This window comes from Tyto alba, unplaced genomic scaffold (genome assembly GCF_018691265.1).
Source record: "Tyto alba isolate M040663 unplaced genomic scaffold, T.alba_DEE_v4.0 Super-Scaffold_1, whole genome shotgun sequence".
Taxonomy (NCBI): Eukaryota; Metazoa; Chordata; class Aves; order Strigiformes; family Tytonidae; genus Tyto; species Tyto alba.
The window spans coordinates 931,330-1,002,256 of record NW_024881261.1 but is presented as its reverse complement, the minus strand read 5'-3'; the positions used below and the strand labels follow the sequence as shown (position 1 = coordinate 1,002,256).

At 45.5% G+C, this 70,927-nt stretch overlaps 2 protein-coding genes across 2 annotated transcripts; one reads left to right on the top strand and one right to left on the bottom strand.

The window, feature by feature from the left end:
- Window positions 1-26,338: 26,338 nt before the first annotated feature.
- On the top strand, window positions 26,339-56,291 carry PPP2R2D (protein phosphatase 2 regulatory subunit Bdelta). Its single transcript, XM_042795655.1, has 10 exons — window positions 26,339-26,857; window positions 27,019-27,117; window positions 41,375-41,472; window positions 44,648-44,813; window positions 46,003-46,115; window positions 48,900-49,077; window positions 49,956-50,120; window positions 51,586-51,755; window positions 51,870-51,961; window positions 54,092-56,291. Exons 1-10 carry the CDS (start codon window positions 26,851-26,853, stop codon window positions 54,369-54,371), a joined length of 1,368 nt encoding a protein of 455 aa, XP_042651589.1. The 5' UTR covers window positions 26,339-26,850; the 3' UTR covers window positions 54,372-56,291.
- A 3,957-nt stretch (window positions 56,292-60,248) lies between these two features.
- BNIP3 (BCL2 interacting protein 3) lies at window positions 60,249-70,610 on the bottom strand. Its single transcript, XM_032992419.2, has 6 exons — window positions 70,468-70,610; window positions 66,536-66,719; window positions 65,313-65,397; window positions 62,833-62,939; window positions 62,576-62,725; window positions 60,249-61,236 (listed from the first exon to the last, which is right to left on the bottom strand). Exons 1-6 carry the CDS (start codon window positions 70,502-70,504, stop codon window positions 61,185-61,187), a joined length of 615 nt encoding a protein of 204 aa, XP_032848310.2. The 5' UTR covers window positions 70,505-70,610; the 3' UTR covers window positions 60,249-61,184.
- Between the last annotated feature and the right edge of the window lie 317 nt (window positions 70,611-70,927).

The window sequence follows — 70,927 nt, the reverse complement described above, 5'->3', positions numbered from 1 at the left end:
GGGTGGGAAGAGACAGAGACAGCCCGGGCAGAATTCAGCACGGGAGAGGACCTTAAAGGTACTGAAGATGTTAAAGGTCTGCCTCACGGCTCTCTCCTGGGGGACCGGCGCCACGATCACCACATCCGTGCCGGGGGCTTGCTGAGGCTGTCACAGATCGCCAGAGGCAACCCTGCTATCCGATTTTTATTGCTTAAAAAAAATATTCCTCTCTTTCCATCACTCAAGGATACGATTAACTTCCTTAGCGGAACTTGTTCGGAGAAACACCTTATTTCATCCCTTTCACCTGCATTAGTTCTGATTTCCACCCCCGAGCAACCCGGCGCACACACACTCTCTTCACACTGGAGAGATTTTGTTGCTGCATCGATGCAGCGTAACCATGAGATCAGCAGCTTTGCGGTTCCTTGAAAATAACACAAACGGGAGAGGCAACTGAAATAACTCTTAATTATTTAATAATAAGGAAGAGAGCCCTGTGGTGTTCTGCCCACCAAGGGCTGAGCTCCAAGGCGAGGGTGGGATGCTGCCAGGGCCCCGCTCCGCGCCGGAGCCGCAGCATCTTCCCCTGGCTACAGAGAAAGCACTAACTAGAGTTTCCAGAAAAAAATGTAGAGAAATAATTCCCGAACAGTTGTGCCTCTGAGCAGTCCAGAAAACCACCAGGAAGATGCAGTAAAGACAGCAGTTAGCTGGCCAGTACGTGTTTAAGCCTTGCCTTCCGCAGCCAGCCCGAACCAGCACACTCCTGACCCGTCACTGCTGGGGCGGCCAAAAGCAGCGATTCAGCAGCTTCCCAGCACAAGTTTTCCAAAACGCCTTTGCCACACATTTAAAAATAATCAACCTGGTTTTAAAACCCAGCTCTTTGTGACACTGACAATGGTGTTCAAATTAATGAATTGTTATCCAATTTCACCGATTTAAATATCTAAGACAGTTAAAACCTTAGTACATCTTTTCCACGAGAAATATTGATGCGTTCAAACAAGCAAACATATGCAAAGCATTTTCACAAATACAATGCGCGTGAGTGAGATCCCTTCTAAGAGCTTTTCACAGCATGGAAATGAGAAATAAGTGCTACTGCCAGCGCACGACAAACATCAAAAGAAAGAGAGGGGAGGTAAAAGGGGGAAAGGACGGGAGAATAACAAAAATAAGCCCCAGCACTCATTTGTTCCATTGCAGGAGGCACGGGGAGCCCTGCTCGGCACCGAGCCCTTGCCGGTGCTGAAGCGCCTTCAGAAGACGGCACGCCGCCGTTCTGCCTGACGCGAGGCACCACGGGCGATGTGGTTCACACCCAAAAACCAGCAGCAGCCCCCGAGGAAGCGGTGTCAGGTCAGAAGTTTGAGGTCCACCCTGAGCTGTTCCATAATGCAGATGCAATTTCCCCCGGACGCTCCGCGTTAACGCCACGTCCTTCGGGTCCGATCCCCCCCCAAAACAGTGACAGGAGCGGGGGGTGACACAACCCCTGGGACCCCCCCCCCCGGCACAGCCTCCCCCCTCTTCCCCTGCACCCCCGCTCCCCATCACACTTTGCTGCTCTGCGCTCTGCACAACGCCGTCTCCTTCGGCGAGAGGAGGCGGCAGCTCGCTGCCTTCAGGTCAGTCTCGTGATTAGCACCTGCCTGAAATCAGAGGCGCCGTTCTGGCTCCGTACATCACCAATTAATTATTAAACCTGCTCCCACCCGCAGGTTCCAATGCGCCGTGCGCGGCCATGCAGGAGCAGCGGGGTGGGGGGGGGGGGAAACGTGGGTCTGTCCCAGCCCCACTGCTGCAGCGGGGTGCGTGGGGCGGCCGGCTGGCTGTCCCCTATGGCCGGCTGCCCCTATAGCGCAGCGCTATAGGGCCAGGCCCGAGCAAAGGGCCCAGGGGACCAGCAGCACGGCCGGGACCACGGGCAGCCTGCCCCCCACACCGCTCCAAACAGCGGGACCGGACCGTGCCCGCCCCGGCTCGGCTCAGCCCCAGGGCGCTCCCGGCAAATCCTCCATCGGGGTTCATTTTACTATGGAGAAAACGTGTTCCTGGAAGAGGAGGAGGGCCGGGCTCCCATCTTGTTTAGGTGGTGATTCCCGAGTTCACATTCATTCCCACTTTTTGGTCATCGCTGCCTTCTCCGTAAGGCAGTTCACACACACACTCCGTTCCTCACCCCGAACGCCGTCGCAGGGAGAACTGGCCGCTTTAGAAGAACCAGGAAGGAGAGTAGCAGAAATCCAGATTTTGACTAAAACTATGGGTTAAAACCAAAAGCAGTTCCCTGAGTTTCTACCTATATTATTTGAGGGATTAGTCACTTTTAAGAGTCTATTCCCTCGAGGTATCTAATGACACATTTTTGAAAGACACTTCTCCATAATGTACGTAAGCTAGAGCTATCGTCCAGGTTAGAATTCACGCTGGCCAAACAGCTTGAAGAACATCAATAACAATGCCTTTCTAATGTGTATATCTGCACACGCATTAAGTAGCTAACAGACCATATTTGTCACTGACCACAGGAATTAGCTGTATGTCTGGCAGTCACTACAGTAAATACAGTAAGTGGAATGGATATAAAAGCAGAACCTTAAACACGCAGTCTATTAATGGGAAGTGCCACCAATCCTCTTTCCCCCCCGTTCGGGTGCTGCTCACCTGTAAGTCAGCAGCTTTTTAGGTGCCGTGCAGGAACCTCTCCTCTTCGCAGCCTGCGGCCGCCGCTCCGGAGCAGGCGGGGGCCGAAGCCCCCTCCCCAGCTGTACCCCCTCGCCTTCCAACCCCACCTGCGCGCTGCCGTAACCATATCTAAACACACACGTCGAAGAGAGCATCGGGGAGAAAGCAAACAAGTGAGCAAGGGAAGGAAAAAAGAAAAAACAAAAACAAAACAACAACAAAAAAAAACCAAACCAAACAAAAACAAAAAACAAACAAAACAAAAACAAAAAAAAAAAAAAAAAACAAAACAAAAAAAAAAAAAAAACAAACAAACAAAAAAAAACCCAACCCAACAACAACACAAATATCCCTTTTCTCTGCAGCCTGACAGCACGCCAGGACACGCAGAGCACCCATGACCCCTTCAGTTCTGTTGTCAGGGCTCTGGTATCTGTCAGGTTGTTTAAGTCTATATGCAACAGATAACAAAACCCAAAAAGCTGGAGGTCCCCACCTTTCTTTTTTTCTTTTTTGATAGCTGGGAAAGTCTAATTGCTCTATTTTATTTTCCCATCCATCTCAGAGGCAGACTAATTAACGATTAGTTATGACACGGCACGACTGGAGGCTCTGCGTGGGGTTGCTGGCGTGCCAGGCACCCTACAAGCCCCCGCTTTGGCCGCGGAACCAGCTTGCCCTGCCGTCATTCTTCAAGCGCAGATCTCTTCCAGAAAACTCTTCCATCAGAATCAATGTTTCTTCCCAATTAGCTCCTGCACCGTTAAGAAAATATGAATATAATATGCCTCTCTGGGATCTGCTAACTCATCACCAGTACTGCTCAATGCTTTCTGACTTTAAGTGATAAAGAAGAGCTTATGTGGTAAAGCCAGTGTCAAAACTGTAGATGTGCAGGAACCAAAAGGCTGATTCTCATGTGTTTCTGTGCTAAAAAAAAAGTCAGGAGTGAATTTATGCATTTTCTGTCTAGAATATAGGGTACAAAGTCTTCCCAAGTTCATTTTCTTCGTCTGATGCCTCTGCGTTATCACACCCAGCCCCTCGCTCTCTCCTCCGATTCATCTTTTGCATCTCGTCTCCTCTTCCATTCCTAATTTTTTCTTAATTCCTCCTATAAATAAAGACTGAAGAACCGGGAAAAAACAGCCACGATGGCAGAAAGTCAGGTTCTCATCTGCTCTTACAGAAGCAGATGAGCTCAGTTTCCAGTTTTAATATGTTAAACCGAAAGGAAAAAAGCCGCTTTAAAAATCTATATTAAAGCTTTTATCCAATTAATATTTCATTACAGATGCATGGGAGAAACTCATCACTCCCTGATCATTTCATTCTAAAAAGCTAAAACCAGTTTGTTGAGTTTTAAATTCTTGCTTTTTAATAAGAATTGTTTGCAAGTTACTAATTAAAAAAATAATTTAAGGAAATGTTTTTTTCCTCGATTGGATTGTTCTTCTTATTGCTTTCTGCAGCATGATGAACAAATATTAAAAACATACTAGCTTCCTGGCAGTTGCTCTAACTGGAGCAGAGCTTTTTAAATGGCAATCTACGCTAGATCATCAAGCAGTTAACAAATTGAAAACAGCCCTTGTTCTTTTATTAAAAATCCAACAAATACATTTTCGATAATGAACCTGGCGGGGGGGAAGCGGGGGGTAGATTTCCAGCCGTGCTGGAGCACTGCCCTCTCTTGCCCGGCGGCGGCGGGTACCGACGCCCGGAGCAGGGATGCGCGAGGCCACGGCAGGACCGGGGGGCTCACACGCCGTGGAAACACCCACTTTATTGCCCCGCTGCAGTCCATCTATCAGAAATTTTGTTCTCCCCAAATGTAATAAACTGCAGTTCCAGGCTTACAGCGTATTTTCCGAAACGCGGAGACGCCGAGCCCCGGCACATCTGCCAATTGTCCCGGGGCTCTTACGGCCGGACGCGCCCCGACTGCTCAGCAAGAAGCCAGCTGCCCCCCGAGCAAACGCCCCGCCAGCCCCGCTCCCCAAACGCACACGAGGTGAGGCCCTCGGGTCCTAGAAGAAACGAAGGAGTCATTTAATTTAAAGAGGGGGCTGGCAAACTGGGAGAGGGAATCTCGGCGTGCAGCCGCCGGGCTATTCCTGAAATTAGATCCATTACTTACGTTTGTAACGCCAGTGGATTTCCCCAGCAGCTCTTCTCTCTCCACGCCGTGCCAGGAAGGCTCTACGGCACCGAGTCGGCTAGACAAACACCCACTGGGACAAAACCTTCACAGCAAATTGATTCCTACGGTCAATATTTCGTGTTGAAGGGTCAATCACCAGCGCACGGCCTGTCTGTATTAAGAATAAGCCCGATGCTAAACTCATCCTTCAGTTCAGTTTCTCCAGGAGCAACGAGTCTCCCTGTATCTCTGCAGATCAGACACTTCCCATTCAATAGTTAATTAGGGGAGCGAGTACCCAATTTACTCCAGCCAGCTCAGAAGAAAAACGCTGAACTGATGCAGTTTAAGTGAGATTAACATGGGGCTACCCACAGCCACCTACGCAGACAGACGGGAGCCAGATGTTCTCCAGTAACTGGCTCCAAGAGAAGAAATCAGTGACCGCCCTCTGCTCTGCCCCTTACCCTCTCCTTGGGCAGCTCCGCCGCCGGTCCCCCGGGGAAGCCGGGGCCGTGCACACCAGCTCGCCTCGCCGGCGGGGTGGGGAAGCAGGAAAAGCTCGTACAAGACATCGAAGACGTAAAACTAGAGGAGAAGGCGAGTCTGCGGGGGCTCTTGTGGCGATTATTGCTCGGGGTTCAAGCGATGCTGCCGGTCCCCGCGTTCCGCCACCGCCGCCGATGCGACAGCGGCACCCGGAGAACCGCAAGCACCCGCTTTGTTGCGAGCAGTAAAATAAATCTTCCCGGTCTTGATCGCAGCCAAAGACCTCCAACTGCTCAGCACGGCAAGAGCCAGCCTAAGGGAAACAAACCTCCTCCCATAAAACAACCGCGCATCGCCAGGCGTGCCAGCCTACTGCCCGCAGACACGTATTGATTGTGAAATTCAATTATAAATTGTAAAGGCGAAGCATGAGTTTATAAAAAAAATGGTATTTATGGTACGTTAACAAGATCAGGCTGGGCAATCCCCGAGCCCGCGTGCTTCAGCCTGCCTCCAGCTCCCCGGGAAGGGGTGGGAACCCGACCACGCCAGGAGACCCCCCATACACCGGGAATATTCCTTGCACATATCATTATCAGTCACTACCCTGGCTACGCTAAAGCTCTCCAGTGCGCCATATTTTTCAAACAAATTTATGAATTTGTTTCTTTTCCGAGTTAAGTAAAGGTGGCCCGTCCACCTCGACACGTCCGGGTGGAGTGTCAAATCCAGTAACAGGTGCCAATTGTTCCTGATGTGCGCGTCATGACTACGAGTCCCATATCCACTCGTGCCACAGATCTTACTTTGCCAGATCTTACTCAAACGGGCTTGGCCAGCGGCTGTCGTGAGACAAGTTAACTCACCCCACTAATCGCCCCCCGGGGAGGATGGGATGGGGTTGGGCGGGGAGCAGATGGGGGAGGGAGATTTTATTAGGAACAAGTAACACGTAACACCCGAAACGCACCGAACACGCGAACGGTACGCGAACTCTGGGGTTTCTGACGCATCCACACCGCCATAGTCCTTCCCGCTGCACACCGGTACGTTGAATGGGTCGAGTCACTGTTTGGTGGTCACGGCGAGGCAGTCCCCTTCTGCACCCGCTGGCGTGTCGTTCGGGAGGCGACCGTCGCTGCAGCCCGCGTCGTCATGGACCGGACCTTCCGAGGCAGCTGGCACGGTACAGCCAGCACTCGACACCTTCTGACAGCTCGGACCGACCATCACTCCAGGCTACTCAAAGCGGATCTAGATGGAGGGTATCCGGCATGTCAGGTTCAGTGAGACCCGTTGCACCAGTAGCACACAAGTTGGAGCTACAGATAATGGGCAGATGCGCCTTACTCCCCCTGGCACATGTGGAACCCAGACACGATGCGCCACAAACGGTAACAATTTTAGTCACAGCCGGTAAGGTTCGAGGGTCGTCTTAAGTTAACCAGTCCCACCCTCCAGAACCGGCCAACTGTGACCAACGTTGCCCGTGGTCAAGGCCTTGGCACCGGCACGTGCCGTGCTAAATTTGGTTTCGCCTGGAATACTATCAAGTGGGCGGTGACTTCACTTGATAGGGAGGAAGTAGCCATGATTCCCGACTGGGGCAGAGGCCGGTTCAGCTGCCCCTGAAGGGCACCCAGCGGGACCACGCGGAGGTACGGCACTCTGCAGCTGAGCCCAGTTTGTAACTATGGTCCCGTCTTAAGAGAGTCAGTTACTCCCGCCAAAAACTGTAAGTTTTGTAGTCCTAGTCCCCTCAAGACCTCCTGTATTCCTCAGCACCACACAAATTCTTCCACAAACATCATTTTACAATTGCTTGCGCATTGGAAAATACTTCTCTCCTTTACCAACAAGTAATGCCACCGCTGGATCTTGGATTTGCTCTGTTACCTCTCACAGAAAATACTCGAGGGCTTGGAGTGGAACGGTTGGGGGTTTCTTCTTGGTAAGAGAACCGAGGAATCTGATTTAAAAATATGATTTCTGAATGGGGCCATCTGGATTGGGGGTTTTTGTTTGAACAGAGGCGCAAGCTGCCTCCCGCCCCTGCCCAGCGTGCCCACCCCGCTGGAGATGGGAGGAACTTCAGCGCTGCCAGGGGGACACCAAGCCACCCCCTTCCCACCCCCTTCCCTCTTTCTTCTCCTGCCACCCGAGACTTCCACCGCTTTCCGCTCAAGCACTCGGAGCCGGCCCCTCCAAAGCGGGGAGCGGGGTCTGCCCGTCCCCCCCCCCGGTTCTGTCCCAGACCGTGCCCTGCCTGTGCCCTGCCCACCCAACCACCCCGACTCGGGCACCTGCCGAGGACAGAAAGCCCAATTTCCTCAGGATGGAAAAGCGCCTTGTGCCGGAGCCGCGGCGCGGCCGGGCGGTTCAGCAGCCGTGCCAGACCCGCCGCGGCGGGTGCCACAGCCCGTTCACAGCCGTTCTCCTCGCAGGGGCAGGAATCCAGGTTTTACCCGGGCAGAACGCTTCAGGTTGATACCATCCAGCTCATTAAACGCCCCATACAATCCCACGTGACTTTTGCTCACCTCTTAGCATCCACCTTTTTTCCCCCCTCCTAATTCTACTTTTTCTCTCGGTCTCGATGGATTTTCCAGTTCTTTAACTTCCTAATGTTATTTGGAGTCATTATTCTGGGGCGTTTGGGGTTACTTTGATGATCAGCTAATCTCAGTTTGCCTAGTCAGACCACTCAGCTTGGGTGTTGTCTCCACTGCCCTTCGCTAGTAATTCCAGTACTGTACGGTCATGCAGGCTCATTTATCACTTTGTTGGCAAATTTTACTGGTTTCTTTGTGCACCCATCTATCAAAAGTTTAGTTTACGGAACCCTCCCCTTTTTAGGTCTAATTAAATTTGGACTGGATCTTCCCTACAGTAAAAGCAAATCGATGTGTCTCAGTTAATGCTATTGTTATTTTAAATTAACTGCCTGACAAAGTTCCGTTTGTTAACAGCAGAGCTCATCAATACACGTACGTATCATCTAAACAACTGTAACAACAGCAAACCTGTACATACCAGAAATAGTTTAAAAAAATAGTGTTGTTTTCACTTCACTCGGTTTCCAATGTGTTGATCTTTTCAAAAGTATAATTTAAAATTGGCTATTAAAGCAGAAAACAACACCTTTTCATTGACCCAACGGTCATTCTGCAGCTCACCGACATCCCGTGTACCACCCTCCGCAGCCAAGCCCACGAACACACTCTGATCTTGGCTATGACACTTTAAACCTAAGATTAAATGCAGTGATGATCACTTAAACCAACACCCCAGCAGCACGCAGACAATGAAGTATCTCTGCTTTCGTAAACCACTGTTGTGGGACGCCGTTAGCAAGACTCAGAATGAAACAACATAATTCATACAGGACACAAGCCACTGTGGGATTCATCCGGTTACTGTATTATAATCAGGTTTTAGGCAGGAAGGATGCACCAACAGAACAGGCGTGAGAACCAGTGGATTATCTCCTTTTCTAACTATCGTTGCCTGATTCGTTGCTGTTGAAATTCATTCGAGTCAACGAGAAGGGAAGGGGAAGGGGGGGTTAGCACAAGAGGTGCCTTCCTGACCCGACGCGTAAACTCCCCCGGCGCAGCTCGCGGGGGGTCGGCCGGCCGGCACGGGGAGGGGGCTGGCGTGGGCCCTGGGAGCACTGGGAGGAGCGGGGGGGCACTAAAGCCAGGGCCCAACGCCCACTCCCCCTGGGCACTGGGGGCTCTCTCCAGGCCCCTTCCTTACACAAAGTGACCGAGAGAGCGGGCGGCAGACTGCGCCATGGCACGCGGCGGTTGGCTTCCCGCCCTGCGCCGCTGCACCTTCCTCGCCGAGGGAGGACTCTCCCGTGCAAGCCGCACGGTTCTGCGGTGCAAACTGCCCTGCAAAGGCACCCCCCCCCCCCGTGCAAACGCCGCTGCTGTATAAGGGAGTCCGTGCTGAACCGCGAAGGCTGACTTGGCCTTGCTGAGAAGTGGCAAAAATTTGATGCTGGAGGTCTGAAAAAAATATCATAAGGGTTCACTGCTGCGTATCTGGTTCTGCTTCCTCCGATAAATATTGGAGAATGCCTGCTGCCGTAATTATTCATAAAGTATTACCTACTTTAATTGAATTCATACTCAGATATATTTAACAAAAGCATTGTTTGTGAGGCATTTTAAATCTCGGTGGCTTAGTAACCCCGGCGACCAGCAGCTGGCTATAAAACCTTTGCTCCTAATTGCTCATAGCCCGTGTCCTCCCCTACCAAGTCTGGCAGGGAAAAGCCGCCGAGGAGGAAGGAGAGTGCAAAAAAAACCTCTGCAAACCTCCACGTGCCGGGGCAGCCCCGCGCCAGCGCGCAGGGGACACGGTGTAGCTGGGCTGCCGCCCGCCCATCCCGAACACACAAAACCGGTGGAATCGCCGCTGTACCACGCTGGGGCGAGGCCAGAACGTCCCCAGCCCCAAACCCCTCGCTGCTCCCCGCCGGCTGGTTCACAGCCCCCTTCGTTAGCGTGCCCGTCTCTGCTACGAACTGCCACCCTTTCCCTCCTCTACGCCCCAGAGCTAACAAACCCAACCTCCTCCCGGAGGATTTAAGCACTTGCACCTTTGCCAGCCGGCGCCGGGTGGCAGGGACCCGGGTCACCTCTGCTCAGCCCTGTCGCTCCTTCAACACCCCCCCCCCTCTCCACCCAGCACCCCTGCCTGCTGGGCGAGCCCAGCGGCTTCCAGTTACGGTTTCAGCCACCAAACCCAAGACGGTTGGTGCCAAAGACATCGCAAGAGAGACAGCAAAGCCCCCCCGGGCCAGCCAGCTCCGAGGCGGGCCACCTACACGGGCTGGCTGCCAGCCCGCAGAGCCCCAGCGCCCGGCGGGTGCCTGCGCAGCCCCTCCTCCCCTTCCGGGGGTAAAACCGAGCGAAACTGCTGCTCCTGCTGCAAAGCAGTTTGCAGAGCTGCGCGGTGGGTCCCATCGCAGCTGCCCCAGGTAAGCAGCTGCGCGTCTCCAAGGGATTGCGTTCTAAAATTGAAGATTAAGGAACTGTGCTTCTATTCAGCTACAACAAAGTTAAACACGTCTGCGGCGTGTTAAAAAAAATTCAGTGTCTCACCCTCTGCCTCCTCTCAGATGAACTGTCTGTGGCCAAACGCTATTAAGCAGATTTCTAGGCGTGAGATGAGAGAGAAAAGAAATCGTGGCAGGAAGACAGAGTCTTTGTGCCGAAATCATTTCAATCGCAGCCCATTACCCGTGAAAGCGGTTACTAGAGGTAGACGCAACATTTTCAAGCATCGTTAAATAATGCTTTAGCTTATCGATATATTGAATTTAAGAAGAGATTGCTCTACGAGGGGGAATCACGCTGGGAATTCCGCAGAGCGCCCAGCCAGACCCGGAGGCGCCCCGGGACCCCGACTCCGCCGTACACCGGGCACAAGCTGCCCGGGATTTACCAAACCTTCCCGAGCCTACGCGGCCGCGCAGAGTCCGGAAAGACAAAGCATAAAGCTTTGCCACCTGCATCCTCAGGCTTCGTGGTAACACGGAGGAACCAGAGAGGAGCCTGCGTTTAACAAGAGGGACAATAATTCCGTCTTCACTAAGGGAAAAAAAAAAAAAAAAAAAAAAAAAATGCTTTAAAGAATTAAAATACTGAATTGTTGCGTATAGCAACAGCGAGTGCATCTGCATCACTCTGGAAATACTCCAGAAATCTAACGGCAACTGTTGAGATTTCTTTTTCCCTAAACTCTAAATCAGCTGCACCATCTAATGCAGTGTAGGATTAGAGGAAATACAGTGTTGCAGACTTACAGACTCCCTGGTATTACTTCTGCCAAATATTAAAATAAAGGTTTCTCAGTGAAAGCTACGTTTCAATAAATACAACTGGGGACAGGGGCTTGCTTTTATATTCATTTTCCAGGTTTAATTAAAAACTTATTTAACTTTATTTTTCATGGACTTAAGAGAGAGGCCAGCCGCAGGCAGCAGGGCAGCGGCACCGAGAGTCAGACCCACCGGACACATTCCCTGCCCCACCAAAGGCTCCAACCCGGACCTTGGCTGGGACCCCGCTCCCCTCTGCAGCAAGAGCCAGCAGCATTTTTTCCACGTTATGAGCCAGAAGATAAAAACACAGATGATTTGAGGTGGAGATGTCAGAGAGAGACAGTGTTATCAGTGTAATGACTCTCAGTACTTTTATTATTGCTTTGATTTCATATCTACATCGGGAAGGCTTATGCTTTGAAATGCAACTTCTCAAGACAGCATTTCAGTACATTATGGTAATCTTCACTTTAACATCTCCATAAGAGAAGATGACTTCACAACTGGCTGAATATCATTACTCAAAAATACTGCAAATTATAGTTCGAAGACAACTTCCAGCACGAACTGGGGCGATCCAGGCCCCGTCACCTGGAAGCTGCTGCCTGGAGCTGCCAGCTACAGCTGATTTATGCATGCAGAATACACAATTATTCTGTGGAGATGAGCCGCCCTCATTCAGTACACACAATGAAAAAAGGAAACATGAGAAGTGTTGAGAAGGAAAAAAGGAATATGAATGGTAGATGTCCTAGGGAATTTTTTTCTTTTTTTTTTTTTTTTAAACCAACCATGCCATCTGTCTTCTCTGTCATGCCTTTTGGTCTTGTAGTTATTAATCCATCACTCGTTTTTCTGAACTAGCAGATAGCAATTATGCATTCATTCTTATCGAGTATAAAAATGAATCCTTAACCTTTAACTTGTAATGGAGCATTTCCATACAAAACACTTTTCCTTTATTAGTATTCTACCCATTGACTCGGAATGTGTGAATACTTGAAAATGGGTTCAGAGACATTTCCCTGTGTTTTACACATTTTTTCACTTTAAAGAAAGATGAAAAACCATGACCCAGAGAAGCCGGTCCATTATGATAAATCTCCATAATATTGTAGTCATTAAAAAAAAAAAAAATCCTCCTTGTTCCTATTTTCATTCATGTGTAGAAGCTGTTTCTAAGAGACCCCAAAAGTTTAGTTTTTATTACAAAATGCAGTTAGTAAAAGTCTGGTATAATAAGGAACAATAGTGCCACCAAGTGGCCACGTACTGCAGACAGTAGAATCATGATTAATTTATATTTTGATGGAAAGCCATAGAAAACCAAATACAGTGATTTCAATGAAGGTCATCGCGCTTACTTTTCCCCCAGTTTCTAGATGTCTATGTGGTGCTTATATTTTTAAGCATCATTAGGTTGAAAAAAACTGTAAAAATTAAAGTGGTCGACAAGTCATACTTCAAATATTTTCTCTTTCCACAAACAGAAAGGCACTGCACGTCAAGAACTTACAAGCTGCAGAATACATGTATTGTAGTATTACTTTCCCACTTTTGGGTGGAGAAGATCTTGAGCTTTCACAGGTTTGGAAGATAACAGAATTTAAAGGCAGTTGAGCTCAGACATGATGTGGAAGTAGCTCAAAATACTTCAAGAGTACAGTGAAACCTGAATCACTGCTTGTGTCTCTCCGGATCTTTTAACAACAAATGCACTGCAAAGAATTCTATGTAAACACCTGAGACAAAGAGATTCACTAGCGTCAAGCAGAATTTTACTTTGGGAAGGGCACAATGTCTCACTTCAAGGACAATGTCCTTGCTAGCATTTAGCTGGAAGCGTAAAGAACACAAAAAGAAAATTTTAACTGCAAGATCTTAGGATCCCGCTTCACAAAGATCTTCTGTACTTTACTGCCAGCAGCACAGACAGCCCGTCGGAGGAAAGGAAGGTCACCAAGAAAAAATAAATTCTCATCTGAAGTTTGGTTGTTTATTAGAATGCACCACCAACAGAACAGTACAAGCAGAAACTCCAAATGTTTTCTCGGCTGACACAGAAAATGATACCCATGGTCTCCCCACTTCAGGTACTCCACCACAGATTATCTTTTTATCCCACCGTTTAATACGCAACAGCTGCCACCTGCACCCCCCTCCAGCCACCTAATCCCTGGAGATCCAGTTTCCTTCTCCATAAATGCACCGGGAGCTGCCTCGGTGGGGTTTGCCTTGCACGGGAACACTGCCCTTCGTGCAGGGAACCAGGGGACGGGGCACAGACACACTCACGGGGGCACCGGGGCTGCCAGTGCGGGTCTGCGCGTGGACCAGCATGCCCTCCAAGGCACCTTTTATTCTGTGCCTCTCTGCAGCTTTCTTGTTAAACACTCTCAGCCTCTGCTCTATTTTATGGTTTGTTTCACTGATCCTCAGTTCTCTGATTTTGTGAAAGCTGGAGACAAGTTCTTACTCTGGATTTCAAGTGCCGCTTTAGAGCTGATGAAGTTTCTTTGTCCCTGCTTAATCCTGTGACGAGACAGGATCAAATACTGGTGTCCAGAAATAAAAGCTTGCTGTAAGCCAAGAGGACTTTGTGCCAGAACAGAGACCCACGTACCTCCCCAGGCTCCAGGGGAAGGGACGGAGAAAAGGAACAATTTCCCCACACACCGACCCCGGGCATGACCGCTGCTGTTCCCAGGCAGGGGTTCCTCAGGGAAAACCCCCTTACACCCCATTATTCCCCATTACAGCCCACGCCTCCTGCCCCTCAACCACAGGAATTACTTCAGAAGTCAACTTTAGTCCTTGAAAACCTTCCGCTTCCCAAGGACAGCGTAACTGTCAGCGAAACCTGCAAGCAGAGGTTGCTAGGAAAACTCCACGCTTTAAGTACCTAAAACGCTACCGCTTTAGCAATTAGAATTACATGTTTCTGCGTCATCCGCAAACTGCCTCAAAGTCTAAGGAATGTGTTTACTAACTTTTTATTTACAACTATGGAGAAATTAAAGCTGGCATCATCCAGACCCTGGTCAAAACCCGCGCCGTCTCAGATGGTGCCCAGCTGGGTGCTGGGTGGCCCCCGCGGGTCCCGGGGAGCCCAGCCTGGCAGGCAGAGGCACCACCACCCCAGCACCCACGGAGAGACCCGCCACGAGCCAGGAACTAGTCTGTGGGCCAAGCATTTATTCCTTCCATTTCAACTGAGTTAAACCTACTAACGGCCACCGTCTGAGAGGAGGGGCGTGAAACCATCAGTGCAGCACCCGAAAAACTGGAGCCTCGCAGAGGAGTGGGACAGGATCGACTACAGCAGATGAATTTCCCTGTTGCAGTGGGAACTCGGGGACAGCAGAGAGCACTACTGCACGCAGAAAACAACACTAAGATCTTAGGAGTCTCGTGTACGTACAACTAGAAAGTGGATAAGCAGAAGAGCAAACACAACAAACCACTTTTTTCTTGTACACAAAAAGAGCTAATAGCATGCAGTAGTTTAGCACCGAGCAGTATCAATTATGACACATAAAAAAAATAAATACTTGCAACACGTTAAAAGGTACTGCTTTAGGAAAACAACGTATAGTCGAATTTCTGACAGCCTAAGGGCTAAACTTCTCACAGGAACTTTATTTAGTGTTTAGAATTACCCTAATGTTTAGTTCCAGAGAATTCAGGAGGAGCTGCTTGGGCACAGGAAGCTTTGGTTTACCAAATGTCCTAACACTGCTAAGGGAAGCCGAGAGATCACAGCCAAATGGTCAAAATCAGTAACGTGTATATTAAAAATAAAGTAGAGCACTTCCATTTTTCTAAACACTGCATGAGTTTTAAATCTGCTGGACAGACAATAGCACATTTGTATGAGTTTTTAATTGCAGATTACTAATGAGTTCAAAAGAAATCAAAACAAAATCCTCATAACTTCAATCAATATTTAAAACTATATGGTCACAGCTGGGGATAATGCCTTGTGCTAGCTTTCCAAACCACAGCGGTTAGTTAAATTTCCCCTATCAGTGTAAACATATAACCTGTGAATGACACATCATTCCTGCTGACAATGTTCTTGCCCCTATGTAGTAAAAGGTTACATTTGAGAACACACTGTCCATAATTTATTTAGCTTGAACAGTATTAAATTGATACGAACTACCCAAACAATGCTCCGAATGAGGAGGGATCTATTAGCATTACATCCTAATTCCCAGCAGCCAGCCTCATTTTCTGTCTGGTTGCACAAAAGTGTCGAGATGCAGCACCTATCCACCTTACGGACAGTTTACGTGGCAGTTTGAAGATAGTTACCACAGGCTAATTCTCAAGCCGAGCTCAAAGGTAAATCTCCATAACCTGGTAACTGAAAGAGCCCGGGTGAAAGCGAAGTGCCTGCAGCAGAAGGGGTAAGGCATGGGGGCAAGGTCAGAACGCTGAGCAAGGCAAGCAGGAACTCCAGATCATCTCGGCCCTCAACAGCAATAATTAGCAAACCTACGATCACACAACCACCTCCTCCGCGTCCGACAGCCTGCCCCTCTTCCACCTCACCCTGGGCATTTCAGGTATTTGCCTAAGCCCGAACATCCTGGGGCGCACAGACTTTCCCCGCTCTCTCATCCATACCTGTTGTCCCCCAGCGATCTCCCGGGCTACTTCAATCTGCTGATGAACTGACAGGGATTTTGTTCCCCAGCTCTGCCGTCTCTGCATCTCCGCACACTTCTGCCGACGCTTAACTCAGAGGCCACGGGCTGGAGAGGAACACAGAGACAGGAGATACAACCACCTCCGCAGAAGCTGCTGAGCCATTTCCAGACAGGCAGCTTCAGAAAGAGCCACCAACCTCACCCAGTTCCTCAGAAGCAACAAGTTTCCAACAGCCAAGGTGGGAGACAGCAGCTTTTTCAACCCCACCAGTTCGCCTCTCTGGCAGGAACACTAATTTACTTGTCATTCACAGGCACGAGCAACAGCGCTCCAGGAACCAATCTCATCGCCGTGACTGCCTCTGTGAGCCATCCAGGCAAGCACCTTCTTCTCTCGGTCAGCACGTACTCTGAAATGGATTATGCAGCTTCCTACTTCAAAGTAAGTTTCCCTTCTCTGACTTTTAAGCAGCAAAACTTACTATAAAAAAACCCTCTGCCGTAAAGAGGCAGAGCACTGGCTTATTCGTAAGCCCAGCTCTCCCAACTGCCTCCCGCATCTTTAGAATCACTGGAAAGAACAACTTGGCTTTGATTAGAGAAAAAAACACCTTCTTTTTCAGTCTCTGCCAGAGTGCCTGAAAACTGATGCTGAATTTGAGGCTGGGACCTAGTACTTGTGCAAGACACGTAACCGAGAGGTTCATATAAGATGGAGAAAAAGCAAAGACCAACTCCAAACAAAACTGGATTGACAGACATCGCTCAGCAACATTACACAGGGCAGCGCTCTCAAGCTCTCAGGCGAAAGGTGTTATTCCATGACTTATAATTGAGATAATCTCAGTGGCTGTTTATCACTGCTTCTCCCCGTTCTCCCGGGCTGGGCAGGCTGAAGGCACACGGGCTCTGGGCTCCCTTGCTCCCCCACGACTGTACTCTGGGCTGGAGCCCTCAAGAGGGATTTGGGGTTTTCTTGGGATGCTAAAACAGAAGGGTTTAATACAGAAGGTTTGTAAAATGGAAAGTATGATACCTGGTTTTGATGTAGTGAATGCAGGAGAGCCTGTGAAAGGGCTCGTGCGCTTTAGCAGAGCGGTACACCCAGAGCCAAGGGCAGCAGCAGGGCGGTGACTTGCTTTGGACAAACGCGCGGTCAGACGGGTCGGCACCGAGGGGGAGGCTCCAATAGCCCAGAGGTGAGAAGACAAGAGTTTTGACAAAGACGTTAACATGAGGATAAAGAAGAAAGGTTAAACCTTGGAAACACTGTACAAAAAGCAGGCAAGTTTAAAAGCATTAACCACATGTGTACTGCAACACTGGAATAAGCTGTACAGCTAAAATTGTCCATCTGGGTGACGGCAAAAGCAAACCAGCAAAGGCAGATGAGCTTGTAGCTAGTGATTCCTATCACTGCAAACCTCCCTGCAGGCACCTTTCCAGGTAACCAACCAGTGCTCATAATACAACAAAACAAGAATCTCAATACTTTTGTTTTTATGCTGTGCCTTTGTTGGTAGCTTTTAATACACTGAAATGTAAATGAATCAAAGGCTTCCCTTTGGAATTTTGACTTTAAAAAGCAGTTTTGAAATAAAGACAACTTGCACTACTAATAAAGCTTGTATTCTTATAGGACTAGGATATACCATTTCAGTCAGTAATCCTCAATCGGGAAGTGGCTGTAAATACTTCATAAACTTGTAGTAAGAATACAGGGTAGTTCAAGTAATTGAAACAAATATTTAGCAAATCTCCGTGCTCCGCTTCTTCAGACCGTTGTTTGCCCTGGCTCCCTTCCCAGTGGAAGCCCATATTTAACAGCCCCGTGCAGTTCTGCTGAGGACACAGCTACAGCTTCACTCCACGCTGGAGGACAGGAGCTAACAGCCCTTTCTTTAGCTGACCATTTTGAGCAGAAACATTTAGCAAAGAATACCGGTAGCCAACACATAACAGTATCTCCTATAGTGACAGCTCTGCAATTTTGCTTAGATTATCTGTGATATTACATGTTCCAGCAGGTGAACATTTAAGGGCTTCTACTGTGTGGCTGAGCTGCTAGTCTCTGGAGCCAGGGTAGCTGCTATTCCTCCCGGACGCCTGCAGCACGGTGACATGGCTACGACACCCTGGGAACGCATTCACGGCTGTCTCACAGTGGTTAGAGCCCAGGACACACTAACGCCTTGCAGGTCTACTTCCTGCCACGTTTTCTGGGTCAAATTGTAACTATCGTAAGCAATAACATTCCTCTTGCTCTTTTTTGATGGAAGCGTGTTTAACGTTCTAGAAGAACTTGCAACATATGTGCGAAGCTCGTGGCAAATCAGCGCCTCACTGGCCCGTGTCTTGTGAACAACAGGGGCTTTTGAGGGCTACCCGAGGGCACGCAGCCGTGGCCCGAGCCTCCCTGGCATCAGTGGAGAGCATTGATAACCTCAGCTGGTGCACGGGGACAGCAGCTCCCTGCGGGGCCTGAGGCTTTTGCCAACTGTTTTCCAGGGGCCGGAGCACAAAAGTCCAAAATACACCCAGCAGCTTTCGCCGGTCTGGAACTTACTCCTCTTCACACACCACTGGTGCTAAAAGGTGCACGGGACAGAGAGATTTGAGAGAGAAGAGTTTTACAATCCTTTAAAATTTCACCATATAGAGCTTGTAGTAAACACATACTCCGTTACCAATATCCGCCGACACCTCAAGTACTCTTTTTGAGTCTTCCAACCAGATGTAGCTCTAGCATATGTTAGTGCTACTTATTTCAACACTGAATTTTCTCCATTATTTCACTACAGCTTAAACACTCTTATGTTATTTTCAACATACTTTTAATTCTTACTGAAAAGACAATCAATTTAAGAGGGTGACAGGTGTGAAAGCCAACCAAACCTAGCATCACCCTGTCGGACAAAGAATAGGCACTATAACTTGTCTGGCTGTGAAAATGTTTCAACATTTCATTTAGTCCCATCTCTCTTTAAAAACCCACATTGTTCAAGAGCTTCTCTCGACACTTTTTCACAACCAAAGCCTCATGAGCAGAGCACGCCCAGGGTTTATTACAGCACTGCTGCTAGAACATGCATTTCCCGCAGTAGTTAACAATGCACATAGAAGGGTTTCTTAATCTTGTTTATTTTTAAGTAATTAATTTGGCCCATATGACCTTTTGGTCTTTTGACTCTCCTGAAATCATACACTGCAATCAACATGGTAACAGGGGAAAAAAAAAAAATTTTTTTTCATTCAAGCTTTCATTATCTCAAAATAGAAAAGCTGCATCAGGAAAAAAATGCCATTTCCTACATCTATGTATATCCCTCTACACAGGTCTTAAGTGCTTCTCACCGCAGCCTACTCGAGTGTTCAAATAAAGAGGTGTTTTCCTAACTTCAGCGTTTACAGTAAAATTCAAACAGTTTCTTTTCCAAGAGAAGTGTTTCAGTTTCTTTTCATCCCCTCTTAAGCATCCGCATCAGTTTTATGCAGGAAAGAACACTTTAGAGTTGAGTAAGTCCTACCCCATGCTTAATTTGCCTTACTGCTAAGACGGGGGTAATGACTGACTTTTAGAGTCAGAGGAGTGGAGTATCTGCAGCCACACCTAGCTAAAGCAGTGACTCATAACTCAGCTGTGACAGGTTTATAACTCTTCTTCCCCAGTGGAAAATGCACAAGTTGCAATTAAAATCTGGGTGAGGCTGGACAAACCCAAAAATGTTTGGAATTATTCTGAAGTTTTAATTGAAGTTGCACAGAGTGGAGCAGCTGCAGCTGGGTGGGAATGAGACTTTGACATTTAGCAAAGTGTCACAGAACAGCAATCTTGCTATCACAGATATGACTAATTCACTTCTGTGTCTGACATCCGTCTTCTCCAACTTGTGAAATCAAGACAATTTCTACTTTAATCCAGGAGAAGCAGAAGGATGAGCAATTCCATTCAAACCAAATAATAAAAGTTCCCTTCAAAGATAACTCGAAAATTAGTATTTTCACAAGATGTTCATAGTTTATCACCTGCATACGTCTTAAAACAGCATAAAGGGCCATCTCTGGATGGGTGGCATGTCACAGAGAAGTGACACCCACTGTCCCCAAAACAAAGTCTATTTAGATAAGAGACCACCGTGCATTTGGGGAAGCTGGCTTCTAAACTGCTCACAGGAAACAAAATCGGGACACGTAGTAAGTGGCAAAACAGAGATTTCTTTCTTTTTCATTACAGTAACAAGATTGCAAACACTTGGCTCCCATTTTAAACTGAAAGACTACAATGACACACCCAGTTCCTTTTGACAGCTACTCCAGTTGAGGAAGAAATGGATAGCACCTCTGCAATGCTGAGCGTCTGGAACTGCGGTGAACCAGCCCTGAAGCAAAGTGGCAGGGCCTGGCTCTGGGCAGGACAAAGCAAAGAACCACTTCTGTCAAAGGAAACAATAGCCTTAAAGTTAACTGAGATGAATCGAATTTGAAACAAGACAGAATTCCTAGCTTTCATTAAAATAAACCACACAACTCGCAGTAGTGCTGAGTAACGAGGAGAACTCTGCATGGGAAGGGCACGTAGGGGAGGTCTTTTAAGGACTTTACCTGACAGTGGGGAAAGCACACATAGAAAACAACATTTAGGGTTTGCTGGCACTTTTCTACTTTGGTGGAAGAAGAGAGAAATGCAGAAACAGATTCACATCTGCACAGAACCTACTATCTGAACTCATCTGGCGGAAAAGGACCTGGGGGTGTTGGTCACCAGCCAGCTGAATGTGAGCCAGCAGTGTGCCCAGGTGGCCAAGGCGGCCAGTGGCATCCTGGCTTGTGTCAGCAAGAGTGGGGCCAGCAGGACGAGGGAAGGGAGCGTCCCCCTGTTCTGGGCACTGCTGAGGCTGCACCTCAAATACCGGGTAGGAGCCTGAGGGGAGAGCTGATGGCTCTTTTCAACTATCTGAAAGGAGGTTGGAGCGAGGGGGGGGGTCGGTCTCCTCCCTCAAGTAAGAAGCGATGAGAGGAAACAGCCTCCAGTTGCATCAGGGGAGGTTCAGATTGGATATCAAGAAAAATTCCTTCACTGAAAGGGTTGTCAAGCATTGGAACAGGCTGCCCAGGGAAGTGGTAGTCACCAACTCTGGAGGGTTGGTGCATAGGGAGGACACGGTTTAGTGGTAGACTTGGCAGTGAGAGGTTTACAGTTGGACTCAATGATCTTAAAGGTCTTTTCCAACCCAAATGGTTCTATGATTCTATCTTAGAACTAAAAATTAAGGGCAGCTCTGATCAAAGCAATTACAACCTCAATACATTCAAGCAGAGCACATCCACAGCCATACTTCATGTTCTCTATGCCTTAAAATTATTCGTATGAGCCAAATCAATCAGAAGAAGCGTGCAAACAGATGCAAAACCACACAGCGCTGTAAAAATATTTTGCTAAGTGTCCAACGATCCACCACTGAGGAAGGAACCCACCTTCGAGGAGAACTGAAAGCAACTATTACCCATTACCACCAACCACATTAATTCTGTAAGGGGGTACTAGAGGCAGGAGACAGGAAACAGGATCTAGAGGAAGGGCTTCGTTTTTGAAGAAAGCAGCTGAAAATATGACTTCTATGATAGTGTTCTCTGAAGGGCCCCATTAACCTGCACTGGAGTGATCGGGGCAACAGGCAGGGTTTTGATACCTGCTGACAGTGGTACCTGGAGAAAGCGGGCTGGTCAGCTTCCAGACAAGGGCTTCAGCTGCCTGGGCACAATCAGAGACTGCCGAACGATGACAAACGATGGAAGGCCTCGATGCAGGAGGAGAAACATGCCAGAAAGAGAGACTAGGGCATGCTGGTGGTGGTGGTGTAGTGCTACAGCAAACACAGAATGAAATTAAATAAAGAAACCAGCTACGAACCATGAGTCCACATGGACTGAAATTACAAGCCAAAATATGAAGGCCATAGCATTGATCAAAATTAGCGCCTGTCTGCCAGGATGGCAAAGCGGACTGCACTATGCTAAAGGGTACCCGGGAGGAGAAAAGGGCAGCAAAGGTAAAGTCACTCATAATTTTCCCAATCTATATAGACCAGGCCATAAAGGCCAAACTAAGAGGTAATCTCCAAACTTAATCTTAGCTACTACCCGCTACTGTTTTATGGAACAGTGAGATGTAATCCCTGGCTTGGTCCTGAGTAAAATGCAAAACTGTTTTCAAATCCATACCAATGCAACTTAGCAGAAAACTCCTGTGGCTCCTCAACCAGGCATACGAAGCAACCGTTCCCAAGATCCTCTCCAAGTAGCGATGCTTTTGACATTACTAAAAAAGTGTTTTATAGAGAAGTGTGCGCAGACTGCTGAGAAGCTGCCTGAAGTTTTTGTTTAGCTCAAGATCTTTCCTTACAATGCCAGAGAGCAATTATTGGATCACAGCATGAAAAACACATTAGAACAGACATTTTCTTCAGTCAGAGGTGATTCAGCTATCAAAGTTTCTTTTGTTTCTATTTTGGGGGGAAAAAAAAAAAAAACAACACTGCTTTCAGATGTCTAAAGCTGACGTTTCCAAGGTATATTCATAATGACTGTCAGCTGCAAAGAAGGTCTCTGCAGTTCTTCCCTTCTCCTCACATTCTTTCCTCTCTAAACAACCATGTGAAATGCCTGACAATACTACTGGAAGGTAAGCAGGATAAGAAATTGTGACTAACTAGGGTACACTTTGCCGTTGCAGCTGTAAACAGAGCGTGTGCCATCACCCCTTCCGTTCCCTCATACAGAAGCTATCCATAATATAGAAATGAAATGCCCGGTGGCAGCCAAACCAGCGCTAGGAAAAAAAGGTTGTGCTGCTTCTTCCTGGAAGAGCTCCCCTGGCCGGTGCCGGGGATCAGCTGGGGCCAGGCTGGCTGGCAGGGGCGGCTGCAGAGGGTCACCGGGATTTCTGCACGGGACACGCAGTCTGGGGGCAGCGAGGAAGGTGACGGTGCTGCCGGGAGGACGGGCCTTTCGGGAGAGCTGGAAGCTGAGGGAAAAGCTGAGCCGCAAGCCTGAGGACATTAGGCTGGACATGAAGAAAGGGATGTACTTTACTGAGGGGCTCGGATGCAAGGATGCTTTGGTGCGGAAAAAGAGAGTGTGTCTAAAGGACAACGTTCCGGAGGGAGCAGGGTCTGTAACTCACGGCTTTGGGACAGGCCTGAGAGCAGGCATCCACCTGCGAGGGGGCAGAAAACTGCCACAGTTCCACAAAGCCCAATCTAGAGCTGAGGACTGAAGTCCAGAATATGTTTATATACCATATGGATAAACACGGTGTAAAAAAACAGAGGTAAGACCACCAAATACAGGGCTAACGAGGTACCCTAGCAACTTCTAAACCACAGGTTTTCCCTGAAGTTTGGAAGACTGACAAACATTCCATGGGAAAAAAAATCTGTTGCTCTTCCCACCTAAGAATAATCAGATGGTTTTATGTCAATTAGCATGTGATATGTATCTATTAGTGAAATCTGATTCCATATGCCAACCAGTTATGATAAATGCTATTTCTATGGCTCTCACTATGTTTTTTGAAAATATACTTTCAGCATGCTTTGCTTTCAAAGCAATAGCAGTGGAAGACCGCTACCAAACCACCAGCAGAGTTCAGGGCTTTGTTTAATCATAAACAGATAATGGGAGCTACGACAAGAAACAACTGCTGATGAGTTAGCAACAACATTTCACACAGTATATGTCAGGGGGCACGAAGCAGCTGGCTGGGCAAGATACTATTTTGAGAGAACATTTGGAAACATCGCTTGTCAGTAGCTTCTCTTGATAAGTGTGGCAAGAGCAAAGCGTCACTTTCTTCTAAGCACAACTCCTAAATACACGACACAAAACCATTAAACTGGAAAGAGCCACTGCAAACACTCTGTGCTTTAATTCTGAGAATGATACAGAAAGTATTGTACCCATCCCCATCCCACTGCTTGTGCAACAGCCTGTCCCCCCGGCTCCCCAGCGCACGGACAGCTGAGCACAGGAAAGCTTTCCCAGCAATCCGATCCAAGTGACCAACACAAACTTCCAGGTAGAAGCAAGTGAGTGGAATAATATTTTAAGAAAGTCCCACACAAGTGTCAGACACCTGCAAAAAAGTTTAGGAACTGCGAAACACCCAACAGATCACAGTGGGCTGAATCTTCTTCTACCAACATTCTTTTGAGTTCAAGTTCCAAACTTTAGAAAGCTTGTAAAAACTAACTGGTTCCTTCATTTTAATTAACCTTTTCTTTGAATATAATCGATGAGGACAGGTGCATTCTGCATATAAATTTAACTTTTTTAAAAAGCACTTCACAAAAATATAACAACACTTTTAAAAAAGATGCTGCTCAAAATTGCACACATTCGAAAAAATGAACAAATGCATGCACCCACTTCAAGAGACTAACTTAATTATTAGCTGTTTTAACTTCAGTATTCAAATTAGCAGATTATCCTCAAAACAATTTACCTGAGTCAACATTTGAACTGTCTCTCAGATTATATATACTCATTAATTTACATGAGTGTAAGGCACATGAAGGCATCTAGTTCACTCCAAAAGCACACATTAATGCACAAAAAAAAGTGGGGAAAAAAAAAAAAAAAAACAAACAAAACACACACAAACACAAAACTAAGGTAAGAATTAAGACTGAGTGTACATTGTAGGCTCCAACCATTTCGGTTGGGAGTGACCCCCGAGGTCATCTTGCCCAAAGCCCTGCTTAAAGCAGGGTCTCTTTTAAAAGGTGGATCAAGCTGCTCACAGCCTTGGCCAGTCAAGACTGTCCCTGAGGACGGGGCTTCCCCCCACCTCTTGGCCCCGGTTCCAGCATTACACCACCCACCCTCTTGTGAAGAGCCCTTTCCCTACACCTCATCTGAGTTTCCCGTGCCACAGCTTGCATTGACTGCCCTCAGCTGTAAAGCACTGAGCAGCGGCTGTCCTCCACCTTCCCCCCAGTCGCTCCCTAGATGGCCAGAGACATCCAAAGCACACGCACAAGAGATATCCAACAGTTTTATTTATAAAATTTTACCATTACACATACAGCTCGCCATCATGGCAACGTGACACATGCAAAAAAAGCTGGTAAGAATACTGAGTTTCCACTCATATTTTTATTTAACTTTTAAATTGACATTTCTTGTTTAAAAATTCCTAGAAGCTCAAGTCATAGACCTGATTCATGACTAGTAGCTGTCATTAAGCAGACCCAGGCCAACAGTGTGACATAAAACCTCCTCTCTCGGTTCAGTAACAGAACAAGGCCAGTGTTTACTTCAAGCTGAAATAAGATTTCAAAACACAAGTCTTCAGCTGAGCTGTATCTATTTTGCCCATCGTATGCTTAAATTTCTGTATTTAAATGTGTCTGTCACTAATACAAAGCAATAAAAAAACCATTCAAAAATAAAAACTTCAGGACTGCATTCCTTTAATAACAAAATTTATACTATTTGGATTTCCATTAGTGAATTACTCTTCATTTTTCAACACAGAAGTTTCAGGTATCCGTAAAATTATAACACAGGTATAACATTAATTCTATATATGGATATAGCTGGCTAATCACTATGGGCTGAATGTTTAAGCCAATCAAAAAGTAAAATAGACAGCTTTCAACAGACAAGTAGGAGTTTTGCTAAGCACAGAACTTGCTCCACAAGTTCCCTCTGAAGAGCAAAGATTAGGTAATAAATAAACCACAACCAATACCCACTTGCCTTAGATTACTTTCCTATACCTACATACCTAGTGTTATCACTAACAAGACTGTTACTCCGTAAGAAGGAGGATACGCTTCTTTTGTCGTTTGCATTCAAGACAACTACTCAAGTCTCTGTTCATCAACAGCTTTGCTTTTATTTCCTACAACCAACATGATTTAGGAAACATACCTAACATTGAAGATGTAGACAGCACAGGCTTGTTACCTTCCTAAACACTTCTCTAGAAACATTAAGGGCATTAAAGTTCACGTTACACCACCTTCAAAGGGACTTACAGGTCAAGAACATTTTGACACAGGAATTTCAGAAAACCGCAAAATTTTGATTTATTTCTGCTCTTTGGGATCGAGGGGCAAAAACTGCATCTTCGCAGCTTTCAGTATCCATGCTGGTTTGGAGGGAAAAACAAAACAAAACAAAACAAAACAAAACAAAGCAATAAGCATAAGAGGCGAAAGCTGAAGCCCACAGGGCAGGCCCTCGCCCCCCCCCCAGGGACCAACGCCGGGTGCCCGGGCCCCGCTGTTACACCGCCGGTTGCGGGCACCGCGCAGCCCCGTCCCCGCCCGGGCTCCAAAACCCCGGGCAGGGGACAGACCCCACGGGCTGCCCCCCGGAGCGGGACCGTCCCCCGCACGCTTCGGGTCCCCAAACCGCCCCCCAGACGGGCCCCGGCCCGGCCCGGCCCGGCCCGGCCCCTCCTCACCCTGTGCCGCCCCGCCGCTGCCCCCCTCCCGGCTCCGGCGCTCACGGGCGGAGCAAACCAGCGAGCGGCGTTCGGCAGCATCACCATTAAACATCCGGGGAGGGTGGGGGGGGGAGGAAAAACGAGCGAAAATAAATCAGAAAAGCGGGTGAAAGCGGCTATTTCCACAGCTGTCGCCACGCGCGGTGCGAGGCCGCTGTGGCGGTCCCGGCCCCGCTGCCCACCTTTCACCGCGTGGAACGGCGAGGTTGGACCCCCCCCCACCTCGCCGCCCGGCAAGCACCTCCGCGACGGGGACCTCCTCCACCTCCACCTCCACCTCCTCCTCTTCTTCTTCCTCTTCCTCCTCTACCGCCTCCCCGGCCGAGCCCTCCCGGCGCGGCCGCCGCCGCCGCCGCTGCTCTCCCCCCGGCCCGGCCCTCCCTGAGGGGAGCCGGGGCGATGACGTCACCGGATCAGGCCGACCGGCAATGGGCGCCATTTTGAAACCCCGAAACCTCCCGCGGCGGCAGCTCGGTGCGGCGGCTGCGACCCGCTCCCGGCCGGCGCCTCCCCCGCCCCACCGCTACCGTGCGACATGGCAGGTGAGGCCGGGGGGGGGGAAGTCGGACGCGCTCCGGTTCACGGCGAAGCCGCCGGAACGGGGGGGGAGAAGCCGGCGCGGCGAGGCCGGGGCGGGCGGGGGGGGGAATGTCTGTGAGGGAAGGCTCCGCGCTCCCCTCACCGCCTTCTCGTCCTTCTTCAGGGGTGGCAGGAGGAGGAGGAGGAGGAGGAGGCGGCGGCAACGACTTCCAGTGGTGCTTCTCCCAGGTGAAGGGGGCTATCGACGAGGACGTGGCGGAAGGTAAGGGGAGGGGAGGGCCGCGGCGGGGGGGGGGGGCCCCCGCAGCCGCGGGCACCGGCACCCCGTTTCCCTCCCTCCACATCCGCGTCTCGGCGGGGAAGGGCTGAGCTGCAGCATCTCCCCGGTCCCTGCCCGAGGCTCGGAGGATGGGGGGGGGGGGGTGTTGCAATGACTAAGCTAGCGCCCGGGCTTCCAGGGCGATGTGCTGCTTTTTTATTTATTTATTTATTTTTAGCGGTGGTAGAGCGGGGGGGGGGGGGGGGGGGGGAGAACGTGATAGAGGAGACATGGTGGCTTCCCCCTGTGCTTTAATCGCTAGGGAGAAAAGGTAATGACTATGATAAAACACGGGGGGGGAAAAAAAAAAAAAAAAAAAGGCAAAACCAAAACACAAATGGAGTCTGTCAGGCTTGTCAAGTTTCCCTCTGACGCAAAGAGAGAGCGTGCAGGTCTGTCATTTGTGCTTAATTTAAAAAGTAGAGTTTAAAGGCTTCCAGCAGCTGAGAAGAGATTTTAGTCCTACTTGTTAACATTTGGGAGCTATAAATAGGGATATTTAAATATGTAAAACAGGTACACCTTTACATTTCTCTGAAACTTTCTAAGCACAACGTGTTTTGGAAGGAGTAGAAAATAAGAAATGTTTTAACTGGAAAGAGTGTTTCTCTTTAGTATTAGAAGCAATGTGAAGTTTTACTGTGCTTTGATGAAAAGTTATTTTTTTCCTAAATTTTCTGTGTTCGAACTGTTCAGGCTGACAATACTGTTTAGAAAAGAGTGTGAAGTATGTGCATGATATGCAATCCTGTGCTGCATATTTGATTTTTCCTGTGTTCACTGAAATAGCTGTATTTACTGTATGAAGTGAAATAACTTGCAGTAATGCCAGTGTGTGGTCATCTTGGAGTTTGGATTTTCTTTTTTTTACTGCATGAAGTAAATATTTTTTCTTACTGTCTACTACAGGGAAATTATGCCGACAGTGTTTTCATTTTCATGCCACTTTGTTTGGCATTCCATTTTAAAATAATAGCTATGGGAGGAATAGACTTGAGAACTGCTTGAGAAACTAGTGTTCAGACTCAGTTGTTGTTTTCTTTTTTTTTTTCCCCCCAAATATATTTTGTAACACGTGCTATTGTTCTGAAGTTTCCAGAATTCTTATGTTTTTAAGTAGCTTTTAGGAGTTTCCCAAATGGTCTTTTTTTCTTAGGATCTATCATCGATGTGACTAAAAGTCAGTTCTCCATGTTGCAAAAAATATACTTCTATAAGCACCTTAGTTCCCAGTCAGTTACTGAGCAATGTGAATTTGTGTGGAGCTGGAAAGCTGCTCATTTTTGAAACACCAATATGTCCTAAACCCGGTTAATTATTTAAGTACGTAACAGGACTGTTCAAAGAGGAACTTACATTACTGATGAGACAGCTCTGCCTCGGTGATGTCTTTGGTTAGAGAGAGGCAAGTTCTCTGTTTTGAGTAACTAGGAGTAGTAAGGGGAAATAGTGATGATAATGCTCAACACTTTTACACTAGATTTTCCCAGTTGTACCTTATTAACGTGACTTTTCCTGGAGTGAGGACTTCAGATTGTGCGTGATGCTACTACATAATGAGGAATTTAATTTTCTTCGTAGGGCAATTAATATAAGTAATCATTCAGCACCTGGTTTTGCAGAATTGGTACTAGAGTTTCATTTTCGTACTGGAATGCGAGAACTACTTACAGGTTTTTGTGACTTGACTCATTGTCTTTCTTTTGGTTTTTGGGCTTCCCCTCTGCCCCCATTAGGTTTTTTGCATTGGAATTGGAATTAAATAAAGAAAATATGCAGTTCAATTCCTAATAATTGCCTGAATTTGAATCAACGGTATGCAAGAAGAGTGCAATTACATTGCTAGATTTTTGGCCCCAGTTATGAAAATATTTACTCATTACCATTTTTAAAAACAGCTTTTACCAAACTGCACATCTAAACCTATTTGATGGGCGGCCATTGCCTTGAAATAGCCTTGCTGCAAATACTGCATAAAACCACTGAATTTCATGCACATTTTTGTGATAAAGAAAACTTGCTATTTCTGTAAATTTTTTTTTCCCCCCCTCTTTTCTGTTTTGTGAAAAATAACCTCTATGGAGGAAATCTGAAAATGACAGCATAAAGTATCTGTCAAACATATTAAATGCAGACTTACTTGCTAAATGTTCTTACAGGCAGTTCACTCAGTAGCTGAAATTACAAAGCCTGAGAGTCAGGCAACTTAACTAAAAAGTCACTTTTCTTTTTGAAGTGCAATTCTAGAATGTTTTCTATTCAATAGTTGTTTCTCATGTGTATTGCTTTAGCCAAAATATGAACACGGCTATGACAAATTGCTATGGTTGATCTGCAACTGCCATCTCCATTCCCAGGCATTTTTCTAACTAGGTCATTTATATAGAAAATAGCTTTGTCTCCTCTTCATCTTTTTGGTGTATTCACTTTCTTCACTTTGAAATCTGTACAATGCTCTGTTTAAATAAATAGAAGAGCAGTGTTTATATGACCAATCTGGCCGTTTCAAAAAAGACCAGGAAAATATGCCAGTTACTGAAATACAGTTTTCTAAAGCAGAAAAGTTTCATTGGATCCAAGGAGAAGGATTGGAAGACAAAACAGATATTGAATAAAAGAACTGATACTGAGAATTGCAACAAGCTTGCTTAAAAAAAAAAAAAAGTAATTTAAAAATGTGTTGTAATTTTGTTGTTAGCTTAAAACCATGTGAGTACAAAAACCATACTGATTGCCTGTGAAACTTGTTATTCTTGGTTTACCTTTTTTTGGTAGAAATTACCTTTCTAAATACAGGGAGGTTTGTTTTTGTTTTTAAATAATGCTGTCTGAGAACTAGTCAGTTTTGTGTTTTCGGCATTTTAATTTGTTTTGCATGTTCAGAAATGTTCTGCTTTGGGGTTTTTAGGCAAGCAAAATATAAAACAGTTTATTAAATAATGTACAGATAGGCCCAAATTCCCTTGGGCCAGCTGTTCTGCATACAATCCACTTCTAGATATAATTGACAATATATTATATATATATATCTTGAGAGAGTGGGTGCCATAAATCTTCCTGACTGACTTGTGCTAGTGGCAAGTTAGAAATACTGGGAAGAAGGTCTGATCCTTGTCAGAATGTGAGCCTGTATGCTGTGGAGGTCCTGGGTTTCCCGTTATTGACACCAGGATTTCTTTAGGTTTTTCAAAGCGGTCGCTACGGGGTTTTGGATTGTGATGAACTCTTCCTTTCTCTAAATGCTGTTTTCATTTGGCACTGGCCAGATGCAGCTTCCTCTTTCAGGTCTAAGCAGCTTTAAGGGTATGGTTACTCCACTAAATGAATCAGGTACTGCTTTCCTCTTGGAGCTTCATCAGCGTAAGTCTTAACCTGTTTCAAGTGTTGCATTTGAAACCTTTTTTGAAGCTGCTGAGTGCAGAGCCTAGTCTGGCACATAAATGCTGGACGCAGCACCCTTCTGTAACAGACAGGAGCTGCTCTGAAGCTCCCGGTCGTTAACTTGGGGATGAACTGCTGTAAGGTATTTCACATGAGCAAAACTGGCGTTCTTCAGAAGCAGTTATCATTGGCTTTCAACATACTCATCTTGTATTGGATTTGCTACTTGTTAAGAAATTTTGTATCTCTATTTAAAGGTCAAAGAAAAGTACTGGTTTTGTGTTGTTTTTTTTTTTTTTTTTTTTTTTTAAATTCTCCAAATAGTAATTGGTATCGACAGCATTGATAAACCAAAAGATATGTTGTTATCATCAGTTCAACGGATTGTTTACTTCTCCTTTTAAGGCTTGTGCTAAGTCAGTCACATCAGAAGTTTGTCAGAATGCAGAAGACAAGTAAAGAAAACCATGATCTAATAAAAATATATTGGAAAATATGCATCCTGTAATTGTTCTCGAGTCTGGATACAAGTGATTTAAAAACACCCTTCTTAGTGTTAAATTGCCTTTACAAATCAATGATTTAAAAATGTTCTAATGTGCTGTTCAGGAATTTAACTGGCCTATTCTCACTGGTTTTAAGCAAATTCTGGCATGATTTCAGAGTTAAAAGAAAAAAATACTCCAGAAGAGGTTCGGCTATTTGACATCTGGTTAAAATTGCATGGAAGAAGTACCAGAATTGGTTGCTATATTTTAAGGTTGTTTGGTTTTTTTCTATAAGAACTGGAAAATATGGTAATAACTCCATTATTAGCCATATGTATTATTTCCTTTCACTATAAATAATTGGCTATTCCTGAAGATGTCACTTACTACTGAAGTGAGGCAGAGAGTAAGCTTTCAAGCTGTGTTTTGTTGGTTCTTTTCCCTTGAAAAACTGTTTTACCATAAACGGGACTTTAGATGCCTGTTCTTTTGCCCTCTCTAAAACATAATGCACTTATCCCTTGCTTTATGGTGATACGTAGTATCAGGATTTGCCTTGATTCTTCCTCAGTTCACCACATCTCTGCTCTCCAAAGGACTGGTAGGGATATTCTGAAGAGCCGCCGTTTCTTGCAGGGACCAAAGATTTTTAAGGTTTCCTTGATTTTCCCAGCTTTGTATGTGTTGTATATGGTGTTGTGTATGATACATATGATGACATAATACTGACTTGGGGAAATGTTTTGGTGGTTTTTAAATGTGGGCAGAAATAATATTCTGCAAACAGTTTTGACCTGAGCACATACTATATACTGGTTTCCCATTGGAGAAAGCAGTGTTAATGTTTCCGGTAGACCACTTTAATCTCAAGTCTTCATACAATCCATGGACCAAGAATTTGTTTCCACCCTTTATTCCACAACACACTATTACCTGAAGATTTTGTTCTCAGCTAGTAGTATTGAAGAAGTGAACTTTTGAATTCCAGTTCTGTCAGATAACAAAGAAAGCAGGGTGTTATGCCACTGAAAAGTAGATTGCACTATCTTACTATATATTAACATATAAGCAACTCTGGAGACTATTAAGGTGTTGTGTGTGAGAAATGCAGAGTTAGTGAACTTTTGGATGTTTCTCGTAATCATTAGAGTATGACTCCTCATAGTGAGGAAGCCCAGCTTTACAAGTGAATAGATAGGCTTTATTAAAAAAAAAAAAAAAGCTCCAGGTGGTCTTCAGGCTTAAAAGAAGTGGTCACATTAAGTGATGTCTTCTCGGTTTTCTGTGAAGAGAATCTTTTCTGCCAGCTACCATGAATTTAAACCTGCAATCTTTTACTCCGGTATCAAATTTTGATTCTTTTTTTTTTTTCTGGCATGTGTTTGTGATGGGTTAATGGAACCACAGGGGCAGGAGAATAAGTATGAATATAATTACAGAAATGTTTAACATTCTGAGAATTGTCAAAAGGGTATCTATCTTTTTTTGGTGAAGGAAACTAGGAATTTTAAGGCCTAGGTGGGGACCTTAAAGGCAGTCAGAAGTGGCTCATGAATGCTTTATTTCGCTGTTGAAGTTCACCTGTAGCTTTTGTATGTAGCATCTTTTTTTTGACTCAGATACATAAAAGAAAGTTAGGACCGTTCTGTCAGAAAACGATGGAGATGTAGCTTTATGGGCTTTAAGGGGGAAAAAAAAAATATATCAATACCAGTGAAAGATGTTTAAAGAAGTAAGAATATTAAACAACAGATAAGAAAATCCTGTAAAAGACTGAGCAACCACTAGACTACAAGAGGAAACAAATGACTAGGTATAGCTAGATGATATTTTGATTAAAAAGTGAAGCTTTGGAAATGCTCAGCTTCTGAATGAATGATAAACAGTCTGGGTAAGCAACGAGTATCAGTTGCAGAGTTGTAAGGTGGGAAGGCAAAATAAAACATTTTGAGTAGTTGAAATACAGAAATTGGTACAAATCTTTACATCTATGCTGTTAATCTGTGAGTGGCGAAAGCCACTGCCTTCTTTTTCTCCGCTGAATGGTGGGGCATGGTAGACTTTTATTAACTCTTATTAAAAGTACAATGAAAAGCGTGACAATTAACTACCTAAAAAAACCTAACAGAGTAACACTAATTAACTAAATATACTTCCAGTAGGAGAAAAGTTATTGGAACTACTATTCCAGAGGTTAAAAAAAAAAAAACTGAGGCAATTGATTTGCATATAAAATACTGGATTATGTCCTGAATATTATAAATAGACTTCATAAGTTCCCATTGCTTGTAAGGAAAGACACAGGCATGAAAGTAGCGTTTCTGTCTGTCTTCCTGAACTTCAGCTTTGCTACTCTCTTTTCTTGCTGCTGCTTTACCCTTTCTTTGTACTGACACATCCAGACAACTACCTGCACTTGAAACTCGGTGAAGACAGTTGTTTTTTTTAAATATAATCCAAAGGAGTTGCAGCATCAAATTATGATCTGATTCCATTTAAAAGAAAACGCAGATTTAAATAACTGAGGGGATTGCACTAATTGGCCTTTCTGAGATGCAGGTGAGCGTTCAGTCAGCTGAACAAGGGTTTGGTTTGGGGGAGTTTGCTGGGCAGCCCGGCCCCGGGAGCACTTTGCCACCTCACGCTGCTGCTTTTCTACCCGCGGGGCTGCAGGCTGCCGGAGCTGGCCCTTTTCTGAGAGAAACGCTCTGGTCTGTAGTGTGCCACGGCCGGGCAGCAGCAGCGCTGCCTTCAGCCACCTTCTGCTCTGCTCCAGCGGTGCCGCGCTTCCGAGGCGGCTCAGGTGCCCTGCTCCTGCCCTCGGCTCACCTCAAGGCTGTTCCAGGATTTAAATGAGTTCGAAAAGCAGAGTTATTTTGGGCTAAGTTAAACTGGACCAGGTACTTAAAGGTAATTCAAGCCATTTTGCAAGTTGTTTTAGTATTAGGGCCTGATGGATACTTTAGGTTGGAAGCGGGTTTAGCAGTGTAAACTGGGAGAAATTTGGTCTGAGCAAAACTATACCACCTTTCGTTTATTCTCCTGATTTCCAATACATCTCACTTCTGTGCTAACTCTTCCAATAAATCATAAAAGTGGAAATCTAAACATTGAGTATATAAAGTGGCATATTCTGAAAAATAGGTGATTTTGAGTAACTTCTATGTATATGTGTATTGTCGAGTGATTATCGATAGCTTTAAAGTTCAGCTCACCTTTCAGTGCAATTCGGAGATAGAAATCTGATTTCTATCAACTGTTAATTAAGAAACAACATGTTAGGAAATATTTTAGGAGCAATAACAGCAATACCAATCTTTGTCCATCCTCATTGCAGAGTAATACCACTCTTTTTCATGGACTGCTCTGGCAGCCATAGTATGGAAAGGTCCTCAGTCACCTGGAAGCAAGTTAGCAAAAGGCGCAGAAAGGGAGAGGTGGAAGAATGGAAGTCAGTGCTGAAGTCAGAAACCTGCAGGAACTGAAATTCTGACGGTGCTCGCCTGCCCCGACAGGTAGAGGAGGAGGGTCTGGATAGAAGCCGAGAGCCTGCCAGCGGCTCTGCTGGCGCCTGCTGTGAGAACTGTAGCCATCCAAATTGAAGAACTGTCGAACTTCCACACCAACTGCTTCCCCTCTCTCCACCCCAGAAGCCTTTTGATGCAAACAGATACCACTGGTGATGTCTGGGGGGGTGTTTTCTTCTAATTACTGTAAGTCAAGTAACAAGCAGTTCTAAGGCCCAGAGTATCTATAGCTCGTTAAGCTTAAATATGACTTGGGGTTTTAAAGCATTTTTTTTTAATTATTATTATTTAGTGTGTAGCAGATGTTAGCCTCTAAATTTTATCATTCTCTTTGATAATCCGTTCCCTCTAATGGATCTCTGTGTCTTTTTTTCTTTCACTAATCTTACTTGCTCCTTTTGTATTATGTTGCTCTATTTGAGTCTTCACTTGGTTGCTCTCAAAGGACGGTTCCTTGCCGTTCTCTGTGTGGGCCCTGACGGACTGTGTTTTCAGCACTCGTACCTGGAGATGGTTGCAAAAGAGAGTTCTGTTAGTTGTGATGTCGTAGCTTACAGTTCAGCACAACATCGCAGGGAGATCCCAGCTTCTGATTTCCAGGTTGATTTAGGAGCACGTAACCTGCACTTAGCCCTTCCACGCACTCTGCTTCATTCCCATCAGCTGGAGGAGACCGTGCAGTGTCTCCCTCAGCTTCCTCCGGCTGTAGAATGAAAGGCTCTGTAAACCAGCAACGCGTGTCGGAGGGAAAGGTGTGTCACCTTTGATCTGGATTACAGGCACAGAAATGTTCTTTCTATGTTTAGTTTCTCCTGGCAATCTCCCTTACAGTTTATGCCAGTCATCTGGCCTTGGTCCTGCGCCAGTCGTTGCCTCTCAAAGCATGAGCCTCTTCAGAGAGTTTCATAGCCCTTAAAGCAGTTCATTCTTCAGCTCTCTAGGACAGATCATGGAAAAAGGTGCTGTGTATGAAAAATATTTTTCAAGGGGAGGGACAGGAGACAGGTTTGCTAACATGCATTTTTTTTGTCAGTCTCTGTACTGAATGTGGAGCAGTGTGTTGTCCATTCCACATTTGGGAAATTTTAAGTTAAAATCCCCTAGAAGTTGGAGCAGCCCACTTTTTAGGTAATGTTCGAAAACAGAGACTGTTCAACTTCATTGGTCACTAAATGTCTGAGGAGGGGGCTTTTGACAAAGCCTTTGAATGGCTTAGAAGAACAAGAGAGAAGTTGATGCTGCTTTTTTCTAGTTAGTGTTAGTCCTAAGCATGAACTACAGCTACAAATTCATTAATCTGCTGGGTGAGCTATGAAGTAACTATGTTTTTTCAGGTTTTGGATTTTAACCAAAGTAGCAACATTCAGCCAGCTTAGAGAGGAAAAGTTCACAGTAGCTAATTTTAGGCATCTAATTTAGATGTTCTGGATCTCTTTGCATTCTCCATTACCTAAACAGAGAGCCCAGACATTGAGATTGGTGTCAGTTAGAGATACCTAGTATGAATCCTTTGTGGGATTAAATTAGTTTGCAGGTCTAAGCTTTCTGTCATCTCCAAATCCAAACAAATGTTGGTCTCTGTCATACTGTCCCCCTTCACCCCTCCAATATAACTAGCCCAGGAGGCTTTGGAGGTTATAGAACTTTAACAGAATTATGACAACTTTTGTGATATAGTGAGTTTAATATTCAGCAGTGATGTTTAAAGGCTTAGAGCACTTACACAGAATTTTGAAACCTGTCAGGGCTTATAGGGTGGTCTCCTAAGTCACAAGAATGGTTATAGTATTATAAAGATGGGTATTTGTAGCCTTCTAATGTGTTGGGAAGGTGTTTACTACCCATGGAAGTGCTTAGTGCTTTTAAATTTGGGGATTCTGCAGAACCATAATTTACTTGCCAGCAATCCCTTTAATACACTAGCTTTGACAACAGCTAGGAGTTTCCTGCTATGTATGTAGACTGTAAAGATAGAACTCCTTTCCAAAAATGAGGCTAAACATTTAATTTTTCATGAAACATGTCATTAAACATTTAATTTTTCTGGAAAGAAATATTGCCAGACTAGTGTCTTATTGTAAAGCCACAAGTCTTGCTGTTCTCCATAGTTTACAGGAGGAGAGTTTACGTGGCTACTTCCAGAACAGAGTGCTAGCCACACTGGAGCAAAAATGGGGGGAAGGTTGGACAGACGGCTCTCTTTCTGGAAAATCATAATCACAAAGGAGTTTTGTATATGAGAAGAGTGCATTAGGATGCTGTACAGCAGCAAATAGCATGATGGTTTGTCTTTCCTCACACTTTTGTACATTTAATTGTGAGTTACTTTGCTAGTATAAAGAAAAGGCTGAAATATTCTGCTGGGAAATAACACTGGTGCTTGTACACATAAGAAAAAGATCTGACATATAATAAAAAAGCTTTTAAAATTCCAAAGTTAATGGGCTTGCTTAGTTTTTTTTCTAGAAGTTTTAAGCAGGCTGGGAAATAAAGAGCAAATGTAGATGGGTAAAGTATGTTGAGTAGAACACAGAGTTACTGGTTTGGAATTAATTTTGTGGTTTGCCTCTAGTCTTGTAATTTTTTTCTTCTTTTACCTGCTTTGAGATAGTGTAGTGCTGAGGATAGTGGACAGAATAATTTTGGGGATTGATAGACTTCAGTTAAACATCCCTGTAGGGGAAACTGGTTTTAATTCATACTTTCATATATTAAAATAGTATAGTGTTGTTAAGGAAAAAAATACATTGATTCATCATATTTCAAGTTTTTTAACTTATAGAAACTTTCTTTAAATATTTTCTATTTTTGTTCTGATGTGGCCCCTCCACTTTCCTATTTCCATGTAGCATGTTGGCGATAGATGTTGATATGTCGGCGACATGCTATTTCAGAGCTGATTTAAAATTTCAAGCTGCCATTTCCAGTTGTTAGTCAGTTAGGAAAGAGAGGCATTCTCCACTCGCATGATCATTTTACCTGTGCGTGATTGTTTACCCTCTTCTCCCTGTGTTTTTTATTTAAAACCGTAGAATTTGGGTAGTGTCTATGTTTTAGCATGTTTCCACCGTCCTTAACACAAAGGAACCCAGGATTGTGTTTGGCTAGATAGCATTCTAGTAATTAATAGCTGTGTGGGACAAATGACGTTGACTTTACGTGCATGTTAAAGCAACTATGGTGCACAGTGTATTTTGAGCAAATAATTCAGTAAATACTTGGATTGTGTACATGGGAGAAATTAATAATAACGTTTTCCCTTTTTGAACCTAAATGGAAAAGTAGGTTTTGTGACTTTGTTTGAAGTAATTGCGTATGTTAAGGAGTCATTTATTTCTGCTAGGATGTTTACTGACGTCTCAAAGGGTAAAAATGGTCCATGCTAGAATGGTTTTCAGATTTTTGTGGTAATGGAATATTAGTTTTGCTACTGATAAACTTTTGTAACTGAAGGGCTACTTAGGGTTTGAGTATAGTACTGAAAATGTCATAAAATTACTCTAGCAGGTCGCTTCACTGGTTGCTTACCTCCTTGGTTCACTTGTTTTTTCCTCAGTTTACTGCTTTCCTGTGGTGTCTCTTGAAATGCCTGGGTTTTTTTCCTGTGTATAATTGCGTGATAATGAGATGTAGGAATTTTTTTATTCTAGCTGACTATTGTCAGTCTTGGAGTAGAATTTACTTAAGATTACGTCTGCAGCTAGTTCACTAGCTTTCTCATGTTAGGACGAAATTCTTCGCTTATGTCATATTTGGTAATTGTTAACTATAAAACCTCTTAGCCAGCTAGCTGTTTGTAACGGCTTATAATTTATACATTCTCTCAATTTAGGCATGTATTGGGCACAAAGCAAACATCTAATTGTGAAAATAATTAGCATAGATCAGTATTAAAGCCCAACAGCAATAGTAGTCACATACACAGAGATTTCTTTTTTTGCCATTGAATCTCAGTTCTCATGCATCTTCTCCCCATGGTTGCCAGGCAGGAAGAATAAGTTGGCTTTAGAACACTTCACAATTGCCATATACATACGTTATACAGTTTGTTATGAAAGAGCCTTCGTTAAGTTTGTTTTCTTTCTTAAGAAAGAAAGAAGTTCCAAATAAAAAGATTTACGTGGACCAGCTCATCCACCTTCTGTGTATGTAGTAATTCTTTGTCTGAGGACTGAAGCAGGGTATGAGACATTACATCAGAGAATTGTGGCAAGCTTTGGCAAAGCGAAATAGTGTATTGGCATTAGAGGTTGACAGATTTTTTCTTATCTGTCATAGAAAATATATTTAAGAAACGGTTAAAATTACATACAAGGTGCCCTGTACACTCCTGTGACTTGCTTGGGCTAAAACTTCTGAACAGGATTCACTGGGAGATCAGGGGGGCAGAAACTGGTCTCTTTTTAGCCATCTAAACAGTATGTCCGTCATCTCTTGAGTCCTGTTTGTTTGTAGAGTAGGAAGGACGGGTTTTGATACTGGTAATCTGGTTTAAGTGTATCAATGATTTGAGTTTTCCTTAACCTTGTAAAGAGAGGAACAGAGGTCCCATTTGCATGCAAGTTGACAGATCTTGTGTCAGTGTTTAAACTTAGGTATTTTTCTTCTTGTTTTAACACTGAGGTTTGATGAAATGTTATTGCAGTGCTCATTGTGCCGGTATAGTTTTGACAAAGTGGATCTTTATGGTAAGTGGAAATATGTAGCTTTTGGATTTACATTTTTGGATTGGACACATATTGTACCACTCTTTAGTCTAAGTTTTTTATTTGCATATATGTGTGTATAAAAATACATACTAAAATATGTATTTTTTTTAAGAATGTGTTTATGTGTATGCGTATATTAAGATTTTATCAGAGTTGTCCTACTAGAAGCTCATAATTCTAAGGCAATTTATAAAGAGATCATTTAGTACTAGTGAAACCTTGATACCATATGCTGTTTTCTGTAGGTAGCTACTTATTGCTGTAAATTCATTTTAGAAATGTAGAGAGAGGAGGGATTTTGAGGGGGAGGGTTTTGTTTTCAGTATTTTCTACATAGTCTGTTACAGAGGCAAGTGGTCACATACCAGAAACTGGCTACAAAATGGATTTGGTGTAAAGAGAACAGAGGGATTAATTTTCATTCTGACAGTTCGTAGTGAAAAGGCAAAAGAGTTTGCTGCTTAGTTTCTTGGAAGGGCATCAGCACCGAAGGGTGAGGTTTGCGAAGAGCTCGGTGGTGGATGGCTTGAGAGTTTATGGTGTGATGGTCACTGAGGTGGGGTGGCACGGTGGCGGGTGCGGATCCCCTGGATGGAGGGAGGCGAGTTAGAAACATGGTGAATTTTAAAAAGTAGGTCAACCGAGGAAAGTTTGGTGTTTTCAGTATGGAGCGAGCACAGCACAGGTGTGGGTTTTGTTCTCGTGTTTTGGGTCTGTTGAGGGTTTGGGATTAGCCATCATCCTGTTCTTTACCAAACTGGAATCTTTTCATAACGTTTTAAAGAAAGGTGAATATAAAAGTAGATGTGTCCAGAAACAGGTTAGTAATGCAATTTGAAGGCTGGAGGAAATCTGTACAAAGACTGTGTTAATCATTTTTTTAATCAAAGAAGGTAAATCATGCTCTTCATACAGTAGGGAAAAAACTGTTTGAAGGGCAACTGTTAATAAAGGTGAAATATGAATTATATATTGAGAAAACCGATTAAACTTCCTAATCACCTTCCTTATATAGGAGTAGGGGATTATTGAAAGGAATTTAAAAGATAGCACATCAGAATCAATACAGGAAAGTAGTTTTCATCTAGTCTCCAGTTGCAAGCTCAGAAACGAATTGATATCCTATACTTTACATCTTACCATTTTTATACCTGCTTCATACAATGAAATATTTGCATGGCAAGCAAGCAACAGTGTGGATAAATGTTTACTTAGAATTTTATGATGAGTGGTTTGCTGGTTTTGCTGCCATATGCCTAAAACCTGTGACAGACATTTATAGCCCCTTATCTCTCTGCCCCTTGGTTAAAGATTGTTTAATGGCAATTATTTCTTTATTGCCACCTCCAAAGATTAATTGTGGTGTGCGGTGGTGAATAAATACTAGTTGTTTTCAAGGTTCAGTCCCAACGGCTCGTAAGTCGGTTTAAACTGGAGGTCCTGCCACCTTTTCCTCTGCTCTCCTGTTCCTTCAGCTGTCACCATCCCTGCTTCTTCTTTGTTGTTACACATGCTGATGCTTCTGCACAGAGTTGGTTCAGGAAGCTCAACTGGAAGAATTTTTTTTTTTTTTTTTTTTTTTTTTTTTTCCCTTTGGCAGAGCAGGGCCACCCAGTTTGGGTTCCTGAACTAACTAGGTGAACACTCAGCGCAGGGGAGAGGCAGGTATGCCCCCACCTCCCTGGGAGCAGTGCAAGCTGCAGTGCTGCTCCAGGGTGACACCGCAGAGTAGGGACCGCCTCTGGTAGGAGTCTTCCTTTTGGAAGCTCTGTGCAGGCATATCTCCGTTCCGTGTTTCACCATTTACTGTCAACAGGTAGAATACACAGATTGGATTGTTAAAACAATACACCTTCTCTTTTATGATCGAAGGCCCTCAACAGCTGAAACTGGGAAATGGTGAAGTGTTTTAGATTGTAAGTAAAGTTTTGGTAGTCTTTGAAACATGGCTTAATTTCTGGATACTGTTGATGTAAATCAAGAAGTTGTATTGTTGCACTGATACAAGTTGTAATTTTGTTTTGTGTTCAAGTCTTGAAACATCTTGATTTGCTTTACACATTACAGTGCTATTTTATTTCTGTTCTGTTTACAGCTGATATTATTTCAACAGTTGAATTTAATTACTCTGGTGATCTTCTTGCAACAGGAGACAAAGGTGGCAGAGTGGTTATATTTCAGAGGGAACAAGAGGTCAGTGACTTGAAAAACAAAAGTGCTGTTACTACACTGTTCTTGTGTTGCACAGTCTCTCTTCAGCTTTTCATGCCGTGAGGCTTAAATGGTTGGATAGTTTTCTCAGAAAACCCTAAGTTTCTAAATATCTGCCTTGTGCTGAACTTGGTAGGTTAGTTAGGTGGTGGTTCCCTTCCCCTCCCTTCAAAAAAAAAGTCCAAAAAATACAAGTGAGTTCTTTATATATGTACCTAGTATGCTTAATACCATTTTGCAGAATTGCCTTTGGGCTTTTTCCTAAACTTTGCATTTGGTCAAGTTAATCTAAGACGAATTGTAATGCTTTTGAAGATAATGTGAGAAAAGTTTATAAAAAAGGATACAAATTAAGCTGCAAGGACAACAGGGTAAGATGGTTCAAAAGCTGAAGAGTTAAATATCTGCTGTGTTTTAGGATCCTATGAATCAAAAACAGTGGGAACAGCTACTTCTCCAGAAGCGCTTGAGCATTTTCAGTTCAGAGGGTAGGAAGACTCTCCCCCGACAGTTACACAGCTTTCCAGCTGGCTCTTTGCAATTGTATTCAGTTGTGTGGTAATGCTCTAATGTATTCTGTCCATTCATCAATGCAGGTACATCACTGAGCTTTCTATATCCAGAGAAATAGTGTGTATTGGGAAAGTGCACTAAATGCTAAAAATTGTTGTGCCTTGTCATGTCTGGGAGCAATCTGGAATTGGTGTTCTTTAAAATAAATATTCCACATGGCAATTCTCACCCTCTCCCCCACCACCGAAGAGCATGTTTCTCCTTCCCTTTGAGGGCTGATGAGAATTTGATCCTTTGGTTATAAGCCTGCTGGATCAGAAATACCAAAATTTATTGTGGAATTTTAATTCAGATTGTTTGTGCCTGAAGTATATTAATCTTTAGTGCTGTGTTTTTTTCCAGCAGAATCCCACTTCTTTTGTTGTTTGGTTCAAATGATGCTCAGTTAATGAACAGCCATCCAAAACTTTGCATTTCATCCTCACTGTGATACTATTTATAAAACATTTTACCGAAGGTGACTCACCAGTTTTACTGTGAGGATTTTGAGAGGTAGTGAAATGAAAATACTATTGCTGAAAAAGCTGCTGAAATATTATACTACTACACCTAGACAGCTCATAGCTCATTTATCATTTAGTCTGCTGTATAGACTTAACGAAGGCACAGAAAGATCAAGGTCAAAAGTGTCCACCTGCTCAGGATCTGACTTTCTTGATGCTTGTTTAGAGTGGAACTATTACTGGTAGACTTTCAGCTGTTAGTGCTTAGTTGTTCTGTAAGTAAAAACCCAGCTGTCACATCATTTCCTCATAGTGTAAAAAAAAAAAAAAAAAAAAGAAAATCAGTCTATTCAAATTCAGGCTATTCAAATAGTCTTCTAGGGAGCACATGCGAACTGTAGGGAAGAGTTGGGCATAAAGGTTATTTCTCTTGTCATGTGCAAAACTGCAGAATTTCTGGAGTGGAGGAAAAATCCTAAAACAGGTATATAATACCGGAACCTTAATAAAATCTTATAACCAGTATTTTTAAGAGTGTGGATTTGAGACTGAGTTAACTAGGCTAATAACTCAGGATAGTTATAAAATTTCCCACACGCTTTGATTTGGGAAGGCTGGCTGAAATTTTGCACATCGTGCCCTGAACTCATCTGATGTTATTTGAGTTCCAAGCAGCCAATTATTCCAACCAAATGTACGAGTAGAGAGTGAGGCCACTGCCTAATGCCAGAAAAGGCAGCTTGCTCAAAATGCAGGTGGCGAGGTAGGTACTGTAGATAACGGTACCGAACAGTGTTAGGTGAGAGGGTCCTCTCCCGAATGCTTAAAATGGCAAGTAGGGAGTAAAATAATATGAAGCCTCAGAATTAACCAAAATTCCATACTTGTGAGGCATTGCAGGAAGAACATCCTAGCTGAAGTTACCTTATCAAAGCTGCCAAGTCAAGCGTGGAAGCGTAAGGGGGTCAGAGCAAAGGTTGCCTGTGTGGGCCGGGTGGTCTCCAGTGGTGTGTGGCACCGCTGCTTTTCCCACGGAAAGGTGCGGTCCGGCAGCGTGCAGGGGAGGCTTTTCCCACCCCACTGCCTGCTTCTGCAAGGGAGGGATTTGCTGCTGCTCATGTTGAGTCATTTCCCATTGTGTTTTGGGGAGTTTGTTTTTTTTTCAGCAGTTCTGGGCGCTGCAGCTCTACAAGCGGGGCTGTTCTCCAGACATGAATCACTATCTAACATAAACTTATCGGAAAAGGCTGAAAACTAATTGCTTCACATCTTGTATTGCAAATTGGTGGATACTTGTGACTTTGGTCTCTGTTCCTTTCGACCACATCTACCAAATGAGGATAATACAAAGCGGTCTTCTAGTTTTGTGAGGGAAAAGGTTACTAGGGTATTTGTAATAGGCTTTGGTACATCATGATGAGCACTACAGAGCAGCTTAGGTGAAAATGTGGTGATTCCAGCCTTCAAGTTTTTATAATAAAAAAGGTTGTCGAAGCTTAATTATAAGCCTTGATACCACTTCTGGACACAGGGTGTTTTAAAATGAATAGGAGAGAAGCTAGATCTAATGTTCATACTTGATCCTGCTGTGCCTCCAGCAGAATCATGTTTTTATAGAAAATGTATTTAATTACTCCATAGCCTATGTCCTTTACCATTTATTTCCTAGTCTGGAAACCACACATTATGTCCATATTGTGGTGATTAGAGGAATGAGTTTGGGAAAAGGATGGGAGTGGAGGTCAGGTGAAGTGCAGAAACTAAGCCCCTGCAATTGATAATTTCGGAAGTAGCTAACTTCTCTGCTGCAATTCTGTTGAACCTGCCTGGAGAGGTAGCGTAGCCAAGAGCCCTTCCAAGCAAGCCCAGGAACTGCTTTGCAGACAGCATGCCTCTTTGGAGTGCTGGGGTACGCTGTGTTCTATGGCTGCACACATACCTGAAGATGCATTTTAAAAAGGAACTCTGTGTGCTCTATGTGCATGCTAAACTAGGTACAGTATCATAAAAATGTAAAATTCATCGAGATCTGTTGTAAAAAGTTTACTTTCTAATTGTCAATTTCCAGTCATTAGTTTGTATGTACAATTTCTAATGAACCGAGTAACACCAGCTTCAAGAAATATTATGTTTCCTTGCAGAATAAAAGCCGTCCTCATTCTAGGGGAGAATATAATGTTTACAGTACCTTTCAGAGTCATGAACCTGAGTTTGACTACTTGAAAAGTCTAGAAATTGAGGAAAAAATTAATAAAATTAGGTGGTTACCACAACAGAATGCTGCTCATTTCCTGCTGTCTACAAATGGTAAGGATACTTTATTTTTGCACAAAGAACTTTTTATGTCATTTGAATGTTATCTCACCTGTGACCCACTTGTGGGGGGTGTTTCTGGAGTGGTTTGGGGTTGTTTAATGTCTTCTCTAATTATATGCAAAATATGCTTTGATTGTAATACTCTGTAAATTACTGATTTATGAATGTAAAAATAATGAAGCATGAACAGCACAGGTGTAGTTACAGAGCCGTGTTCTGTGGATATACTGACCATGCTATCAGTTTCTATACCCTGTTACTCTACTTCCTAGTTTTTGTATAAACGGGTTCCCAGTTTGCTGAACTGTAGCAGAAGTCTGAATTTGACTTGATCATCCTAATTTTGAAGTTTAATTTTTTGTGAACCCAGCTGAATTTTTAATAAAAACATTTGAAATTGAAACACTGTGGTTACAATGCTCTTTTTGCTTTTCTAATACCAAAACATCACGTGTGCTTTGAAAATCAACTGTTTAAAAGACAACAGTCACTCAGGGGGAGTACATGTATACCATTTTCACTGTGTATCTTAGAATATATAAAAGCAGTGCAAAAACTACAAGTTGGAAATTAGAAGTTTCCATCCACTTTGGGTTTTTTGTTTTTTTTCCAGTATCTTTGCAGTGGTATTAGGGCTGTATGAGCGCTAGGTCTGTTGCATTTTGATGCATCGTGGAACAAGCTGTAAAGGTAAACACAGAACTGTGTGGAAAAACTTGCTCCTGTTGTCAGAGCAATGTGCTTGTTCCTGACAGTTTGGATCCCTTTTTGCCTTGTACTTCAGTGACTCTACGTAAGGGCTGATATCCCACCTGCTATACAGAATTTTTAAAGCGGGAATGACTTCTGTCAGCGGGGCCTTGAATTAAAATAATCTTGCTAAATTTAAGGCATTTCCCATCCACACCTACCAAATGCATGTGTCTGGTGTATTTTTTGTTTGTTTCTCATGTATCAATTCTTCTAAACAATATAGCTGAAGGCAAAGGACTTAAAGTATACATAGGGAGGGCTGTACTCTCTCTTAGTGTTGTTTAAAGAAAGAACTCCATCAGGGTCCTTTCTCTTGCAAGCAGCGGAAGCCTAGATAGATAAATCATATCCACGCTGCTGACTCCATTATTTAGTGATTTTATTTTGAATTTAATTCATTCTCAAGCATGTGAATTTTTGGTTTTAGATAAAACTATTAAATTATGGAAAATAAGTGAAAGGGATAAAAGAGCCGAAGGTTATAATTTAAAAGATGAAGATGGAAGACTTAGGGATCCTTTCAGAATCACAGCACTACGGGTATGTTACTGCTCTTTGACTTTAAATCTCTTTTTGCATGTACTTCTCTACCTTTGTACTACCAAAGTTGTCAACTGAAATGTGTAGATTAAAAATGCTGGTTTGGTCAGGGTCATTGAAAACTTTTATGAAAAATAGAGACACTTCATTTTTTGTATTTATATGTATATAAAATCATGAGAGCTTGCCTCAAATTTTCTAGAGGAACTTCGTTTTATATTTATTTATTTATATTTATATTTTTATATATATATATATATATATATAAACTGTTATGATTATAATATTACTAGCTTTCCCAATAGTCTGTTGGTTGGTTTTGGGGGGAACATTTTGGCATATTTAAAACGGATTTGAAGTTTAAGCTGGTTTTGAGAATTCAAATATTCTGTTAGAGACAGCCTTCATCCACCTCAGTATATTCAAATTGTAGAAAAAGATAGATTGATTTATTGTCGGCAGTAAAATATACCAAGATGTTGTAATTGAAGCCTGCAAGTAGAGCATTTTGGAGCACCTCTGGCTGGGGCTGCACCAGCCTCCTCCTGCTGTCCCCCGGAGTAGTCCGGTGTCCGAGCGCAGCGCCCGGGTTTGTTTCCGAGGCCGGTAAGGCTCGGGGCCCCCCCGCCCGCGCCGCAGCCGGGGCTGGAGCTGGGGGGTCTGCGGGGGCACGAGGGGCCCGGGGGCACCGTCACGTCCTCCCCGCCTGCAGCTCCCCGGGGCTGGCAGGAGGGGCCCTTCGGCGGGGCTTAAAGCACGTGCCATGGTGGATTTAGGAAGAATTTGGCTTTCATTCTATTGATAACTTTTTTTTTTTTTTCCCCCTCAATATTGCTCGTATTTAACTTGTTGGGCCTTTTTTCTAAGAACAAGACTCAAAAATTTAAACGGGGTGCTGGGTATTCTGTGGTTAGATAGAAGGTGGTTTTATTAGAGGCAAGGTCTGAGCGTTTGGAAAAGCTAATGTACACATGAATAGCCTTGACCTTTTTCCACTTGTGTGAGTGGTGTAGTGGTAGGGCTAGTGCTCCAAACTTGGGATCAGCTAAAGCAGGAACTCAAGAAATGAAATAATGTGGGGTTGGAGTTTTTCTTAGGTTTTTTTATGTTCTTGTCGTTAGCCTAAATAGGAATTGAACTGAGGTTCTCTCTACTTTCAAAGCCAGTGCCACTGCTGGTGCCTGTAGGGCCTATACCCTTGGGGGGTTCTGTTAGGGATTTTTGTCTTGCTTTTGCTTAAATTGAGTATTGAACTGAAGCTTTAAGTATACATGAGCCTAATGCATAATCATGTTGGGAAAGGAGACCCTGCAAAGGGTCCTCTGCAAGTCTTCCTCTGCAAAGTGTCTTTCTACTCTGCATGTGTTGAGCCAAGATCTGATTGAGTATTCTGATGAAAATATCTGAAAACAAAGAAACAAATGATTATACAATGCCCTAGCCCAGTGGCTTGAAGCAGGTACAGATGAAATTTGGGGTTGTACAACCTTGCCCTTATGCAGGAGTAGGCTACCCATCCGGGACCATGGAGAGTCCAGAACATGGCCTAATGGTTTTACAAGGTACTGGCTGTGTCGCTGAGGGAGTACGTTAGCATCTTCTCTAAACACTGTAATATATTTAGGAGTCCTTGACCTGAATGGGGGGAAGCTACATAAAGCAAGAACCTCTCTCTTAAAAGTCAGTCTTCTAAATTGTCTGCTTTTCTGGGAAGGGAAGGTTGGGCTGCCCTGCAGACCTTGCCAGGCACTACGTCTTCCAAGAAGAGATGATGGAGTGAACCAAGTCTGAGCAACAGTTGGCAGAAGGGGAAAATATCTTGCCTAGAGTTACCTCTGTCTGTTAAAATAGTCAGGTTTTAGAGATCTAGAGTGTATGTACCTTGGGCTTTTATGGGCTATTTTTGCATATTTTGTTACAGAAATATAATCCCCATTTGTTTATAAAGAAGTAGACATGGAGGAGAAGCAGCGCTTCAGAACTGCATCCTTTGCATAGAGACCATGGCATTTCTGAGTACCACTCCTGATAATTCACATTAATGCATTTTCGGTTTCACAGCCAGGCTAGAAACACTCACGTGGTGAGATAGGAAAATTGTCTAATAAAAAGTAATGGATTAATTTTAATCATTACAGTTTGATGTAAACAGACTGTGAGATATAAACATGGTGAAAGCAACTACAGAGCTTTGGGATTCATTTGTTCCTTGCTCCAGGAAGACAGATTATCTTGGAGACTGTCGTAACTGTTTTTTGTGGTTGGGTGATGTAAGTTAGTGTTCTCTTGAACTGTACGTACTGGAACAGTGTAGGACGTCCTTGGGCAACCTCAGACTATTCGCCTGCTGGTCAGTGAGCAGCAGCTGGAGGGAGCCTTAGTCCACTTGACCCTGACAAACTGTGTCAGCCTTCAGATCAGCTAGTTGTGGAAATAGGGTATCCTTGTGTTCCTAAAATCATCCTGACCATTCAGTGAACAAATTGGGGATTTTGTCTGCAAAGTGTTCACATAATCTTCAAGTACCATAATCAGCACGCCCCATTTTCCTGTTGGATGAGGCACACAGCGGCTGTATTTGGCAGGTAACTTCTGCAGGAGGTGGTGTCTGAGGCTGTGTCTTGGTAGTAGGCAAAGTCAGCATTCCTAGGCTATTACTTGCTCAGTGGATTTGAAAATTAAGAAATCAAAAAAGAAATCTGCAGTGTGCAATTAATTAATTAAGATCTGCTGAAGCAGAAATCAGTTTTATGCCAAAATTGACTATTCTTTTTCATGTTTCAGGTGCCAATATTGAAACCCATGGACCTAATGGTAGAAGCAAGTCCCAGAAGGATATTTGCAAATGCACATACTTATCACATAAACTCTATTTCAGTAAATAGTGATCATGAAACATACCTTTCTGCAGATGACCTAAGAATTAACCTATGGCATTTAGAAATCACAGATAGAAGTTTTAGTATCCTTTTCTTGTTCTCTGTGAACACTGGGGTACATCTAGGCTGTGTATCTTTGAGGAAATCACGTTGATTTTACTAATTAGAGTAGGTGCTTGAATCTAGGGATTAAAATACCGGATTTTAAAATCTGGAGGTTCAGTACAGTGAAAGCAGGCATTAGGATGCTCTCATTCATTCTTGAGTGCAACCATTCTTTCGATGGAAAATGGCCAGTAGAAATATCATAAATGGTTTGATTTCTAAAGAGAAATTGAGGAATTTGGGGAGCATCCTTTATTTGTGGAGTTCAGTCGACTTAAGTAAGAGTTGAAAGATTTGAATAGTAGATCCTTTGTTACTGTAGCTACTTCTTTCCAGAGTTTATGGTCTCTTAACTGTCACTTTTCTTAAAAAAAAATTGATTTTTTTCCATGTCAAATGATATCATTAACCGCAGAAATACTTTTCAAATCTTTTTGCAAGCCTGTGTATACAAAACTAATAGTGCGTCCTACCTTGACAAATCTGCAGTAAAATAAGAGTTGCAGAAATACTGAATATTAAATAGGTCACATGCAAGTTTTCTAAAGCTGTAGGTAAGTAGATGAAGTATATTCAGTGTTCAGTAGGAAGCACTAAGAAGGAGGCTTGAGAGGAGTCTGAAATTATCTCCAGCATCTGCCAGAATTGATTTGTAAAAATCTAGAAGATTTTTTTTTTATGTTCTTTGTTGTTGCTTGAATCTACTCGGGTTGCTTTACTTTGAATTTCCACTGTGTGCAATCTACACAAGATGTTGCCCTGGTTTCTGTGTGGTATTTTTAACATTTTTCCCTAATTATCTGCTCACATTGATTTGAATGTGAAATGTTACACGCCTTTACAAAAACCTTCCCAGATATTGTAGATATTAAGCCTGCTAACATGGAGGAGCTGACAGAAGTGATTACTGCTGCAGAGTTCCACCCTCACCACTGTAACGTGTTTGTCTACAGCAGTAGCAAAGGAACTATTCGACTCTGTGACATGCGTTCTTCAGCCCTCTGTGACAGGCATTCAAAATGTAAGTTAGGATGTGCCCCTGCTGTACGGGTTTCTTGCTTTGTTTTCATGCAAGATAGAGCGTGTAGGTGTTCTGCTTATAAATAAACATGCCGAGTTCTGCTTATTGGTAAAGAGCATACAAGGTAAGGGGTGGTAGTTTTGTAGAATGGAACATTTTAATTGTCTTGTTCTAGGCCATCAACAAGCAGAAGTGTAGCATGAGACAATTGACGATCTGACTCTGCTCCTGTTTACCCATTTATGCATCATAAACTGATGGGAACAAGTGCTTTTGGCACCAGTGAGACCTGTCTTCTGTCCAGACTCAGTCTTGGTGCTTCTCAAAGGTATCTGCTTATCAAATGCCAGTTGAGGGCAGTTTATTCACCTTTGTGCGTTAGAAACTGGGCTGATGCTGCCAGAATCCATTTACTTTGTGACCATTTGCAGCTCCTAGGATAGAATTAATTCTTAAGAACGTGTGCTGCGTTTGAAGGGAGTTTCCAGGGGTGCGAGGTGAATGCTCTTTAGTCTGCTGAGCCACGTAAACGTACGTGGGTGAGGAAAGCTTTCCTGTTGAAGTCATAAGGATAACTGCCTGTGCCTTGCACACAGCCTCTTGTTTCTTGTTAGCCGCTGTAATAGCTGTGATTTATTACTCTTACTAGTCCTGTGGGGTGACCTACCACACTGATACTTGCAGGTAAGCTTTCGACAGTGCAGATGAGGTTTGCTTTTTGGTGGAAGGAAATATTTGTGCAATGAGAAGTGCAGAATGCTAGGCCACTTCATCTGTTTGACTTAGTGTTGCATTGAATTACTTAGAAGCGCTTTCATTTTTTTAACTGCTTGTCACTGAATAACATCCTGTTAAAAGGGTCTATTCAAAAATGAAATAAGTAATTCTGGGTAGTTTGTGTCATGAAACGTTGACTTCAAAGATTGACTCTTCAATTTGAATAACGCATTTCTTTATCTGCTTTCTAAAACCATACAAATTGGATTTCAGGTGCAGATGCTAATAGTTTGTTTCAGTAGGTTGTGTTACACAACTTTTGTTCAGATCTAAAGAAAAGTTGTGTCGTACAGTAGTCTCAGAATGCCGGGGTCATGCATTAAGATAGTGTGTTTGGGATGCTGATGTTTTCGTCTGCTCTTGTTCAACATGATTTGTAGATCAGCTGTAATGTTGACTGTACCCACGCGCTGTTTTTTAACTGGTTTTCTCTGATTCATCCCCAAGACCTGTGAATTGTAGCTTGCTGATGCTGTGCTCCAGTCGAGAATGTTGGAGATAGGTGTCTAGCAGTCTGACTAAGAGCATAACATTGTTTAAGAAGAGATGATTTCTAGAAAGCGTTTAACAGCAACTTTCTTTAAAAAGAAACCAGTGTATTGATTTAAAATTTTCCGAGTACCAAAAAATGTTCGAAGCTGTAAAACTTGGTGTTGGTTTCACTTGTAATTGTGTCTTCTATCTACAGTTTTTGAAGAACCCGAGGATCCTAGCAGCCGATCATTTTTTTCAGAAATAATATCATCGATATCTGATGTAAAATTCAGTCACAGTGGTCGATACATGATGACAAGAGACTACCTGTCTGTTAAAGTCTGGGATCTCAATATGGAAAACAGGCCTGTAGAGACCTATCAAGTATGGTGTTCAAGTTTTCTTAAATATCCCTTCTTTTCCCTTTTCTTCTTTCTTTGTTTGGTGTTTTGTTTTTTTTTTTTTTATGTCTAATACCAATTTAAATGTTCCAAAAAGGTTCATGAGTATCTCCGAAGCAAGCTTTGTTCCCTTTATGAAAATGACTGCATCTTCGACAAATTTGAATGCTGCTGGAACGGTTCTGATAGGTAAGTTGGGGGATGTGTTTATTGTTCCGGATTTTTGGTTTTGCCTCAGCATTAAGAATTTGGTTTCCAGTCTTGAAAGCCATAAGCAGCATTTAACTTAAAGGCTGCAATTAGTTACATTCAGATCAACTGGATGTTTGGTTTGGGTTTGGGTTTTTTTTTGAGAAAAAAAATTTCATTCTTCAATCCTTCACCCTCCAGTTGCAGAAGTGGAATGAACTTCTGTGTGTCAGGTTGCTTCTAATACGAATTATTGTTGAAATTTTATATAGTCAGGACTGGCCGTTTCAGGCCATGAAAACGTGACTCAGTTTCATTCTCTCAGAGTACACAAGAACACGCGTTCAGCATCTTGCAAATTGAATCTTCCCATGTTTTCTGTAGGCTAAAGAAGATAAACCTGAATTAAATATTTATACAGATTTGTTGCAAACAGCTGAAGGGCACGTCTTGCCCGCAGGCTGTGGAAGCATCTCAGTCAGATAGCAGAGCCTCTGTGTTTCCCATCCCTGGCTGGGGCAGCGTCAGCTTCCTGTTCCAGTGCTTTTGGAAACCTTGGGTAAAACTGTGGCGGATTTGGATCTTCTATCTGGATGCTTTGGATTGCCTTGGGCATTCTTTTTTTTTTTTTTTTTTTTTTTTTTTTGGTAGAAGATTTACGAGTATATCTGAAATACCTAAAGCATGACTTGTCTGCTACCAAATGACTGCAAGCTGTTCAGTGAAATCAGTTTTGATTTGATGGTGACGGAATCAGCCCGCGACACAAGATTTGGCCGAAATCTGTTGACTATTAAAGACCCACCAGGTAGTTTCGATGGGGACAGTGATCAGGGAAGTCAAATCTCGTGAGCTGTGCACAGGAGTCAGCGAAGCAAGTGAAACCCTTCCTACATTGCCAGTGCAGGGGTAGCTGAGGCGGCATGCTCTGCTACGTGCCACTCACCTACTGATTTCTCAAGTAACAGATTTTCTTTAACGTTGTTTACTCTAAATACCGGGTTGCAAGTGACTTTCTGTTACTGCGGGGAGAAATCATACAATATCAGTTAGTTTACCAAAAACAAAAATTGCTAGCAATATTAGCATAAAATGCATGAAAGAAGTGGTGTAAGTTTTTCACTAGGCTAAAATGCAAAGAAACAGCCCTATTTCTGTGGGTTTTTTTTTTTTCAAGCAACTCCAGATGATTTGGGCGGGGGAGGAGGGGTCAGAGCAAGGTCAGCTCATTAGAACAGAAGTTGTGATGCTCACCGCCTTTTGAAAAAGGAAAAAATACTTGGTGCATTCCCTAGTGCAGTCTGAGTGGCGATAGTATCTCATTCTCCCCCTGGCCATTGATTTTTTTGTTTTTTAATGCCACAAAGACGATGTGTATCAGCGAATAAGATGCCAGGGGTGAGGTGGTTGCGATTTTAGCAGTCGGCGGGACTCCTGCCACGTGGGAAATGGCTTTTCCGGTTCCGCGTGGCCGAGATAAGTGTTCAGTACAGAAAACAGCGACCCACTCGGCCGCAGTTTCAGGCATAGTTTTGGCGAGAGCTACAACCAAAGCTGTTCATCGGAAGCTAGCGACCTGAAAGGATGGTCAGATGCAAATTTTGCCCCACCTTGTCCAAAAGCAGGTTTGGTACCGTACGGAAACGGGATTGCGTTTGCGGGGCTGCATCAGACAGTCGCATAAGGAGTTCCTTTGATCGAAAACAATCCTTTGTAATTGCCCCACTGGCGTGCTGGTGGTCAGCGCGTGCACAGGGCCGAGGAGGGCACTTCCCTCTCTGGTAGCCCGCTCAAAGGAAGCGGCTTCCAGGGGCTCCGCTTCCCCCGCGCTGCGCCGCGGGATGACGGGGCTATAGAAGCAACGGGAAGAGCGGCGGCGCTCCCGTTGGGGTGAGCAAAGCATCAGCCCCGGGGCTGAGTGCCGGCGGCAGGAGGGGGCCAGGGGAGCACCTGGAGGAGAAGGTGGTGGTGTGGAAGCAGTGCTGGGAGTCCAGGAACGGAGCAGAGGTGCACAGCGGAGGGGAAAAGGGGGGCCCGGCGGGCGCCTCGTGCGGCAAGAGTCTTCAGCCCCCGCCTTCTCCCCGTTTCTGGGAAGCTAACCAGACCTGCCTTTCTCCCGCTTTTAAACAGCGCTATCATGACGGGATCCTACAACAATTTCTTTAGAATGTTCGACCGAAACACGCGGCGGGATCTCACTCTAGAGGCGTCCCGCGAGAGCAGCAAACCTCGTGCCATCCTAAAGCCGCGTAAAGTCTGCACGGGCGGGAAGAGAAAGAAGGACGAGATAAGCGTTGACAGCCTGGACTTCAACAAGAAGATTCTTCACACGGCGTGGCATCCCATGGAGAACATCATCGCTGTAGCTGCCACCAATAACTTGTATATATTCCAGGACAAAATTAACTAAAGATGACTGGCTTGAGGACAGAGTCATCGTCTTGCATAGTTAAGCTCAGTTGTTTATCTGTAAAAGAGAAGGCCTTGTTGTCCTGCAGTGAAGAACATTGATGCACTTGCTTCCCTTGAGACAAAGGAGGGGGTCTGGCCTGGGTTTGAGCTCCTGGTGTGGTTCTGCCTTCGGAGAGGGTGGGGAGCGTCGGTCGCGGTGTTCTGGGAGAAACCCTCCCGAGGCAGAATTGATGGACAGCGCTCAATGAGGCCAATACTCGAAACAAATGTATTTATTTAAGTCTGAGCCTTCCTTTCCAGTTTATAGACCAAAAATTTAACACCCGAGGAAAAAAAAAATTGTCATAAAAATGTAATTTCTATCTCTCGCGCTCTTTCTCTGCTGTAATATTTGGGCCTTCCAAAACATATATTGTGCTTAATGCCTGTACACATTCCTCCTCTGGCCTGTATCTAGGCTTAGGTGTTTTTACCTTTGAGCACTTAGGTAGGTCTTGAGTCGGGTTCGTAGACAGGTGTCCATGGATATTTACTCACAACTGTATCTATAACCGCACCTTCTGGTGTAAACCACTTAATAAAATAACAAACTATAAAAACCGTTTTTAAATCTGAAGGTATGTAGTCAGTCTTTTTATTTTTTTATTGCATGTACTGAGATTGTGCAAAGTAATTCTGGTGGGCAGATGTGACAGTGTCTGCCCCAGAACACTGATTTTTTGGCAGACTAATACGAACTCTTTTGGGTAGTATTGCAAATTCTACATTTAGAGTTTTCGATAAATTGTCGTTTGGTTTAAGTTGCGCTGGTTTTCTCGTAAAACGCGCTCTGTGTACCAGGTAGGAGATTGGAAAGGTCGGTGTAAAGACATCCACAGCCTTAACAGAAAGTGACCGCCTTGCACAGAAGGGAAAACAAAACATTTAACAATTTTTTTTTCTCTGAAGATAAAAATTCCGTTTATCTGATGCCTCTCAATGTTACATAGAGACATACCTTATGTGCATTATGGTTTTTTTTTAACCTTTTTAGTGTTTGTCATGAAGATATAGTTTATTTTAAATATTTGGCATAATATATTGTATTTCACACTGCAGTTCAAGCCAGTATAAAAAAAAAAAAAAAAAAAAAAAAAAAACCAACCAAAATGCTCTTGATTATGCCAAGCGCCAACGCAGCTTAATGCCTTCCAGCACGTTCTGACTGGAACGGAGCTGTCGGAAAACACCGGGGCCACAAGCTGGTGTTAACTGCAGTTGTTGGAACTCTGTTCTTGCTAACTTTTTTTAAGCCTTAGGTACTTTTTTGGGGTTTTTTTCTTTTTTTTTTTTTTTTTTTCCTTCCTTCCGAAGAGGCCTAAAATACATCAACCTTCTCTTCGCCCTCCACTAGCCTGGGTGAGAGACTGTTCCTGAAGCTGTTGCAGCGCGTTTGGCAGCACCGAGTAGGTAGGCATTACACCCTCTGAAACGTGCCTGCAAACCAGAAATTGTGTCTGAAAAAGGAGGGTCCCCTGAGCTGCCCCGAGGAAAGACAGCAGTGTGGTTTACACTCCGTTTTTCTTAAAATGAAGGTGTGTTACGATTACTGAACCAGATCTGCATATGCAGGAGCAAAACGTCTCCGCTCTCACCCTCCTGATTAATGTCCACAGAGTGCCACTCGTGTTCCCAGCAAGCCAGTAACGACAGCTAACGTGGAGGTTCTACCGATAAAGTTTAAATTAAATAAATCCTATACTGTATATTGGTTGTGACACTATTTGAAAAATCTTGAAATGTGGAACTTCTGGGTCACTAAAGCGTTAGATTTGACCTTGTTCCTAAAATACATAATAGAGCTAATACAATGGGATTGTACATACTTGTTCAGTTATTTTGACCAAAAAGTTTAATAAATTTTAAATGTTTACCTGGACTTGCTCTGTGTATTCTGACAACTTTTTTCTTCCGTTTGTGAGATAGTTGGCCATATGAGCCAACCTGAGGATTGTTTGTATTTTCATTTTAAATGGTTAGTTTTTGAATGGTCATACCTCTAACTCAGAAAGCTGTCTGTTCATATTTAGTGAATATATTAGTGCTGTCTATTTTTGATCTATTTTTTCAGCAAATGTAAGTGGAATATGAGTAAAAAGAAAAAGGATATGATGAAATCTTCTATTATATAAAACATGATTTGCTTGTACCACTTTCAATTAAATAGTTTTTGATGATTCATGAAATTTTTATCATTTCATTTTCTCTAAAGCCAGATTTTTACTGTCGATTCGATTAAAACGACTGGTTTGGTTTTTTGTTTTTTTTTTTTGTTTTGTTTTTTTTTCAGATATTTGCCCCAAACCCCCCTTGGCTCCCGGGCCCTGTTCAGGAGCATCCCCCCCGGTCGCTCGCGGGGATCCCGTGGGGGCAGCTCCAGGCGGGGGCCGGGCGCGCTAGGAGGGGGAGGCAGGGCGGGGTGGCGTGGTGAGCCCCCCGTGCCCGGCCGAGGGGAGCCCCGCGGAACACTGGTGTGTCCCCCCCAAAAAAAAAAAACCCGCGAGGGCTCCTGGCCCTGCGGCGTGTGCGGGGGGGCGAGTTGTTAAATCCTTCAGGGAGCAGGAGGGAGGAACCTGCGCCGGCTACAGTCGCCGCTCACGCGATGAAGAAGCGTCGGGAGGTGGTGGGCCACCCCGCTCCGAGGGGGGGTGCTGCCCCTCGGGGATTGCAGGGAGGGGGGTTAAGATTAAACTCCGAATTCCGTTGTCATCCTGCGCTGAGAACGGGACACCAGGGACAGGCGGGCTGGCTCCAGACCACGCTGGAGAGGAGCAGTGTGTGTGTGTGTGCGTGGGGGTGCTCAAGTACCGCCCCGCTGCTCTGCTATTTTTAGGCTCAAAAGTCAGAAGAATTGTTTCTCTCAAGCTTTTAACCGCGGGTCCTTGTCCTGCTCCCCCCGGCCTCCCTGGCCGGTGTGCGGGGGCTCCCTGGGGAGCAGCCCTGCCCCGTCACAGCGCGGGGCGCGGTTGCCCCCCCATCACCAACCAAAACCCGGGGCGGGGGGGGCTCGTTTGTTGGGTTTTTTTTTCCCACTCTCGAACGGTTTCCACCCCCTGGCTGTTTGAGCAGCTCTCTGGAGGGGTTGGGGGGGCGGCGCGTGGGAAGACGAGCAAGAGTCGCCTTCGAGCAGGAGTTCCCAACCCCGCAGCCGGACCCAGGGGGCTGGCTGCTGCCGGCCCCCCCCCTCCCCGCTGGGGATAAAATACTCGGGGGTTTTGTTGTCCTGTTCTTTGCACCCAGGGTTTTTAACAGGCAGAGAGGGCCCCGGGCCGGGCGGGAGGCGCCAGCCTGGCTCTCCCCCCCGGTCCCCGGGACGGTGACGTGGGGCCTGAGCTGCTCCGGAGGGCGAGCTGCAGCTCGGAGCCAACGAGTGTGCGGCTCTTCCTCGGCGCTCAGCCCTGGGCAGCACGCGGCCGCGGCCTTCGGTGCCCCCACCTCCCTCGCTTTTGACACAAACGTCTTTTCCTGCCTTGCACCAGATTTGAGCCGGGCCCTGGTGGCGCTTACGGAACTGGCGGTAAGAAGCTCCCTTAAGCCTTGACGAGGATGAGCTTGAGGCACGTTTGAGCAGGCAATGCCTTGGGCTGAGCTTCTACCAGGGAAACGGCTGCAGGTCCCCCGTGTCCTTGTGCCCAGAGCTCTCCCTGGGCCGGGAGTCCGGGTGTTTGTAAACAGCTCCTGGAAGTAAACCCCCTCCTCCTCCTCCTCCTCTGTGCAAACTGCAGGGCACGAGGAGTCTGCCGAGAGAACAGAAACGGGCTCAGCTTCTCTCCTCACCTTTGCCGGCCCCTGAGGGCGGCCGCTGCACGCCGAGCTTTAAGCCCAGGTAGAGAAAACGCTCAAAAACTGTAACAAGCTGCCTGCCCCGAGGGCCCTGGGAGGCAGCTTCCCGGGACTTCTGAAAACGCCGGGATCCCAAACGATCCCCTCGTGAGTCCCTTTTGGTATCTGCTGGGCCGGGGGCAGCTGAGGTGACGGCAGCAGCAGTGGCCCCCGCGGGCTGGAGAGGCAGCTCGGGGGGGGGGGACGGGACCCTCCCCAGCACCTTGGGTGCCACGGCGGGGAATGAGGTTCCTTCAAGGAGGTGGAACGAGTTATTCCTGCCTCTCTAAATAGAGCTCCTTGGCCTGGAAGCGTGCTGTACTTAAAATGCTGCTTATTTATGCTGTGGCCTTTACTATTTATTTTTTTTTTTTTTAAGAATACAAGATAGTTGCAAAATTGACTGGTTTTTCCATTTCCCCTGGTGTGAAGCGGGAGGATCGGATGGCTTTAAGGCTTCGGTGCAGGATTTTGTCAATAGCGAGTGCGTGAAGGCAGTTCTGGGCCATTTCTTTTTGTATTTATGCTTCTTTTGGACTGCCTGCCCACTGGTTCGTGGCTTTAGAGAAGCCTGCACACTTCTAAGTTGTTTTAAAAGACTGATAACCGAAATTTGTATGAGGCGTCTGTTACAGAAATCGATGTTGAAAATGCCAAGGCAAAAGGCCAACATGACTGCAGAAATTGATGTAGCTCTGTAGGAATGCCTTGACCCATAATTGGGTAACGATGCCAAATGTTTTGCTGTTTTAGTGGCACCATGACTAGGGGGTTGGGGCTTTTTTTCGGTTGGTTAGGGGTTTTTTTAATTAACTTTGCTTCTTTCAATCATGCTGAAAGTAATAGGGAGGCAGCAGTTCCACTTGCGTCCGGACAGCCTGAGACTTTGCTGCTATAGAGATAAACCTGAGTCCAGCCTCGCCCCTCGGGTGAGGGGTTTAGGTGTTTCCCACGCTGTTTGTTCCGAAAGGGGTAACCACCTCCTTGGGCGCGTCCTGGAAACGCGGTGGCTGGTGGGTTCAACGTGAGTTTTTCTGATCCCAAACCTGGGGGTACCGAGCGCCAGCGGCCGCCTGAGCGCCGCGCTGGGATCCCCGGCACAGCGGGCTGCGGCCTTCCCGAGGGGACAGTCACGGTCCAGATCATCCCTAAAACCGGGACCCGGGTCTGTTACCTGCTGTTTTCTGGAATAACTGAAAAACGGACAAACTCTGCCTACCTGATTGCTTCAGGAAAAGCAGCACACACCCGCACGTGCCCCCTGGAAAGGCTGTTGAAACTGCAAGGGGAAGGATGCAGGTTCAGCTCCTCAGAGATAATTACGCATGTAATCCTAATTAAAATCAATTAAGAATGGCTAAGAATGAAACGTGTAACTACCCCTAAAACCCCCATTCATTGTGCCTAAGCTGAAAAAGAAGGTTGCCCGGCTGCAAATGTTGGTGGAGGGAGAGACAGACCTTTCTGCCTCCCCGCAGGTGGGATCCCACGGCGGGGGGTGGAGCTGAGGGAACAACAATTAAACAAAAAATAAAAGGACACTAGCATAACCCACTTCGGATTTACAGCCCGTGGGGCTGGAATTCTGATCTGCTTCCACCTTAAAAACAGAAAGACCACAGACCCACCCGCCTCGAAACCTGCCCCCGGCGACCTCGGCGCAGGTCTGGGCTGCCTTTCCCAGCGCGGCTCCATCCAGGGTCCAGGTCACGCACAGAGGGGAAAGTCAGCACTGCTGAAGGGGGGCAAAATGAAAGTAGAAAGCAAAGTTGATTTTTAAACTGTTACAGCGGTACAAAGTAGAATAATGCGTATTTGCAAGCTCCGTGAGTTTGTTTCCCGAGTGGCTTCTACTGCCGGCTTCCAGCCCACGACTGAGCAAGGAAGCCGTCTTCTGTAGAAACCTTCACCTTACTCGTCAGTGGTGCGTGTGTGAAACTCCTGTTTAAAGACAAAGAGCCTTGTCAGCCACTTTCAACAATCATTAGAGAAAAAGGAATGAAAAAACTCTGAATCCACAAGGAACCTTTTTATTTAAATATATAAAACATGGTATTTTGGCAAACATTCGTTTTCCTCTCATTAAATAAGGTAAAATCACTGAATGAAAAGGCATTCCATTAGTAAAAACAAATAAGCAAGCAACCCTTTTTTAAAATCTATACAAGGATGAGGAGGATGGAAGATGCAAATTTATTGTTTTACAGATAAAAAGACTGAGAAGCGATAGTGTGCCAGTAGAGATAACAGAAGGAACTTCTGTTAATGGAGAGTTAAATAAATGTCTTCGCAAAAGCAGCTGTTTATCAGGCACTAGAGTCCAAATTTGAATTCAGGCCGTTGCGCATCCCACTCTGAACTAGCATGAACCGAGGGAAGCGTCCCTCGTCCGCTCCTCTGCTCCCGCTGGCCGGGTCTCTCACCATTCCCATCTCACACAGCAGCGGGAGAGAACCCAGCAACAGCCACCCAAGGGAGGGGCTGCCTCGAGTGAGGGCAGAGCGCCTCCCAATTCCCGGGCAGGACGCAGAAGGCCACGCGTTGTTTTGGGCTAATCCCTTTTCTATCATGGTCACAGCAGCAGTGACAAATGTTCACATCCATGAAGTACAAAGAACCAGCAGTCCGGAAGAGCACCTAGCTGAATCACAATCGCTATATTAAAGCTAGGATTGGGTTTAAATAGCGAGTTCTTCTAATTTTCAAAAGATACTTCACTACAAAGCAATAGAACAGATGTTAATGCACCTGAAACGAGCTCTATGAATTGATCCAGAAGCCTATAAATGATATACCAGCCGTAGTGTCCCCTCTCCCATTCTTGCCAAGCTAGAACACCACGCTCGCAGGACCCAGACACGCTGCCCAGGCAGTCAGCGCCAGCTCAGACGTTCCTGCTGGTCACCTCCTTCATTCCCAGCCGAGTCTTTGCTTTCCAACTGCAGAGCCTTTAAAAGGCGCTGCTTGAAGCCGTGGTCGTGAGGCGCCTTCCAATGTAAATCCTGAGGATCGAGAGCGTGCGGTCAGCCAGCGCTGCCTTTCGTGTCAAAAAGGATGCGGAGCACGCAGGGGACGCGGCTTTTCTCATCGGGCTCCCAGCTCCGTCCTTTGCAGCGGGAGCAGCAGAGCCAGCTGGAACTAAGCCGGCAACTCAAGTGACTGCTGCGAGGCTCGGCCGCCAGTTCCTAGTGGCTGCGGGCGTGCCCTTCTCTAATAACGCTCCCCAGCTCCTAGGACTGAGCCATTTGTGTAAGCTGTCCAGCTTCAGGAACGCCAGAGTCAAGGGCACACTGCTCCAGCAGGGCTCCAAGTCACACACTTTATTACCTTTTCCCTTCAGTTTTTCCATTTGCTAAGTTCCTCTGAAATTTGTAAGCCTCTCACTGTACCGCCACCTCCACGTAAGGAGTGCTTGCACAGCTGCCCTACACGGCATCTTCTATTCGTGTGCTTCTTGGAGCTTAAAGAGGTTACTGTGTGGAAGCGTAACTATTCTGCTGACACTACACTAAGCACTTCCTGAAGATGTGACTTTGTTACTCGCTCACTACAGAACTGGAACGACTCGCAGCAGGGGTGGAAGTGGCCAGCAAGAAAGTGAATTACTTACACCACCAAACCCTGCTTATTTTGAAAGGAAAGTTCCATTATGCTTTTACTCTCTCTCGTGCGGTCACCCACTTTAATTTTGGAAGGAGTTAAATTAGTTTCACGTTACTTTCACAGCGTTACGTGGCCGAGATCTTGAGTTTGCCCTGGCAGGTAACCCGTGCCCTCGGCCACGCGAAGCGAAGCGGCAGGAGATGGGACTCTCACCCTGACCCAAAGGTGCTTCATCCCTTCCCCGTGGTCCGTGCCCTGGCGCTGCTTTTAAAGGACCATCTAACCCCTAAATCACCTAACGAGAAGCAGTTCCCGCTTTGTCTGGTGTCCCCCGTCCCTCCCAGGGGTGAGTGGGATTTTAAAATGTGTTAAACAGCATCTTTTTCCTCTGCAATTAGTTAGGAGATGAGAAGTCCCATCTCCAATGGAACCAAGTATTGTGTAAGTATAACTGCAGTCCGTATATACAACTCCTCATTTCAGTGCCCCTCAGGTATTTTGAAAAATCCTCAACTAGCGAGGAAACCAGAAAAACAAAACTTGATACATTCAGCAATCCCGCAAGCGGACAAGTAGAAAGCACTTCCTGAATAACTGTCTGTCCCCCTTCTACGGAGGAGAGTGTATTAACTCATCTATTAGATAAAAGAGGCATTTGGGAGTCAGAAGTAAGCCTCGGAGAAAACAGGTTAAAAAAAAAAAAAAGTAGCTTTTTTTTTTTTTTTAATTGAAACTTACCCTAGTCCAATGGCCAGCAAATGAGAAAGAAGCAGAGATGGAAGAAACACCTTCAAAAATTCCGCTGAGAATATCCCCCCTTTCTTCATTACACTGGTATTTCTCATGCTGAGAGTAGCCGTGCGCCTGGGATGTTTAAACAGGAATTCCCTAGTTTTGAGGAAGGAAACACAGTCGCAGCATTAGCAGATACGTATTGAGACTTGTGGAAGTAAAAGCTGCCCCCGAGTTCGTCCAGAAACACCGACAGCACTCACTTTGGGGGGATGTTCTCCGGCCTGCTGGACCAATCCCATATCCAATCCGCGTTCTTCTTCAGGAGCCTTTCCACTTCTTTCCTCCTTTCAAGAAAATCCTCTTCAGACTGAAACAAAGAGCCATTGTCACACAGTACTCACAGCGCCACAGGGAGGAGGGTAGTGCTGCAGAACAAAGCTCCTGTTCCGCACCGAAGGCCGCGGGCTAGACTACCTCTGAAGCTCACTTCTCCCACCTCTCCCCACCGTGGCCTCCCCGCATCACTTCTACAGGAGTGTTCAGATCCAAGATGAAGACGGGGAGCGGGGCGATCTGTCTCCAGAGCAGGATGTGAACAGAGAAGACCCTACCCCCGATCCATGTCCGGTACGTGCTTAAGCAAAGACCAGCCTGGCAATGCAACGCCAGAGCCCTGCGTTTAATCCCTCCACGCAGGGTCTGAAAATACCTCCAGGTCTCACACCTGATGGACGGTTGGCAGAAGAAACTTTTTGCCTGTGTCCAAAACCAAACGGGTGTCACACTGACTGGCGATCCTCCACCACACCCAGTGAAAGCAGTTCCCATCCCGCAAAGGCACCGGGCTTTCGGGCCAGCACTGGGAAGGAATCCAGGTGAAGCGAGCCCAGGTCTGCCTGCACACATCTGTGCAAAAAACCCACCCCCGACAGCAGCTTTGCTTCCAAATTAATTGCAGAGTAAATGCTGAATAAGAATACAGTTTCTTGCTTAATGCATGTGTATTAAATGGAGCCAAGGTCTTGTGATAAAAATAGTAGCTGATCCTAGAATTAAAATAGCTACATATGCACACATACACACTTAGGAATGGAAATAAAACTGTTCAGGCAATTTTAATTCCAATGTTTTTTTAGCTTCTGATCATTTGTTCTTGAAGTCTAAATAATATCTTTAAACATATGAAGGATTTTCTGGAAATCTAAAATAAAGATAATTTCCAGTAATGTATTTAGCTAACCTAAAGGCGGCAGTTCGTTCAGCAAGGTTCAGGTTCTGGCAGGAGTTGTAGAGATGATGGGGAGAGTTTCAGAGAAAAGAAGGGGCAATGGGATCAAGCTTACTTCATGTAATTTTGCGAACTGATTAAATCTATTATTGATACAGCTGTATAACTTAGAAACCATATGAAGCTGAAATCCCACAGGGTCAAATACTGTAAAAACAGTGAACACACAGACTTTGTTTTAAGTAGTTTGTAACACTGGGTAGAAAAAGATAATCCACGAACTAACAGAGACAGCCAAGGAAATCAAGGAGACCCTGAGAAGATAAAACCCAGCACACACGCAGCTACAGATGATAAACAGCAGCCACTGTAAAAGGGAAGTGAGGGAAGAAAGCAGCCTTCAGAAGAGCACAGGAATTTACTCAAATACTTTTAACACTTCTCTCCTCAAAATGTTTTGGAAGTAAATTTTTTCATGTGAAAGCTAGTGGCTAATTGCAGTGAAGACTGAAGGTCTTGGCCTGTCATCAGGCAATAAGCTATATATTGATAAAACATGGTTAAATATACAGTATCCTTTTGCCCCACTCTTCTCAAAAGTATTTACTGATTTTCTTTGCAAGTATGTAAATAAATGAGAAATAACAGTGAGTTTTTCAAAGCAGCACACAGAAACACTAAGTACCAGTTGTTAAAATGAAATGGAATCATAAAGCTATGGCAGTGCTCTGAAAACGTATGTTGTTGGCCGTCACCTTTAAGCTACTCTAGAAATTCTTGCTGCTATCAAATTGACTTTTTAAATTCATAACACACCGGTGGTAGCGCATTTCAATAAAATTCCATTATGAGGGCTGTACAAAATGTACCAAGTTGACAGGCAGAGGCTGAAGAGGAAACTTCTGCCCAGTACATGGTCCACAGAGCATTAATGTTCACCTATATAACCATGTATATACCCACCCTATTGATGCATCTCCTATACACCTTAATGTGAAATCCAGTCATCTCTCAATCTGTTAGACTTACACCACAGTCGACCTGTTGAGTAGAACACAGCACCATTTGCCTCACAGGACAAAAGAAACTGTGATAGAGAACCCGTCTCAGGACCACAAGAAGTTGCGGAGGCTTAGCAAGGTGCTGACTCCAGCTCCCTTAAATTCTAGAACAGTGGTTATCTTCTGGGTTATCTTTTTTCCTAAAAGATATTTGTAGGATCTGAAGGTTGGTGACTGGAAAGAGGCATTTGAGAACCTAGTTATTTTAAAAAACAATAGATTATGGCACCTACATCCTTCTGAAAAAATCTCAGGTTACAGATTAACAAAAAAACAACCCCAAACATGTATAGCAAATACAAATACACAAAGCCTGATTCTGCAAGATTATTCTAAGTTACTACATTATGACAGTCTCTACATTCGCAGCTTCAACTCTTATTTCCTAATGCTGGTTTTCAAACAATGAGAGTAAGAAGTTCGTTCTCCCAGAGCAAGAGGAGATTTTTACCTGAAAGCTGTTCTTTTCTCCACTGCTGTGGCTCTCTATTTCCAAAGCTCTGTGACTGTCCTGAGGTGTCTGGGAACGAGGAGGGCTGGATAAAGAGAGAAGTGCAAGTAAGAAAGAACTCATTACATTTTTTATGACATGGTTTATGGTATGCACTAAAACCTAGTCAAGGAAGCTTATATGCATAGTTCTCCCACAGAGCTATAGGACCCTGACCATAATTTAAGAGATTAATCTGTCAATGGGTGACATAATCCAGCCATCATACTCAGTTACCTTTGATTTTTCTAACAACCTGCCCGGAAGCTTGCTGCACAGAGCTGTTTGCAGCAGTGCAGAGGTATGCCTGTGAGGTCGCAGCATAACAACGGGCAGCAAATCATGAATAGAAGTGGGGTTTGGTTTGAATTCAAACTAACCATATAAGACTAGGAAGTTCTGCATCCTACTGTCTATCCTGAGTCCTGTAGTTCCTTTTTTAAAAAAAAACAAAACACAAAAAAACAACAACAAACAAAACAAACTTTAGTCTGCAGACTTCACAGCCCTTCAAAATCAAATGAGTGAATCCGTAACACTGACTGACAATCTGCATCAGATGCAAGTTGTTTTGTTGCATTATACTCCTAGGAATCTGTTGTTTTGCAAACTAGATCTAGGGCAATTACCTAAGAACTATTAACTTAGGTACCTTATTCCAAAACACAAGTTTCTCCTTCTCACTTTCATTCCTGTTCCAGGCAGCAGCGTCAGCAGCACTAGATGCTCTTCAGAGCAGCACTGACACTGCCTGCACAAGGACTGATCCCTCAGAACGACAGCTACACATGGCTCTGGCATATTTTATTTACTCGAACAAGGCTGCTGCCTGCACACAAGCAGCACACCCGTAGAGAGTTCAGCTGCTGCTGCTGGACTTCTTTATCAGGATACACCAAAACCCCAAGGTGGCATCTTCATGAGACATGTGAAGTCTTCTAGAGTCCTCTCCCCTGCAACTTCTTTCTGGTTTCAGGACAGGCGTCCACCCAACCATTACTCTAATACTTAAACACCAATCTTTTAAATATGAAATTTTCCTAGCTCTTCCTCTCTGCATGTGTGTATATGTATGTGCATATGTAAATACATACACATACGTTAGCATTTCTGTATTTGTCTTTGCATCTTGGGCATCAATATGGCTCTGTGTAATAGTGATCTTTACTGTGCATTTTGTTTACCTGTCGCAATGTGAACTTTCTCTTGAACTGCTTCTTCCAGATTCATGTTGAGCATCAAGGAGTATTTTCTCCATGTCACCATTGTGAATAGAAATAGAGGCTGGTACTTGTTCTTGGCTCATCGGCGTGACAGTGTTTCCACTGCCATTTCCATTGCTGCTGAAGTGGAGTTCCACCCAGGAACCTGTTTGGCAAAATTGAAAACAGAGCCAGAATAAACCAAGTGGTTTTGCGTAAAAGGCACGTAAAACATGAGCCTGTTGATCCTCCCCGGTGTGACATTGCAGTATGACATGCACAAGCACTAGCCCTGACATCTCGGCTAATAAACATGATTAAATGCCAAAAAAGCAGGGGCGCTTTTGTTAGCGAGCTGGAAAGTCTCACAGAACTGAAAAGAAGCTGGTCAGTACATTGTGGTTTTTTCTGCAGCTGAAGATCTTTTCTTACAGGATATGTTTAATTTTTGTTGTTCAACATTGGTGGTAGCCAAATAAAATAATCTCAAGGACTTTCTCTGCTGAAGTTTGTTTATTCATTTATTGAAAACATTTTAGGCTCAAGAACCCAATAACTGTGTTTTGTTTAGCCTCTTTTCAGTAGGCATTTTTAGGTGTTACTGTTAAGCAATAAAGGATATGTGGCAACAACTAGATCATGTGTTAGCTACTTGCAGTATATTTAACACCAACAGTCACATGTTGCTTTGTTTTTTTAAGAGTGTGCTGAAAAACAACTCTCTTCTGGGCTAGCAGTAACCAACACACAAAAGGACCTGTATCTGCTGTCTCATATATAAAGCAGCTCAAGGGACAGATAATATACCAATTATATAAATGTCAGTGGAATTTACCCATGTAACTTGTTTATGTGTGTAAACAGCATCAGAACTAGACGCACCGTGCCCATCCTAGAACAGTTCAGAGGAAATATAACAGTAATTACAGGAGACAGAGGACAGGTGAAACTCCCTGAATTGTGGTGAGTGCAGCAGAAAGGACGCCCAAGGGGAAAGCAAGGGAAGGGAGAGACACAGTGGTGTTTGGACTGTTCCTGCTCTAGAGGAAGAGAGGCTCGGGCAGAGCTTAGGAACCAAGCCACGTCCAAGAGAACAACAGAAGGAATAAAGGGGCAGTTTTAAGGGTACGCAGAAAGGGAGAAACCAATGCAGAGATCTAGTGCGAAACAGAAACAGCAGATAAAGAAAGACACTCCGGCTGTGGAGAGACTGAAGGTTCATCAATTAAATGAAAACAGCAAAAAGCTGAACTGCTCAACCTGCATTAACATCAGTATCTCTCTTCAAAAGATTTTGTGGTCATCTGGCTTTTTATGAGAGAAACTTGCCAGGTTACCCAGTTTTGAAGAAACATTTTGCTGGATAGCCTCTCATGTCACAGCTGGCTTGTTGTTTTGGTTTGTCAGTGTCTTTTTTTTTCCCTTCCACGTTACTGTCTGTGGTATGTGTCTGGGTATCTGTTTATACCCAGACAAACTTTTCCCTACTCTTTTCCCCAAAGAAATTTATGAAAGCCAAAGTTGTTACCAAAGAAAGATCACAACCACTGAAGTTTAAATGAAGTGCCCAGCTAGAGCTCTGGCTCACACGACCTCGAGAGCATCATCTAGCTCCCAGCCCACCTCTCCTCGCTCCTCAGCACATCCCACCTCCGCTTCTGCTCCTCTGCTAACAACAGCAGAACAACTCCATGCTCGTGGGCGGCACTACAATGCTCTGTACACATGGTCAGAAGCTATTTTCTCCTGTAAAGATGCATTCTACGCGAGGCAGGCTCACGTTTCAGCAGTCATCACAGGCAAACCTAACTGCTTCGTACAGCAAGCTAACGCTACCTGCTGAAATCTTACAGATACAGCACAGTGAATGCACGAGAAAACACGGGGAAGATTAAAAGTTATAACAGAAGGATCACAGTACCCGTTTTACACATTTCTCTTTTTTTGGTGTTTTTCTTTTAGACACTCTTAAGAATAAGGCTGTGCTAGTGGACTAGGAATGCGTTATTATAATTTAAAGATAACAGAGCCTGTTATTTTTATGAAGTTGCAAACACAAACAGATAAAAGCACACGTAACGTGGTGACAAAAACTGAACAGCCTGAGTCATGGGGAAAGATTCTGAAGAGAACGGTGTTCTGTGATATCCCAGCCCAGGATACATACTGTGGGAGTATGGTATGCTACATTACAAAAAGTACTCAATCAGCGCTGGAAATCTTAATTTCTTAATATATGGCTTTCAAATCTAGATAACAAAAAAGCAAACTTCTACAGAAAGATGAGGCTGTCCGCCCCGAGTCGCTAAAATCACCTGTCAATCCCACAATTTAACCCGCGGTTGCACCCAGGCCTTTCACCCTCACGGTAAATTTGCTTCCCACTTTCCCCAAGCGGCCGCCGGCTGCGGCTGGCGCCCACCCCTCCCGCACCCGGCAGCGCGGGGCCTTTGGCGGCGGGACGGCTCGCTGCGTCCCCGCACCGACCGAGCCCCCGGGGCTGAGCCGAGCCCCGGCCCGCTCTTCCTGCCGCGCCTGCGGGTCTCTGCGCCACCGGGAAGCTCCGCCAGCGGCCCCGGGAGCGGCGGGCGGCGGCTGAGGGGAGGGAGGGAGACCCGCCATAGCGGCGGGCTGAGGGGAGGGAGGGAGGGAGGGAGGGAGACCCGCCATAGCGGCAGGCTGAGGGGAGGGAGGGAGACCCGCCATAGCGGCGGGCTGAGGGGAGGGGGGGAGACCCGCCATAGCGGTGGGCTGAGGGGAGGGAGGGAGGGAGGGAGGGAGACCCGCCATAGCGGCGGGCTGAGGGGAGGGAGGGAGACCCGCCATAGCGGTGGGCTGAGGGGAGGGAGGGAGGGAGGGAGGGAGACCCGCCATAGCGGCGGGCTGAGGGGAGGGAGGGAGACCCGCCATAGCGGCGGCTGAGGGGAGGGTGGGAGGGAGACCCGCCATAGCGGCGGCTGAGGGGAGGGGGGGAGGGAGACCCGCCATAGCGGCGGCTGAGGGGAGGGGGGGAGGGAGACCAGCCATAGCGGCGGCTGAGGGGAGGGGGGGAGGGAGACCCGCCATAGCGGCGGCTGAGGGGGAGGGGGGGAGGGAGACCAGCCATAGCGGCGGCTGAGGGGAGGGGGGGAGGGAGACCAGCCATAGCGGCGGCTGAGGGGAGGGAGGGAGGGAGACCAGCCATAGCGGCGGCTGAGGGGAGGGAGGGAGGGAGACCCGCCATAGCGGCGGCTGAGGGGAGGGAGGGAGGGAGGGAGACCCGCCATAGCGGCGGCTGAGGGGAGGGAGGGAGGGAGGGAGGGAGGGAGACCCGCCATAGCGGCGGGCTGAGGGGAGGGTGGGAGGGAGACCAGCCATAGCGGCGGCTGAGGGGAGGGAGGGAGGGAGACCAGCCATAGCGGCGGCTGAGGGGAGGGAGGGAGGGAGGGAGGGAGGGAGGGAGGGAGGGAGGGAGGGGTGGGAGGGAGACCCGCCATAGCGGCGGCTGAGGGGAGGGTGGGAGGGAGACCAGCCATAGCGGCGGGCTGAGGGGAGGGAGGGAGACCCGCCATAGCGGCGGCTGAGGGGAGGGAGGGAGGGAGACCAGCCATAGCGGCGGCTGAGGGGAGGGAGGGAGGGAGGGAGGGAGGGAGGGAGGGAGGGAGGGAGGGAGGGAGACCCGCCATAGCGGCGGCTGAGGGGAGGGTGGGAGGGAGACCAGCCATAGCGGCGGGCTGAGGGGAGGGGGGGAGGGAGACCAGCCATAGCGGCGGCTGAGGGGAGGGGGGGGAGGGAGACCAGCCATAGCGGCGGCTGAGGGGAGGGAGACCCGCCATAGCGGCGGGCTGAGCTCGGGGGTCGGCGACGCGGCCCTACCGCTCACAAGGAGGGAGGGAAAGGAAGGAGGGAAGACACCGCGGCCGCCGAGCCCTTACCCTGCAGGTTCTCCTCCTGCGAGCCGAGTCGCGACATGGCACGGCTGAACGACACGGCCGGCGGCGCCCAGCTGCTGCGGCAGCGGCGGGAGACGCACTGACCGGCCGGCCGAGCCGCCGTGACGTCAGCGGCCGCCCCCCGCTCGCATTGGCCGCCGCGGCAGGGCGGGGTGGACCGGGCCGGGCCGCGCGCTCCCTCCCTTCCTCCCTCCCGGCCCCTCAGGCCGCCATGATGGCGGCGGCGGCGGGCGCTGAGCTCCCGGGGCGCGGGACGGGGTAACTCCCCGCGGAGCGCTCTTCCCGGTCCCGCAGCTCGCCGCCCGCCCGCCCGCGGGAGCTCAGCGCGGTGCCTCTCGCCCCACGTTTCGCGGAGCAAACACGAAGCTCCGCTCGGGTTTCGGAGGGAAGTGTGCCTGAGTGCAAGAGCACAGGCGCCTGGCCTCCCCACCGCTCTGGCGGC

Coding starts and splice junctions, on each gene's coding strand:
- PPP2R2D (XM_042795655.1), top strand. Junction 46,116..48,899: donor TCAGAATCACAGCACTACGG/GTATGTTACTGC, acceptor TTCATGTTTCAG/GTGCCAATATTGAAACCCAT. Junction 50,121..51,585: donor CTGTGACAGGCATTCAAAAT/GTAAGTTAGGAT, acceptor TTCTATCTACAG/TTTTTGAAGAACCCGAGGAT.
- BNIP3 (XM_032992419.2), bottom strand. CDS start 70,504: ATGTCGCGACTCGGCTCGCAGGAGGAGAACCTGCAGG. Junction 65,398..66,535: donor GAAAGTTCACATTGCGACAG/GTAAACAAAATG, acceptor CTCTTTATCCAG/CCCTCCTCGTTCCCAGACAC. Junction 61,237..62,575: donor TTGCTGGCCATTGGACTAGG/GTAAGTTTCAAT, acceptor CTCGATCCTCAG/GATTTACATTGGAAGGCGCC.